Source organism: Nicotiana tabacum, chromosome 18 (genome assembly GCF_000715075.1).
Source record: "Nicotiana tabacum cultivar K326 chromosome 18, ASM71507v2, whole genome shotgun sequence".
Lineage (NCBI taxonomy): Eukaryota > Viridiplantae > Streptophyta > Magnoliopsida > Solanales > Solanaceae > Nicotiana > Nicotiana tabacum.
In genome coordinates this window covers 6,943,577-7,015,665 of record NC_134097.1, presented here as the reverse complement: position 1 = coordinate 7,015,665, position 72,089 = coordinate 6,943,577, and the positions used below count along the sequence as shown (strand labels likewise).

General features: G+C 37.2%; 1 protein-coding gene and 1 long non-coding RNA gene across 2 annotated transcripts; one reads left to right on the top strand and one right to left on the bottom strand.

The window, feature by feature from the left end:
* Nucleotides 1-43,830: 43,830 nt before the first annotated feature.
* On the top strand, nt 43,831-44,896 carry LOC107812005 (uncharacterized). Its single transcript, XR_012701837.1, has 2 exons — nt 43,831-43,991; nt 44,549-44,896. It is a non-coding gene; the product is annotated as an uncharacterized LOC107812005 (long non-coding RNA).
* Nucleotides 44,897-48,007: 3,111 nt separating this feature from the next.
* On the bottom strand, nt 48,008-48,535 carry LOC107812004 (pectinesterase inhibitor-like). The gene has a single exon (XM_016637011.2). The coding sequence runs from the start codon at nt 48,533-48,535 to the stop codon at nt 48,008-48,010; it is 528 nt and encodes a 175-aa protein (XP_016492497.1).
* Nucleotides 48,536-72,089: the final 23,554 nt, after the last annotated feature.

The following is a 72,089-nucleotide window of genomic DNA, read 5'->3' as shown; positions in this document are numbered from 1 at the left end:
TTCTGTATCTCTGAATACCATTTGGTGGTGACTTATTTTATCATACATGTTATATTCACAACATATAATTGAAATATTTGTGTGTATTTTTTAGAATTGGAAGGTGTTACCGGCGTACGTTTTTTAAATTTATACATATTTTATACGGATTATAAAGTAATTGTACCCTAGATACATATAATGTATTTTTTACATTGCAGGATTTTATATTTTAGATTTATATAGCATGTGATTTGGATCTATATATATTTATTTCAATTCAAATGTATGCGATGTATACATAGGGTATAATTAGCACCTCATAGAGTTTTAAATATAAAAGACACAAAGCAAAACTAACAATGTAACTTTATATGCCATTTATATTTCTAGTATAATATATTCAAATATTATAATTTATACCAATAATATTTTAATACTATATACTTCATAAAATAATTATTTAGCATGCATATACCACTTTCACATACGGTATGTAGTAGTTATAATGTCAATATTTCAACTATTTATCGAAGTAGACATTTTTATCGAAGCATAATTGGAAGAGAGAGAAAAACTAAAATCACATTCATCAATAAATCATCTATGACAAAATCATTCTTCCAAATAGAGATAAAAGACAAGGAAAAGTCATTTATGAATTATGAGTGGAGCGTGAAATCAGTTGAGCACTTAAATACATAGCAATTTCCTAAAATTTAGGAACATGGGTAGGATAACTGTTACGAATTTTTATTATAAATGTAAATATGTAACTGCTAGAAATGTTAATCAAGTGCTACTGCTATGACATTGTAAAAGTTTTTTAAAATATTGGACAATTATGTTTTTTCCTCTATTAATTATTGGGTTTGAACATATGGGTTCACCCACCAGGCCACCTCCTTTTAAGCCCAATTTACCCAATACTCATCTACAAATCTGAAGCTCAATTTACCCAATACCCTACCGTCTACTTACGTTACTTTCCTAGTCTACTTCCTTAGAAATTAAAAAATAGAGACTGTCTTAGTTCTAATTAGGGTTCTTGAGTTCTGGCTTTCCTTCCTCCTCTCGTCGCCTGGCCGCCTACTGTGATGCCTTCTTCCTCTTCCGCTGCTCGTCGCCTCCTGTCCTCCACAACTCGTCCTTCTTTCTCAGGTTACCTCCTTCTTGTGAGTGGGCAAATACATAAATCTATTATGTAGGTTATAGAAACTGAAGTGACAAAACTTCAAAGGACAACTCAACTTTATAACTGAAATGAGAAAAAAAAAGTTACTGTTTTGTTGTTCGGTTGTATTTTGTCATGAGGTTTGTGTCATTGTGTGTTCGTATGATGTGTGTTAGACTTAGTATGCAAGATTTTTGCATTTTCAATGTAACAGAAAACGAGCAATCATGTGTCTAACACATAAAAATCTTAGCACCCCTAATAACCGAAAAACTAAATCGGAAATAATCGAATCGAACCTTAAAAAAATCATATCGAACCATAAATACTTTGGTTTGATTTGGTTATTAATATTACAAAATCGAAAACTAATAAATCGAACCGTAAATTCATACTAACCAACCGAACAATTCATTTCACAAGGGAATCTGGATGCATTATCCTTATAATAGGCTTGCAAGTTACAAAATTATCAATACTTGAATAAAGCGAAGCTTAGATACCCCACACCATATAAATGCAATAAAGTAAGTAAAACATGTGAGATTAATTAATTAAGGGGACCTAAAGTTTTAGGTTTAATGGATCAACTCTCGTGCAAAGCCTCCTAAGACTTTTATAGCGAAAGTGTAATGACTATTCGGGCAATATGTGTATCATCACCGCTACCCTTATTACTATCTTTGAGTTGTTACCTAAAGCGCACTAATTGATTCTAAATCGTGTCTTAATAGGTCTACCTGTCCATTCGTATAGTCCATGAGCCATTGAACACTATCTAAAGGGAAGATCTAGACTCAAATAAAAGCTAAGGTTTCTATTTTGATTTAGCTAAGCGTCAAATAGGATAAGCACAGAAGAACTTAAACAAATAGAACATAATACAAGAAAGGGCTCATGTTAGCCTCCAGAATAATAAAAGCGATGAAGCGGATTCTAAAAATATACCGAGCTTTCTTACTTTAATATTACATAACTCAAATATGATAATCTAAAAAGAGATTGATCTAAATATGCTTCGTGACTTCAACGTCCTCTTGGATTCTCCCTACACCCAGGTAACTCTAAACTTTTGCTCAAAATTAGGCCTTATCTAACCTTGAAACCAAACCAGAACACAAAAGAACACATGTGCAACACACTTGAAGATTGAATGGCAAATTTTAACTTATTTGTTCCTAATAGCAGGCTTTCAAGTATTCGGTTCAAATCAAATTAGTTATTGAAGAGCATACTAAGATATACAACAAGATAGGTAAGAGGTTTATTACAAACAAGACAAAGACAAGTGAGACTTGATGAGTTGGTAAAACATCTCCATCCACGATCGTACCTCTTAAATTGAGAGTTTTTTTTTTTTTTTTATAAAAGGTTTATCACAAACAAATTACTCTCTCCGCTTCAAATTAGATGAAGTATTTTTCTTTTTATTCTGTTCCAAAATAAATGACACATTTTTAAATTTGGAAATAATTCAACTTTAAACTCTTCATTATACCCATTTTACCCCGAGGAGCTTTTATAACCACACAAATATTATGGCCCCACAAATCTTTTACCCCTTAAGTTTTTAAGACCACAAATTTCAAAAGTCTTTCTTCTTTTTTTCGTAAATTTCGTGTCAAATCAAACTATCTCATCTAAATTTAAACGGAAAGAGTATTAACTTTCACCATTAGTTCCCTAAAGACAGGATCTCTAGCATACAAAAATCACGACACACAAGTAGTGTTAAACACGAGTAGTCCACGAATAGATCACTGTCTATGCCTATTCCCCCTTAAAAGAATGAAGGAAAAGGAATATAAATAGAGGGGAAAGAGAATCCAGTCGTTGGGGAAGGTAGTAAAAATGGTATATAGAAGAATGATTTTGGTAAGGGGTGAGATGGTAAGAAGATAACTTTATAAAGATGTCCAGATCTTTTGAAAAGATATGATTATTAGAGTATGTCATGGAATTCTTTTTTAAATAAAGGATTAGTCCGTTGGGACCCTTTCCTTTTGTTGTAGATTTCTTGGCTTCTACTTTTTCTCCAAAAATTAGTACAATAGGGATGAAAAAAAATTAATTTAAGGAATACAAAATTGAACAATGTGTTAATTAAAATAATAAAATAACCATGTCTTGTCAAATGTCCTAGCAAAAGTAAATTGCCATAGTAATGTCAAGTATATTTTTAAAAAAAATGTACTTTTGTGTTAATAAAAAAGTGATAATTATAATAATGATATTAATTGATTGTGAAAATAATAAAAGTGGTAGCAATAAGAATAATGATAAAATCTTGAAATGTTGAAAAAAAAAAATATATGATATTTTGACTGTTAATGAAATAGAAGCACAATGGAGTAAAGTACATGAAAATTGGGACATCAATGGGACGTCCTGCTCGGGACGGTAACAGAGCCCTGCAGAAGACCTGAATTCAACAGGAAAGAAAAGCTAACCAATTTTTCTGTACGAAAGGTAAAAATAAGATAAGTTCAACCTACCATGATTTTTGGCCTTCCATCCGTATTTAAGGGTCAGTTCTTTCCACTTGCAAGTCTCGGGCGTAGTGACATCCTGAATCTTCTGGACCCACTGGTCTAAACCTTCAACCCTTGGTGGTGTTTACCGAGTTGCTGAGATAGTGAAAGAAGAAGGATCAATACTAGCACGGGACAATCTTTAACTAGAAGAAAAAAACAGACGATGAACTTACGAGTGAGGTTCCATGATTTAGGAAAGGATGGAGTCGTGGCCGCGATGATGTCCCTGGTGGTGACTGCAACGAACCGTTCTATCCACCCACAGTCGTTGTCATCGTCCATGCTGGTTAGCAAAGCATGACAACCACATTTGCTGAAGTTTATCATCTCTCCACGGAAAATCTTGAGGAAATAAAGGTTCATCAGTCGAGCCAGGGATAACTCTTCTCCCGTCCTGTCATAGACGTTGTTGGCCTGAGTAAGTTTATTTTGATGATTGATAAAGGAACACATGCATGAACCAGGTCCATGGATGGTGTACAAAGGTGACGGGTAGAAGTTGCAGGAGAGACTTCGCGGACGCGGGCTCTCACCGCAGAAGCGCAGAAGCGAGGGTCGATTCTCGCGCCTGCGGTGGCGCAGGTACGTCTCCTTGTCCGTAGGTGCGAGGGGGCGTCCTCCAGTACTTTCCGTAGAAGCGACCATTTGCTTTGCAGGTGCGAAGATCGCCTGGGCAGAATTATATATGTTGGCCAAATCGGGTTTTGGCTCATTTTCACTCCATTTCTTCATGGAAGCCGACTTTGGAGCACCATTTTCATCATCAATTAGGAGGTAAGTGATTTCTTCCCATTGTAAGTTAAAAACATGAATTATACATGGATTGGAACATGAAAATTGGTGAAAATTGTGAGATTTTGAAGGAAACTTAGAAATTGGTATTTTTGGATTCTTACCATGAAATTGGACATGGAATTAGGAATAAATTATATATTTGTGTTCGTTGTGTTATGGATAAAGTTTATCTTCAAAATTTTTTAAAATTCGGGCACGTGGGCCCGAGAATTGACTTTATTGACTTTTCGAGCGCAGTTGAAAATCATTATAAATTGTTAAATTCTAAGCATTGGAATATATTTTGATTAATTTGTACATTGTTTGACTAGTTTCGGAACGTTTGGCTTTGAGTTGAGGTGTTAGAGGGGCGTTGGAGCCGGTTATGGAACTTCAAAGCAAGGTAAGTCTCATGTCTAACCTTGTGAGGGGGAAACTACCCCCTATGTGATATAATTGTTATGTGCTACTAGTTGTGGATACTACGTACGCACGAAGTGATGAGAGTCTGTACGTAGCTAAAGCATGTTTATGTCGAGGTAGACTTAGGTATTTATCATGTAATATTTGAATTGTTTGGACTTATTTTGCTGGCTTAACTAATTAAAATTATAATAGAAATTGATTTAGAAATATATGTATGTATAGGCCGAGCTTTATCACCTTGAGTTATTGGCAAGTTATTTGAGAAACGCTAAAGGTTATATTCACTTTGTACTCCTGTACTTTATCATAAGCGCGTGTCTCGTACTTCGATGATTTCCTTCCTTTCTTATGGAGTAGGCTGAAAGCTTCGGCAGTATAATAGATGCATCTATGATTTGTGCCGCTCGACCCTCGGCAGTGTACACATTATTCTGGATCGGTCCGTACGACCTCGACATAATCGTGTATCATATCGCTAGTAGTCAGAATCTTCACGAGATTGTCCTTCTACTGATGCCCGACACTTCATATATGTAATGACCTGACCGGGCATTTTGAGCATTTGCACTTCGCTGGGTAGTTTAGGAGTGTGAGTAGCTCCGTATGATATATTATGACTTGTGTGAATGGTCGATTTTGGTTTTAAGGTTATTCAGAATTGATTTGGAAGAATGAATCTCCTTGTTGAAGCTTTAAGTTGAAAGAGCTGACCAAGTTTGACTTTTATTAATTTGACTGCGGAACGGAGTTTTGATAGTTCTGTTAGGCCCAAATGGTAATTTTGTACTCAGAGGTATGCCCGGATTTGTATTTGGATGTTTCTAGAAGGTTTCAGCACTAATTAGCGAAAGCTGAAAATTTGAAGGTTTGGAAAGTTTATAAGTTTGACCGAGAGTTGACTTTGATGATATTGGATTTGGATTGTGGTTTCGGAAATCAAAAAAGCTTCATTATATCACTTGGGACTTGTGTGCCAAATTTTAGTTCATTCCGGGTTGGTTTGATATGTTTCAGCGCGAGTTTTTGGAAGTTGAAGATTCAAAGTTCATTAAGTTCGATTTGAGGTGTGATTCGTCGTTTCAATATTATTATGTGCGATTTGAGGCTTTGAGTAAGTTCGTAGTGTGTTTTAGGACTTGTTGGTATGCTTGGATGGGGTCCCGGTGACCCCGGGTGTGTTTCGAACAAGTTTGGGCATTTCAGCAATTTGATGATATTCTGGAGCTAGTGAAGTACGAAGGGCACATTTTGGAGTGCTGAGGCAAAGCCTCATGTGCGGACCACAGAAATCCTCTTGCGGCCACAGAAAGGAGAATGCGTAGGTTGATGGTCTGACTTCGGAAGCTTATATCTTATAATCTATAAGGAATTTGGAGATGATCCAAAAATGAAAGTTGTAGCTCTATGAATCTAGTTTTCAGAACGTTAAACCATTCATCATTTAAACATTTATACAGAAAGTAATAGTCAATTTACTGAAGCCTAATAGTGTTGTCACTGTTGAAGTGCGACCGCTCAATTTGGATTGCGGCCGCGAAACCTAGAATCTGTGGACCACACAAAAAATATGCAGTCAGCATAATGGGAGGTTAGATTTTGTACTATATAAACAAGGGTTAGAGTATTATTTCACATTTGGACTTTGGGAGCTCGGTTTGTGGCAATTGTTCATGGATTTTTCAAGAAAATCATCAGGGTAAGTGATTCTAACTCGAATTTGGTTAATATACATGAATATATCATTATTTGCATCATTTAATTAGTATTTTGAGATGAAAATTTGGAAAAAATTGTAGAAACTTCATAAGCTATAATTTGAGGATTTGAAGGTCGAGTTGTGATCGAATTTGACTAATTTTGGTATGGTTGGACTCGTGGTTGAATGTGTATTCAGATTTTTTGACGTTTACCGAATTCTGAGATGTGGGCCCGGGTGTTAACGTTTGAGTTGACTTATGACCTTTTGATTAAGAGCTTAGTATTTTCTTATGGAATTGATTCCTTTAGCTCGTGTTGATTGTATTGAATTGCTCTTGGCTAGTTTCGAGTCATCTAGAGGTCGGTACACGCGAGATGACATTTTTGGAGCATCGTTTGGCTTGCTCAGTATTGGATTTAGCTTGTTCGAGGTAAGTAACACTTCTAAATTTAGGTGCTGGGGGTATGAAACCCCGACTTACGTGTTATGTGATTGATGACGAGGTGACGCGCATGCTAGGTGACTGGCGTGGGCGTGCACCATAGAAATGGTGATTTAGTCGATTTCATGGAACTGTATAGCTATCTTATCTGAATATTTTTATTGTACTCTATGTGTTAGAGCACTTGAGCTGTGATTTATGCTACAAAACATGTTTAGGTTATATGCTGGTATCATTGGGACCCACATTGGTCGTTCCTTGCTGGTGAGTTATTTGTTTAATTATTGTTATGTACTCAGTCGCATTTATCATTACATATCATATCTGAGTCTCTGTTATTGTATATTGTCACATCTTACATGATTGATTTGGGCTGCTTAGCATGAGTGTTGTGAGCCTGAGAGACTGGAGAGATTGATGACTGAGTGAGGCTGAGGCCCTAATTGTGAGGATACTGATACTATAGCACATGAGTTGTCCGTGCAGCACGTGAGTTGTCCGTGCAGATCCAGATATCGGTACTATAGCACGTGAGTTGTCTGTGCAGCACGTGAGTTATCCGTGTGGACCCATATATTGATATTAAAGCACGTGAGTTGTCCATGCAGCACGTGAGTTATCCATGCGGATCACGCTTTATTGATTCATGCCAGGATTTGGCTTATTATAGCGCTTGGGCTGGGTCGGCCCCTCCGGAGTTTGCACATCCACAGTGGGCGCAGTTGCTAGCAATTATTATGCCTGGGATGGATCTGTCCTGTACGGTACTGAGTGACTGAGTGTGTCGAGTGATTAAGCGTAATGAGTGGAAAGTGTGAGACAGTGGGATTGAGTACATTTGAAATAGTATCAAAAGTAAGTACTAAATAATTTATTTTTTTACTTTACTTGTTGATGTAAAATCATTTGAGAGTGTGAGTACATGAGTTTATCACTGAGATACATTGCATTTGACATGCGTACTTGAGATACATGTTGTCACGACCCAAAATCCGCAAGAGGTCATGATGACGTCTAACACCGCCGTCGGGCAAGCCAACGGTGATCTATCCATTTAGTTACTCATTTTAGCAACTTGAAATCATAATTTTCATTCTTGAGTTATCGCCATTTGTTGAAAATTGGAAGTTTGAAAGCTTATAGATTCCAAAGTTTGACCGCGGATTTGACTATATTGATATCGGGGTTGGAACCCGATTTTGGAAATATAAATAGCTCTGTAATGTCATTATGACTTGTGCACCAAATTTGAAGTCATTCCGGATTTTTTTAATACGTTTCGGCACGAGTTTTCTAAATAGAAAAGTTTGAAACTCCTAAGTCTGAATTGAGGTGTGAATTATAATTTCGATGTTATTTGATGTTAATTGAGTCCCCGAGTAAGTCCGTATTATGTTATGGGACTTGTTGGAATAATCAGACGAGGTCCTGAGTGGCTTGGATGAATTTCGAACGTGCCACAGACCATTTGGAACATGTTATCCAGTGTTGGTTATGGTGCGTCGCACCTGCGTATTATTGGCTGCAGGTGCGTGCCCGCTTCTGCGAAGAAAATGTCGCTTCTGCGATGTTGAGTATGGGAAGAAAGCTTCGCTTCTGCGAAGTTTTGATCACTGGTGCTATACCGCTTCTGCGGCCAGCCGATCGCAAATGCGCACCTCGTTGCTTCTGCGGCTTCTTCTTGCGCTTTTGTGCAGCCGCAAATGCGGCTCATTTTTCTGCAGATGCGGAACTCACCTGGCTGCTTGGCTTCGCAAATGCAGCCCTTTTCTCGCAAATGCGAAGCCGTAGATGCGACCTTTTGCCCGCAAATGCGAGACTGGGCGGAACATTAAGGGGTCGAAAATGGTAATTTTTCTTCATTTCGTTTGAGTTTTAAAACCTCGACTTTTTGGGCGATTTAAAGGAGTTTTTTCCGACTTCGAACTGGGTAAGTGTTCCTTATCATATATTGATGATATTTCATAAATCCATGTCTATATTCATCGTTTATTTTAGATTTAGATGGAAGAAATTAGAATTTTTGTAAAACATTTTAAAAACAAAAATTTAGGATTTGAAGGTGCATTTGACATCGGAATTTGATAATTTTTTATACTAATTCGTGAGGCAAAGGTATATTGGAATCTTGAGTTGGTTGCATATCGAGGTAAGTATCATGGTTAATCTTGACTTGAGGGAGTATGAATTTGTCTATTTGCTACGTGATTTAATGTGCAGGTATAACGTATATGTGAGGTGACGAGTACTTATGCGTTGTGGTTGAGTCAAAGCATGCAGGTGGAATTTGTTTATTGTGAATAATTGCCTATTTAATTAAGATATTCCTGCTTAAGTTATTATCGTTTATTTGATCATTTTTCATAAGATTATTTCTAGTTTAATTATTGTTGAATATTATGGAAGGTGAGGTCGGTATTCTGGTATTGAATTGATTGATAAGTATATATCCCCGTATTTAAATACTCTTCCGAATTTATATTATTATTTCATGATAAGGAAGAGTGTAAAAGTACGAAGGGTGATGCAGTGCCATTTATATTATTTATATTATCCTTGTCATGGTGAGAAAGAGTGTAAAAGCACGAAGGGTGATGTCGTGCCATTTTCAAAGAGAGTTAAAGCACGAAGGGTGATGTCGTGCCAGGAGACAATCAAAGCACAAAAGGTGATGCCATGCCAGAAGAGAGTTAAAGGATGAAGGGTGATGCCATGCCGATCTTATTATTTATTTATTAATTTATGGGAAGAATGAGAGTAAAAGCACGAAGGGTGGTGTCGTGCTATTTTCATATTATCATCTGCTCATTTTATTGTTGATGAATTAATTGGATGTTACGTGACACTTCTCCTGCTGAAATTATTATATTATTCCCCTTCGTATGTTCCCTCCCAAATTTATAAATTGTTATTTATTGTGTTATTGTTGCTTCGTATTTGTATATACTTGTACAACTTGTTTACGTACGTGTCTTGTAATACCTCAGCATTACTTCATCGAGGTTAGGCTCTACACTTACGGAGTACATGGGGTCGGTTGTACTCATACTATACTCTGCACTTCTTGTGCAAATTTTGGAGTTGGTCCCAGCGGCGTACCATATACTTGCTCGGATTCAGCTAGCCAGAGGAGACTTGAGGTATAACTGCACAGCGTGCGCAATTCTAAAGTCCCCTTCTATCTTATCTTAACTGTGTATTTTCTTTCAAACAACTTGAATTTTATTCAGACCTTTATTTGTATTATTCTAGTAGCTTGTGCACTTGTGACACCATATTCGCGGATGTATTTTGATGATTCGGTAGTTATGGTCTTCCACACTTTATTTCAGTAATTGACTTCCGTTTAATTTAATTTATTTAAAAAATAGTTAAGATTATTCTAACGTTGGCTTGCCTAGCAAGTGAAATGTTAGGAGATATCACGGTCCCGAAGGTGGAAATTTCGGGTCATGACACTATCACTAGTCCTTGGTAGCATTTGATTCGAATTTTGTTCATTTATATTTCAAACAGATATTGTAATTATTTCAATTCAATTTTGTAAAGAGACCTAATTCTTATGCTCATGATTTGTACTACCAGTCCTTGGGGAGGTGTATAAAGTTCAGTTATCTCATCTTTGACTCACATCAGTATTATTTTATTGTGTTCTATTGTTAATTGGCTTACCTAGCAGGTTGGGTTAGGTGCCATCACGATGGTTTAGATTTTGGGTCGTGACAATATAGTATTTCCCTATCCGTTTTATACTGGCACTTGATATATCTGAGCTGTTGAGATAGAAACACAAGACTGAGATATTTATATCTTTAAAAGAAATTGTTACAAGATTATATAACTTACGATTTTACCTCATTATTATTGTTGTGTTTTACATTAGCTTATGATTTACCATATTTCCTTATTGGACCTCTAGTAAGTGTCGATGTCGACCTCTCGTTACTACATCTTCAGGGTTAGGCTAGATACTTACTGGGTATACGTTGATTTACGTACTCATGCTACACTTGCTGTACTTATTGTGCAGGTATATACATATGTCTGGTGATCTTTTGGGCGCAAAGGCGCAACTGTTGCGGGAACTTTATGGTGAGCTACATTCCAGACTACGCATCGCAGCCCACAGTCTTTATCGTACTATTTACTTTATTCTGTCTTACTTACAGTCTAGATAGATTTTGTATTATTATTATACTCCCTAGTAAATGCTCATGCACTTGTGACACCGGGTTTTGGGATATTCTGTAAATTGTTTGTGATTTTGCCTAGCGATTACACACTTTATTATTTGTTTATTTAAATTGTAAGTTCCCATGATTTTAAAGTATTGATTTCTTTATCTAATAAGATTCACGATTTCGAAAGTAATAAGATGCATAGTTAAAAGTTGGTAGTTCATCGTTGACTTGCCTGATGGCTACGTTGGGCGCCATCATAACTCATAGTGGGTTATTGGGTCGTGACATAATATGTCTTGTTTGAGCATCTTGTTTTAACAAAAATCTTACTACCACTTTATGTTTTACTTTAAAGTCGAATAAGTCTTATCTTTCTACATTTTCACCAAAAAAAAAAGTAATATCTCTTTAATCTCTGCTTATAGTTATTGCATTAGTCATTACCTAATATTGTTATATTGTAATATGATATTTTATTAGCTTACCAATTGACTTAAGATCTTGCTTATTACCCTTTTGATAATCATAAATAAATATAATTTTTTTCATTCCTAAAACTTAATGTATTTTACTTTATCGTCTTACTTAGAACTCTTTCGTCATTTAAATCTATCAATAATATTTTTGAGTATTACTTAATTATTTAATATGCTTATCCTTAAATTAATTCAAAGTATAAATATTCTCACACTATCTCTATTTTCTTCTTTACATATTTTTACCATATTATGAAATTTAATTAATCTTTTATATTAAAATTTTACCAATAGTCAAAATATGTAGTATCAATTTTTATTTTAAGTCATAATTTTGAATTAGTCTAAAATATTGAATACATAAGTTTTTTAATTAGAATATTTTAAATCTATTGTATTTTTTTGTACTTATTTTATATCATGTGCAATTAAGTTTTTCTTTATCTTTTAGTTTCAGGATAAAAAATTAACTTTTATTTTCGTTACTAAATTATCTATGAGACATTTATTTTGTATTCTTAAAATTTTAATTTGTTATCCAATTAGGATTATTTTTCTTTATCTAGTAAAGCTTTAATGTTTTGGTCCTATCCATAGTTTGAATGTTTTTATAATAATTTTAATCTAATCTCAAGTTCAATTCATCTTTTCCTTTTATTTCTAATATTAAATATTTTTTAATTTTTAATTATTGCCATTACGTTACCTGATATATAGTATTTCATGTCTTCATGTGGCCTTCTAACTTTCCTCTTTATTTAATATCATTATCCATTTATGTCCTTTAATATAATATAGATCAATGTGTGATTTTTTTAATCTTGATACAAATATTTATTTTATTTTAAAATAACACTCAAAATTATGAAATTATTTAAATTTATTAATAATATATTTAAGTATTATATAGTAAAATTCTCTAGCATTTTGATTTAGTTATTTATTATTAATTAATTAAGAAATAAGTTATACGTGATTTTTTTAGTTATGCCATATGGCTGAATTAGTTATTAGTTAATACGTTATTTGTGGCTAATTTTAAGGCTACCACTTGGCGTAAGGAGAGAGTTTTTTTCTCTCCTTTTAATAATATAATATAGATAAAATTTTCTTTCTCTTTTAGTTTCACGATACTAATTTAACTTTTATTGTACTTACTAAATTATCCGTGAGACATTTATTTTTTATTCTTAAAATTTTAATTATTTATCCAATTAGTATTATTATTTTTTATCTAGTAAAACTTTAATTTTGTGGTCCAATCCATAGTTTGGACGTTTTTACTATTTTTGTAATCTAATCTCAAGTTTAATTCATCTTTCCCTTCTATTTCTAATATTAAATATTTTTAAATTTTTAATTATTGCTATTACGTTACCTTCATTAACTTTTCTCTTTATTTAATATCATTATCCATTTATGTACTTTAATATAGTATAGATCAATGTGTGAGTTTTTAATCTTGATACAAATATTTATTTTATTTTAAAATAACACTCGAAATTATTAAATTATTTAAATTTATTAATAATATTTTTAAGTATTATATAGTAAATTTTCTAATATTAGTATAGTTATTTATTATTAATTAATTAAGAAATAAGTTATATTTGACTAATTAATTAATTTGTAAATACGTTACGTGTGGCTAATTTTAAAGCTGTCACTTGGCTTAAGCAGAGGAATTTTTCCTATCATTTTAATAATATATAGATTTTATTTTAGTTACTAAATTATCTAAGAGTCATTTATTTTTATTCTTAAAATTTTAATTTGTTATCCAATTAGTATTATTTTTCTTTATCTAGTAAAACTTTAATTTTGTGGTCTTATCCATAGTTTGAACGTTTTTACCATAATTTTAATCTAATTCAAGTTTAGTTCATCTTTCCCTTATATTTCTAGTATTAAATATTTTTGAATTTTTAATTATTGCTATTACGTCACCTTCATTAAATATTTTCTTTATTTAATATCTATAACCATTTATGTCCTTTAATATAATATAGATCAATGTGTAGTTTTTTAATCTTGATACAAATATTTATTTTATTTTAAAATAACACTCGAAATTATTAAATTATTTAAATTTATTAATAATATTTTAAATATTATATTGAAAATTTCTAATATTTAATTTAGTTATTTATTATTAATTAATTAAAAAATAAGTTATATGTGACTTTTTCTGGTTATGCCATATGGCTGAATTAGTTATTAGTTAATAGTTAATTAGTTAATACGTTTCATGTGGCTAATTTTAAGGCTGCCACTTAGGTTAAGGAGATGACTTTTTCCTCTCCTTTTAATAATATATAGAAGATATAGATATTTATGTAGTCAATCAATAACTGTAGTAAGACGAAACAGAAAAACAATTTTCAAATGGTCAATAAAACATGTAATAGCCAGGTCAGCCAAGGTCACAACCCCAAGCATAAGTAAAAATATTAAACCAAATTAAAACACAATTTGTATTCCTTTGTATGGTTTTTAGCACAATTCGTTGAATTATTTTCTCTTCCCCCCTTGCAGGAACTTCCCGCTTCGCTCCTTTAACGACTAGAACCAGCAATCTTAAGGTAAAAATAATTCATTGAGTTATTTAATCTTGAACAATGTAAAGCATACGAAAATGGAGAAGAAAAGCGTTTGAAAAATAATAATGAAAATTTTCGACGACAGGAAATCATTTATTGGATGTTGTCCAATAATTTGAAAAATCCCGTTGATATAGTATTTTTAAAATTTATTTAATAAAATTATTTCTTCTTATCGATGATTTCACTAGAAAAATTATTTCAGCCACTTAATGGCGCCAATTAGCTTCGTCTACTTTCGACAAATTTTCTGTCAATAATAATACGTAATAATATTTCAAAAAATTATATTCTCATATTTCGATGAAGGCTCTTTAAATTGTTTGAGGGGTACTTTTTCGATCCATAAAATCCGCCAAATTTTTCAGTATTTCTTGTAGCGAGTACTATTGGGATGACTCGATATGTCATCTAGAGTTTTAACCCTAAATTCTGCATTTCGAACCCAAAAAGCTCCTTTTTCCCTTTTCCGATTTGTGTGCGCAGTCTGTGTCTTGTTTCGGAAAGTTTTTATGTGAAAAATTGATTAAAATGTGAATTTGTACGTTAAAACTCAATTGACTTGACTTCGGTCAATATTTTGAGCAAACAGAAGGAATTTTCTTATTCGAGTCATCCTCGATCTTAACTTCTGCAAGTCATAGCTAACCCACAAGTATGCCTGAGACCAAAATTAAAATTTAACACCTAACCATGAAATCAAATTGTCAATAGAAGATTCCCCCACTTGGCTCAAAGCCATAGATTAAAACATTTCATAAATCACAATATCAATACTCTCTTACTGCCATAATACCACAGTCAGTCCAATGAAACTTCTTCCCAAGTTCATACAACACCAACCATAAAAATACCTCAATCATCCGCTAAGATCGTATTCATCCTCTTAACACACAAGTCAACTTTCTCAACCAGATTCAGATTCAAATCTCTACCCATACACCCCGTCGTTAGAAAAGAAACTCTCTACTCACATCATAAGGAATACTCCTACGTAGATTACTCCGCAGGGGATAATCTACCTGCTTAGTCTCAATCTGGTATCTTGTTATACCCTTTCGCATTTACAATTACTATGCAATCACTTAGTCTATCTTAGTCCAAACTCATTAACCAAAATTACCAAGGTGAAAGATCCATCAAAACATTCATACTAGAGACTGTATGCCACATCAATTCAAAAATCAAACACCCAATGGCCTTTCCTTTACATTTCAAGGAAACACTTCTCGTCATATTCAAATCGTCTTAACACATCCCGCATTTACATCATACTCATCACAAAGCCATTCCACCGCTCATCGAGCCACAACTTCCACTCATAGGGATATTACCGGACATATGAGTCCAAATGTACAGGTTACAACTGAAGCTACAGAGCTCAAGCTGTGGTCTAACCATGGCCTCAAGTCCTCCAGACTGGCCCATCACCAAAATACAGAATACACACCTCGAACCTCGTTCATAGAATCACAAGCCGGTGATGAACAACTGATACCGAGCGCTCATGTGCGCATACGAATACGTGGAAGGAATTCAAAGAGTTATATTTCAAGTTGAATCAATTCCGCACGATAAGGAAGAAAGATGAGAAATTATCCTAAATGCCCTGTAGCCTCTCGAAGATAAGTATGGACGTCATCATACCGATCCACAAGACTCTACTAGACACTTGCTCATGACTAATAGAACCTATGAACCTAGAGCTCTGATACCAACTTGTCACGACCCAAAATCTCACTAGTCGTGATGGCACCTAACCCAACCCGTTAGGTAAGCCAATTTCCAACTATCCAATTCCAATGATATTAATTAAAATAAAATATCTAAAACCGATACATCTCCCCAAGAACTGGTAGTACAAATCATGAGCTTCTAAGAATAGAGTATACAAAGCGAAAATGAAATAAATACATAGTCTGTTTGAATAATACATAAACAGAGCTTTTATAAATCTAAGGCTACCCTGAACAAAAGGCAGCTACAACAGGAACGCAGGTACATCTTCAAGTCCCGCAACCATTGATCACAGCAACAACAACAGCCAACATCTGCACGCAATGTGCAGAAGTGTAGTATCAGTACAACCGACCCCATGTACTAAGTAAGTAACAAACCTAGCCGTAGGTTGAAAGTAGTGACGAGCTTCCACCAAGTCGGGTCCAAAACCAATAGTCCACAACAATCCATAACAACATAAAGCAAATAATACCAGAAGTAACTCAGAGACAAAATGCTCAGCCAAATCATGATTTCAAAATAGTAGTTCTTTCTTTCAAATACATCAGTGAAAACCCAAATCGTTTGCTGGAGTTGCCTAAAATATGAATAGTTTGAAAACAATAAATTTCTCCAAAAATCTTGTCAATAATAAATAAGATGTTTCATTTTCCTTCCGGATAACCCGTGTAAAAAACAAATGCATCACTATGCCCATCTGTCAACAATGTGTGAAAAATCATGAATGATGTGATGCAGTACAACACGAAGAAATACATCTCTATGTATGTATGTCATGTGTGCATGCCAATACAATGCAACTCAATGATAAAAATCATAAACAACCCCTCGGGCAGAACATCACTCATATACAGCCCCTCGGGCAAACCTCACAGTCAGTCGTGCCACTCGGGCATACCTCACAATCACTCTTGCCACTCGGGCATACCTCATAATTACTCTTGCCACTCGGGCATACCTCACAATCACTCATGCCACTCAATCACTCAGCACTCGGTACTCGCACTCAGTAGGTACCTGCGCTCACTGGGGGTGTGTACAGACTCTGGAGGGGATCCTTCATCCCAAGCGCTATAATCTGCTCGGACAACTCACGTGCGATAATAATAAAGTATGCTGCAGGCGGGCAGCCCCGATCCACACTCATCCTCACCAATCAGGCCCTCGTCCTCACTCAGTCATAAGTATGCTGCAGGCGGGCAGCCCCGATCCCATGAATATACAACATGCTGCGGCGTGCAGCCCGATCCATAAATATGCAACATGATGTGGCGTGCAGCCCGATCCCATAAATATGCAACATAAAATCAGGCCCTCAGCCTCACTCAGTCAAAAACCTCTCAAGCCACTCGGGCATTTCAGTAAAATAGGGCATTCGACCCAAAATATTTATATGCATAAAAAATAGAGTCATAAAACTGAGTTATGATATGCAATGAAATAAATATGACTGAGTATAAACTTTCAATTTAACACAATAATTCACAGCAATATAACTTCTGTGGGTCCCAATAATACTGGCACATAGCGTCAACATAATTTTTAATATGTTTTTCAGCTCAATTTATTTAACACAATAAATCGCATGGAAAAACACCAAGGTTATTTAACTATAAAATTCCACACAAACAATTATGTCACAATTTCTATAGTGCACACCCACACGCCCGTCACTAGCATTTGCGTCACCTTCCAACAATTCATAAAATATATATATTCAGGGTTTATACCCTCAACTCCAAGATTAGAAGAGTTACTTACCTCAATCCAAGCAAATTCTTTATTCCAATAAACCTTTTCCTCGTAATTCGGCCTCCGAACGCCTCGAATCTTAGTCAAAATAATTTGATACAATCAACACGAGGTATAGAAATCAATTCCATATGAAAATGCTAATTTTCCATAAAAAATTAAAATTTAGCTCAAAAATTGCATGTGGGGCCCACGTATCGGAACCCAACAAATTTACCAAAAATTTCAGCTGCCTCTGTGGCTGCCATTTGCCGGTCTCCTTCAAAGTCACGACTGATATTTTCTATGTCAACTTCGGCCTGGATCAGTCTGCGGTCCAGGTCGTCTAACCTTTGCACTAGGCTCATCTTTAGGTCAGGCACCATTTCCACAATGGGCCGTAATGCGTCAATCGTTCCCTCAAGGGTCGCGATGCGATCCCCATAATTCACCATGGTCAGAAATGGTGGTAATTGCAATGTAATCCTTCGTCCGATGTCGAGCCTAGGCTCTGATACCAACTGTTACGCGACGCCTTCCTGAAGTTCCTTGGAAGGGCGACGTAAGGCTAAGCAACCAATGTCAGTGCGATTGATGTCCGCCAACTGAGGTCCCTTCCGTACGCTAGACTAGATTGTCAGTGACGTACGGGAAAACCAATGTCGTGATCAATTGAAAGAGAGAGCAAAAAAGAGAATTGAGAATGAAAGAAAGCTTGATTGCATTGAATGAAAGCTATTACAGAAAAATAACACGGTGTCGGGGGGAGAGACACCAGTACGGAAAATTGTTTGCTTGCTTGAAAGTTTGATTTCTTGGTCCCCCTTAATAATGCTTAAAAAAAATAAACCAAAGTTACATGACTAGACCTATGAAAGCTGGAAAATCACACTTAAAGATAATGCAGCAAAACTGCTCTATATTTACAATGAAAAGGACTTAGTCTTCTACAAAGCAGAAACAAGTCTGTTTGCAGCAACTTTGTCTTTAGCATCAGGGCCTGCGCACGCGGCATTGTCTACGCACGCGGTTAACGGTCTCGATTGGTCCGTATTATGATTTGGGACCTGGACGTATGCTCGGAATTGAATTCCGAGGTCCCTAACTTAATTTATCGCAATATGTTGAAAATTTAAAGGTTTAAAGATATTTTAAGTTTGACTGATGTTTGACTTTGTTGCTACCGGGTCCGAATTTTAGTTCCGGAACTTGGTATATGTTCATTACTGTATTTATGACTTGTATGTAAAATTCGGTGCAAAACGGAGTTGATTTGACGTAATTCAGACGTCCGGTTGTTAAAATGAAAGTTCTTAAGTTTTATTGAAAATTTCATTCGTTTTGATGTCCGATTTATTTTTAGGTGTTATTTTGGTGTTTTGATCGCTCGAGTGAGTTCGTATAATATTTTTTTTACTTGTATGCATAGTTGGTTTGGAACCCTAAGAGCTCGGGTGAGTTTCGGATAGGCTAAGGGTGTTTCGGAATTAGAAAATTCTAGTTTCTTGAGCTTCTGTTGTATCCGGTGTCATGTGCTTTGCGATCAAGAAACCTTTCTCGCGATCGCGAAGGGGAATCTGGGACTGGGGAGGATTTCATTCTTTGCAAACAGGAGACCTTGGTCACGAACGCGGAGTAGTGGGGGTCTGCTCTTCGAGAACGCGACCACTCAATCCTGAATGCATAGTGTTAGATAGGCAAGGGGCTGGGAAATGGACTTACTTTATGCGAACGCGAAGGCTAGGGGGCTAAGCCTATGTGAACGTGTAGAGGAATGTTATATGATTTAATTAACAGTTTCTTGCCTAGCAAGTGAAATGTTAGGCGCCATCACAGTTCCGTTTGGGAATTTTGGGTCGTGACAAGTTGGTATCAAATCACTAGGTTGCCTAGAACGAGTTATAAGCAAGCTTGGTAGAGTCTGGAGCATCAGTACAGGGATGTTTGTACTTATCTTACCGAGGCTATAAAGTTTAGGAACAATTTCACTTATATTCTTCTCTGTCGTGCGATTTTATTCTATCATTGATGACTGAACTCTTATATTCTTGTTTTCTCGCAGATGGCGAGAACACATACTGCATCTACCATTGGACAGTAGCCGGAGCCCAAGTTGCAGCTCCTACGAAGGGCAGAGGTTGAGGATGAGGTCGCACCAGAGGCCGAGGTAGAGGCACAACTCAAACTAGAGCTCATGAGCAGCACCAGGAGTGAAGCCTCAGGTAGATTTTGATGAGGCGGTTCCAGCTCTAACAGTTCCTGTTGGACCAATTCAGGTCCCGGAGGGGTTCATCGCCTCTTCAGTGCTTCAGGATGCTCTAGTCCGTTTGGTGGAAATTATGGAGAGTGTCGCCCAGACCAGTATATTTCCGGTGGCACCAGCCATCTCACAGGCTGGGAGAGGAGCATAGACTCCCGCTATTTCAGTGGTGCACCTTCTGAGGACCCACGGGATTATCTTGATCGTTGTCATGAGGTGCTGCGGAACATGGATATAGTTGAGACCAATGGGGCCGATTTGGCTGTGTTTCAGATGACGGGTTCCACCAAGAGGTGGTACAGAGATTATACGTGGACCAGACCAGCTGGGTCGCCTGCACACTGAAGTTCCTCCCTGTCACACTAAGAGAGGATTACCGCATGCAATTTGAGCATCTCTAGCAGGGCAGTATGACTGTTACTCACTACAAGACCCGTTTTGTGGATCTAACTCGTCATTCCCTTATCTTGCTTCCTACCGAGAGGGAGAGGGTAAGGAGATTTATTGATGGACTCACTTACACTATCAGGCTACAGATGGCTAAGGAGACCGGGGGTGATATTTCCTTTCAGACGACTACAAATATTGCCTAGGCGGATCGAGATGGTTCTTGCTCAGGAGAGGGGGCAGGGGTCTGATAAGAGGCCTCGTCATTTCGGTGGGTTCAATGGTGCCTCATCTGGAGGCAGGGGTACTTTTTGTAGAGGCCATCCTCCGAGGATGTTTCAGTCAGCGCTCCAGGCATCTCATAGTGTATCAGGGAGTCACAACCCTTATGTGTCTCATCCCAACCAGCTAGCCTATAGTGCACCACCAGCTCCCATTAGTGCACCTCCGCTCCAGAGTTATCAGGGTTGTTACCTCGGTCGACATGGCCAGTTCTAGGGTCAGCAGCCACAGCAGCCGTGGGCCTGTTATACTTGTGGTGATCCGAAGCACATTGCTAGATTTAGTCCACGGGCACCGAGCAACTTGCAGCAGCAGGGTTCTCGTGCCATGGTTCCGGCACCGGTTACTCCACTGCCTGCTCAGTCAGCTAGAGGCAGAGGTCAGGCAGCCAGAGGTGGAGGTCAGTCCACTAGAGGTGGGGGTTAGGCCGTTAGAGGTAGAGGCCAACCAGTTAAAGGTCGTCCTAGAGACGTGGTTCAGAGTGGTGGGGCCCAGCCCCGATGTTATGATTTTCCAGCTAGGCCTGAGGCTGAGCCATCTAACGTTGTTATCACATGTATTGTTCCAGTTTGCCATAGAGATGCTTTAGTTCTATTTGATTTGGGTTCTACTTATTCCTACGTGTCATCCTACTTTTGCTTCATATCTGGTTGTGCCTCATGATTCTTTGAGTGTTCCTGTGTATATGTCCACACCTGTGGGAGATTCTATTATTGTAGATCGTGTCTATCGCTCGTGCATGATTACTATTGGGAATCTTGATACTAGCATATAACTCCTACTTCTAGATATGGTAGATTTTGATGTCATCTTGGATATGGATTGGTTGTCACCTTATCATGCTACATTGGGTTGGCCAGGAGTCCCCCTTCACTATAATCGATGGATAGATCCGCGTTTTGACAATGTCGGTGGGTCCATATCATTATTTGGCACTTGGGCATATGCCCGGAATCGAATTCGGAGGTCCCTACCTTGATTTATCGCAATTTGTTGAAAATATGAAGTTTAAAGGTTTAAAGAAATTTTAAGTTTGACCAATGTTTGACTTCATTGCTACCGGGTCCGGATTTTGGTTTCAGAACTTGGTATACGTTCATTACTGTATTTATGAATTGTTTGCAAATTTTGGTGCAAAATGGAGTTGATTTGACGTGATTCAGACGTTCGGTTATTAAAATGTAAGTTCTTAAGTTTTATTGAAAATTTCATTCGTTTTGGTGTCTGATCGTGCATGCGAGTTCGTATAATATTTTTGGACTTGTGTACGTAGTTATTTTAGATCCCCGAGGGCTCGGGTGAGTTTCAGATAGACTACGGGTGTTTCGGACTTAGAAAATTCTGGTTTCTTGTGCTTCTGTTGTATCTGGTATCATGTGCTTCGCGATCGCGAAGGGGAATCAGGGACTGGGGAGTATTTCATTCTTCGTGAATGGAGACTGTGATGACCCAAAAGATCATCTTATATTTTAGAACTTAAATCTGTGCTCTTAAGCCTTAAAAATCTCATTTTACCCTCCTCAATTTGCGTGCGCAGTCCGGGCAAGTTTCCGGAAAGCTTTTATGTTGAAAATTGATGAAATTAAGAATGTATGCCTTAAAAAGTTAATTTTAGTTGACTTCGGTCAACAGTTTTGGTAAACGGGCCCGAATCCGTGTTTTGACGGTCCCAGTGGGTCTGTATTGAATTATGGGACCTGAGCGTATCACCGGAATCGAATTAGGAGGTCCCTAACTTGAGTTATGAATTTTTGATGAAAATTAAAAGTCTGAAAATTAATTATTTTTAAGAATTGATTGATGTTTGGCATTGTTGGTGTCGGGTACGTATTTTGTTTCCAGAGCCCGGTACAGGTTCATTATGATATTTAAGACTTGTCTGTGAAATTTGGTGAGAAACAGAGTTGATTTGAAGTGATTCAGACGTCTAGTTGAGAAAATAGAAATTTTAAAGTGTTCTTGAGAATTTCACTTGATTTGATGCTAAATTCATAGTTCTAGGTGTTATTTTGCCGATTTGATCGTGCGAGCAGGTCCGTATGGTGTTTTTAGACTTGTGTGCATGTTTTGTTTGGAGCCCTGAGAGCTTGGGTGAGTTTCGAATAGACAATGGGTTGTTTTTGACTTGGGAAAAATCTAGTTTTCTGCAGATTCTGTTGTCAGGCATATCCTTCTTCGCGTTCGCGAAGGTCCTCTCGCGAACGCGAAGAGTAAACTGGTGAGGCTGAGACTTCTTCTTCGCGAACGCGAAGGCCTGGCCACGAACACGAAGTGATGGGGGGATTTACCCTTCGCGAACGCGACCGGCTCACCGCGAACGCGAAGCATTTGGGGACCTGGGGGAGGGTTGGTCGTTCCTTCATCGCGAACGCGAAGGCCAGGGGGGAGTAACCATCACGAACGCGAGCAACGTCTCGCGAACGCGAAGGCCAGGGGGAGTAACTATCGCGAACGCGAGCAGGGGCTCACGAACGCGAAGGCTTGGCAGCCAGTACCCTTCGCGAATGCGACAGTGGCCTCGCGAATGCGATGCACACTGTCGCCCAGTGCATAAAACAGAACCAAACAAGGGTTTAAGCCATTTCTTCAACATTTTTCAAGAACCAAACGAGTAGAGGTGATTTGCAAGAGTCATTTTCTTCCCCAAAGTGTTGGTAAGTGATTTTAAACCATTTTCTTTCAATTACCCATTGCATTCCTTGAATTATCAACCTAAAATCTAGCGTTTTTATGGTAGGATTAGGTGTTAGGGTAGAAACTAGGAATTTTAGAAATTTGGGGATTTAAACCTCAATTTGAGGTCGGATTCCAAAACTAATTACATATTCCGGCTCGGGGGTGAATAGGAAAATGGATTTTGGTCTGAACCTCGGGTTTTGACTAAGCGGGCCCGAGGTCGATTTTTTGACTTTTTGTAGGAATATTTGGGAATTTTAATTTTTGAAATATAATTGATTCTTTTAGCAATATTTGATATTATTGAGTCATTTTTTAATAGATACGAGTGGTTTGGAGGTGAATTCCAAAGGAAAAGCTGTGATTGAGAATTAACTGGCCTTCAGAACAAGGTAAGTGTTATGTCTAAACCTGACTTGAGGGAATTATGAACCTTAGATTATTTGCTAAGTGAAATTCATGTGAGCGGCGTATATGTGAGGTGACGAGTACTTATGCGCCGCCAATTCACCTATTTTTCCATGTTTCTTCCGTTTTCTTGTATTGTCTCTTCCTATGCCTAATTGCTACATGTTTATACTAGTATTGTTAAATTGATCGTCATTATCATGTTTACGGATTTTCTGGTGATAATTGAGTTTTTATTTCAAAGTTGAGATTGATATTATGGAACAAAATGTTGAAGTAAGGTTTGTACTTGTTATTCTAACTCCCTGTTGTTATTTATACATTGCATTATGGTAAGGGCGAGTGTTAATGCACGAAGGGTGATGTCGTGTCATATTGTAAGTGTTAATGCATGAAGGGTGATGTCGTGCCATATTTTGAGTGTTAATGCACGAAGGGTGATGTCATGCCATGATATGAGAGTTAATGCACGAAGGGTCATGCTGTGTCGTTTCTATTGATTTATGGTGAGATTGAGAGTAAAAGTACGAAGGGTGATGCCGTGCATTATTCCTTACTATATTCACTATTCCTGTTGATTTATGGTATATTGACTGTTCCGGTGATCATTCTGTTGTAGTTCTTTATCTCGTATTCCCCTCAGTATGTTCCCCTCCCGACATTTCCTGTCTAGTTCTTCATTTATGTTATTTGTATATACACTGTTAAATTGTACAGGTTGATTCGTAGGTGCCTTGCCTTAGCCTCGTCACTACTTCGTCGAGGTTAGGCTCGACACTTACCAGTACATGGGGTCGGTTGTACTGATACTGCACTCTGCACTTTCTGTGCAGATTTTGATATCGACTCGGGTTGATCGAGATTTTTGCTATTGGTCCGCTGTCCGGAGACTCAAGGTAGATCTGTCGGCATTCACAGACCTTGAAGTCCCCGTCTATCTTTTCTGTTCTGCTGTTTCTTTCATTCAGACAGTTGTATTTCTTCAAACTATTACTTGTAGTAAATTCTAGAATGCTTGTGAATTGTGACTCCAGATCCGGATGGTAGTAATTAATACAGGTTTTATGATATTTTGTACTTATTATATTTCATCTTAATTAATTATTGTTAATTACTGAATGCAAATAAGGAATTGGGTTAATAATTCTCTAACGTTGGCTTACCTAGCAAGTGAAATGTTAAGCGCCATCACAGTCTCGTCGGTAGGAAATTTCGGATCGTGACAGTTGGTATCAGAGGACTAGGTTGCCTAGGTCTCACGATTCACGAGCAAGCTTAGTAGAGTCCGGAGGATCGGTACGTAGGCGTCTGTGCTTATCTTCCAGAGGCTATGAAGTTTAGGAACAAGTTTCACTTCTATTCTTCTCTATCGTGCGATTTTTCTTTCTCAATACTGATTGAACTCTTCTACTCTTATTCTCTCACAGATGGCGAGAACACGTACCACTTCCTCAACTGAGCATCAGCCAGAGCCTCCAGTGGCAGCTCCTACGCGGGATAGAGGACGAGGACGAGGCCGTGCCAAAGGCCGAGGTAGGGGCAGGGCTCGGCTTAGAGCCCGAGCAGCAGCCTCAACAGTGGAGCCTCAGATAGAGCTTGACGAGGAGATTCCAGCCCGGACTGTTCCTACCGGACCAGCTCAGGTTCTGTAAGGGTTCATTGCCACCCCAGTACTTCAGGACGCTTTGGTCCTTTTGGTGGGCCTTATGGAGAGTGTGGCCCAGACTGGCGCATTTCCCATGGCACCAGCAGTCTCTCAGGATGGAGGAGGAGCCCAGACTCCCACCACTCCTGCTTCTGAGCAGATAGCTCCCCAGTATCAGGCTCCAGCAGCTCAATCAATCGGATTAGTGCAGCCGGCTATTGTGGCACAGGTCGGAGACGGGCCACCTATGTCTTCTGAGGCTTTATGGATATTGGACAGGTTTACCAAGATCTTTCCTGTTCACTTTAGTGGTGCTCCTTTAGAGGATCCCCAGGAGTATCTTGACAGCTGTCACGAGGTTCTAAGAAACATGGGTATAGTGGAGACCAATGGGGTCGATTTTGCTGTATTTCAGATGACTGGTTCCGCCAAGAAATGGTGGAGAGATTACTTGTTAACCAGACCAGCTGGGTCGCCTGCTCTTGGGACCAGTTCTCTCAGCTCTTCATAGAGAAGTTTCTGCCTATCATATTGAGAGAGGAGCATCGTCGTTAGTTTGAGCGTCTCCAGCAGGACAATATGACTGTTACTTCGTATGAGACAAGTTTTGTGGAAATAGTTCTTACTCAGGGAGGTCAGGGGTCTGACAAGAGACCTCGTCATTCTGGTGAGTTCAACGGTGCCTCATCTAGAGGCAGGAGTACTTTTGGTAGAGGCCATCCTCCCAGGCCGTTTCATTCAGCGCTCCAGGCATCCCACGGTGCCTCACGTGGTCATGGCCCTCGGATGAATTATTCCGACCAGCTAGCCTACAGTGTAGCACCAGCTCCTATTAGTGCACCTCTACTCCAGAGTTATCAGGGTGGTTATTCGGGTCGACAAGGTCAGTTTCAGGGTCAGCAGTCACAACAACCGCGGTTATGTTATAATTGTGGTGATCGGAGGAACATTGCTAGATTTTGCCCTCGGGTAACAGGCAGCTCACAATATCAGGGTTCTCATGCTATGGTTCCAGCACCAGTTGTTGCACCACCTGCTCAGCCAGCCAGAGGCAGGGGTCAGGCAGCCAGAGGTCGATGCTAGACTGTTAGAGGTGGAGGTCAGGCCGTTAGAGGTGGAGACCAGCCGGTTAGAGGCCGTCCTAGGGACATAGTTCAGGGTGGTGGGGCCCAGCCCCGGTGTTATGTTTTCCCAGCCATGCCTGAGGCTGAGTCATCTAACATTGTTATCACAGGTACTATTTTAGTTTGCAGTAGAGATGCTTTAGTTATATTTGATCCGGGATCTACTTACTCCTATGTGTCATCCTATTTTTCTTCTTATTTGGTTGTGCCCCGTGATTCTTTGAGTGCTCTTGTGTATGTGTCCACACCAGTGGGAGAAGCTATTGTTGTAGATCATGTTTATCATTTGTGTGTGGTCACCATAGGGAGTCTTGAGACTCATGTAGATCTTCTACTTCTCGACATGGTTGATTTTGATGTCATACTGGGTATGGATTGGCTGTCACCTTATCATGCTATATTAGATTGTCACACCAAGACGGTGACCTTAGCCTTGTAGGGGTTGACTCGGTTAGAGTGGAAAGGAACTCCCGGTCATTCTGCCAGCAGGGTTATTTCTTATATGAAAGCTCGGCGTATGGTAGAGAAAGGGTGTCTAGCTTATTTGGCTTATATTCGCGATCCCAGTGCAGGGTTCCTTCCATGGATTCAGTGTCAGTTGTTCGTGAGTTTCCAGAGGTGTTTCCTGCAGACCTGGCGGGGATGCCACCCGACAGGGATATTGATTTCTGCATTGATTTGGCTCCGGGCACTCAGCCTATTTCCATTCCGCCATATCGCATGGCCCCACCAGAGTTGAAAGAATTGAAGGAGCAGTTGCAAGATTTGCTTTATAAGGGCTTCATTAGACCTAGTGTCTCGCCCTGGGGTGCACCCGTGTTGTTTGTGAAGAAGAAAGATGGATCGATGAGGATGTGTATAGATTATTGGCAGTTGAACAAAGTCACCATAAGAACAAGTATCCATTGCCGAGGATTGATGATTTATTTGATCAGCTTCAGGGTGCCAAGGTGTTTTCAAAGATTGATTTGAGATCTGGCTACCATCAGTTGAGGATTAGGGCATCCGATGTTCCTAAGATAGCTTTTCGGACTCGGTATGGGCATTATGAGTTTCTAGTGATGTCATTTCGGCTGACAAATGCCCCAACAACATTCATGGATTTGATGAACCGGGTGTTCAAACCCTACTTGGACTCCTTTGTGGTTGTGTTTATTGATGATATCTTGATTTACTCCAGCAGTCGAGAGGAACATGAGCAGCATCTTCGAAGTGTGTTTCACACCTTGAAGAATAATCAGTTATATGCCAAGTTTTCAAAATGTAAGTTTTGGTTAGACTCAGTTGCCTTTTGCGGCACATTGTATCAACAGAGGGTATTCAGGTGGATCCTAAGAAGATTGAGGCAGTCCAGAGCTGGACTAGACCCATATAAGCTACATAGATCCGGAGTTTCCTAGGTTTGGAGGGCTATTATCGTCAGTTTGTGGAGGGGTTTTCATCCATAGCAGCCCCATTGACCAGATTGACCCAGAAGGGTGCCCCGTTCAGTGGTCAGATGAGTGTGAAGCAAGCTTTCAGAAGCTCAAGACTGCTTTGACCATGGCACCGGTATTGGTGTTTCCCAAAGGTTCAGGATCTTATACAGTATATTGTAACGCATCCCGTATTGGTCTGGGTGCGGTATTGATGCAGGGTGGCAAGGTTATTGCATATGCTTCGCGGCAGCTGAAGGTTCATGAGAAAAATTACCATGTTCATGATCTAAAGCTGGCAGCCATTGTTCATGCGCTGAAGATTTGGAGGCACTATCTTTACAGCGTGCCATGTGAGATATTCACTGATCATCGGAGCTTGCAGTATTTGTTCAAGAAGAAGGAACTCAATTTGAGGCAGCGGAGGTGGCTGGAGCTATTGAAAGACTATGATATCACCATATTGTATCATCCCGGGAAGGCCAATATGGTGGCCGATGCTTTGAGTAGAAAGTCATTCAGTATGGGTAGCCTTGAATATATTCCAGTTGGTGAGAGACCGCTTGCATTGGATGTTCAGGCCTTGGCCAATCAGTTCGTGAGGTTAGATGTTTTCGAGCCCAGCCATGTTCTAGCTTGTACAGTTGCTCGATTTTCTTTGTTTGTCCTTAGAGACACAGTGCGGCACGGTGGTGCCAAGCAGATTACTGTTGGAGATGACGGAGTTTTGAGGATGCAAGGTCGTATTTGTGTGCCTAATGTGGATAGACTTCGTGAGTTTATCCTTGAGGAGTCCCACAGCTCCAGGTATTCTATTCATCCGGGTGTCGCCAAGATGTATCGGGACTTGAGGCAGCATTATTGGTAGAGGCGAATGAAGAAGGACATAGTTGCCTATGTAGCTCGGTGCCTAAATTTCCAGGAGGTAAAGTGTGAGCATCATAGACCTGGTGGTTTACTTCAGAGGTTAGATATTCTTGAGTGGAAGTGGGAGCGTATCACTATGGATTTTGTTGTTGGACTCCCGCAGACTTAGAGGAAGTTCGATGTAGTTTGGGTTATTGTGGATAGGCTGACTAAGTCAGCGCATTTCATTCATGTGGCAGTTACCTATTCCTCAGAGCGGTTGGAAGAGATTTACATTCGTGAGATCGTCCGTCTTCACGGTGTGCCCGTGTCTATCATTTCTGATCGAGGTACGCAGTTTACCTCGCACTTTTGGAGGACAGTTCAGCATGAGTTGGGTACGCAGGTTGAGTTGAGCACAACATTTCATCCTTAGATGGACGGGCAGTCCGAGCGTACTATTCAGATCTTGGAGGATATGCTCCACGCTTGTGTTATAGACTTCGAAGGATCGTGAGATCAGTTCTTGCCCCTTGCAAAGTTCTCCTACAACAACAGCTACCAGTCGAGTATTTAGATGGCTCCCTATGAGGCATTATATGGTAGGTTGTGTCAGTCACCAGTTGGGTGGTTCGAGCCGGGAGAGGCTCGGTTGTTGGGCACAGACTTAGTACAGGATGCCTTGGATAAGGTCAAGATTATTCAGGATCGACTTCGCACAGCCCGGTCCAGGTAGAAGCGTTATGCTGACCGTAGAGTTTGTGATGTTGCATTCATGGTCGGAGAGAGAGTGTTACTTCGGGTATCACCCATGAAAGGTGTAATGAGGTTCGGAAAGAAGGGCAAGTTGAGCCCTAGGTATATCGGACCTTTTGAGATTCTGGAGAGAGTGGGAGAGGTGGCTTACAGGCTTGCGTTGCCACCTAGTTTAGCAGTTGTTCATCCGGTATTCCATGTGTCCATGCTTCAAAAGTATCACGGCGATCCATCCCATGTGTTAGATTTCAGCTCTGTCCAGTTGGACAAGGAGTTGACTTACGAGTAGGAGCCGGTGCCAATTCTACCCAGCAAGTTCGCTAGTTGAGATCCAAGAGTTACCCTTCAGTTCGAGTGCAATGGAGAGGTCAACCTATTCAGGCAGCTACTTGGGAGTCCGAGTCCGATATGCGGAGTATATATCCCCACTTTTTCACCAGCCCAAGTACTTTTCTATGTCCGTTCGAGGACGAACGATTATTTTAGAGGTGGAGAATGTGATGACCCAAAAGGTCTTCTTAAGTTTTAGAACTCGAATATGCTCTCTTAATCTTTTAAAATCTCATTTTACCCTCATCGTTTTGTGCGCGCAGTCCGGGCAGGTTTCCGGAAAGCGTTTATGTTGAAAATAGATGAAAATAAGAATTTATACCTTAAAAGTTGATTTTAGTTGACTTCGGTCAACAGTTTTAGTAGACAGGCTCGGATCCGTGTTTTGATGGTCCCGGTGGGTCCGTATCGAATTATGGGACCTGGGCGTATGCCCGAAATCTAATTCGGAGGTCCCTAGCTTGAGTTATGAATATTTTATGAAAATTAAAAGTTTGAAAATTAATTATTTTTAAGAATTGATTGATGTTTGGCATTGTTGGTGTCAGGTACGTATTTTGGTTCCGGAGCCCGGTACAAGTTCATTATGATATTTAAGACTTGTCTGTGAAATTTGGTGAGAAACGGAGTTGATTTGACGTGATTCAGACGTCCAGTTGAGAAAATAGAAATTTTAAAGTGTTCTTGAGAATTTCATTTGATTTGGTGCTAAATTCAGAGTTCTAGGTGTTATTTTGGCGATTTGATCGTGCGAGCAGGTCCGTATGATATTTTTAGACTTGTGTGCATGTTTGGTTTGGAACCTCGAGGGCTCGGGTGAGTTTCGGATAGGCCACGAGATGTTTTGGACTTGGGAAAAATGTGGTTTTTCTGCAGATTTTTGTATCTGGCATATATTTCTTTGCGTTCGCGAAGGTCCTCTCGCGAACGTGAAGAGTAAACTGGTGAGGCTAAGACTCCTTCTTCACGAACGCGAAGGCCTGGTTGCGAACGTGAAGTGATGGGGGATTTACCCTTCGCGAATGCGACCGGCTCATCGTGAACGCGAAGCACTTGGGGACCTGGGGGAGGGTTGGTCGTTCCTTCATCACGAACGCGAGCAATGTCTCGCGAACGTGAAGGCCGGGGGGAGTAACCATCGCGAACGCGAGCAACGTCTCGTGAACATGAGGGCCAGGGGGAGTAACCATCGCGAACGCGAGCAGGGTCTCGCTAACGCGAAGGCTTGGAAGCCAGTACCCTTCGCGAATGTGACAGTGGCCTCGCAAACGCGATGCACATTGTCGCCCAGTGCATAAAACAGAACCAAACACGGGTTTAAGCCATTTCTTCAACATTTTTCAAGAACCAAACGAGTAGAGGCGATTTTCAAGAATCATTTTCTTCCCCAAAGTGTTGGTAAGTGATTCTAAACCATTTTATTTCAATTACCCATTACATTTCTTGAATTATCAACCTAAAATCTAGAGGTTTCGTGGTAGGATTAGGGGTTAGGGTAGAAACTAGAAATTTCGAAAATTAGGGGATTTAAACCTCAATTTGAGGTCGGATTCCAAAACTAATTATATATTCGGGCTTGGGGGTGAATGGGTAAATGAATTTTGGTCCGAACCTTGGGTTTTGACTAAGCGGGCTCGAGGTCGATTTTTTGACTTTTTGGAGGAAAATTTGGGAATTTTAATTTTTGAAATATAATTGATTCCTTTAGCAATATTTGATATTATTGAGTCATTTTTGAATAGATACGAGTGGTTTGGAGGTGAATTCCAAAGGAAAAGTGGTCTTCGAAACAAGAAAAAGTTGTGATTGAGAATTAAGTGGCCTTCGGAACAAGGCAAGTGTTGTGTCTAACCCTGACTTGAAAGAATTAGGAACCTTAGATTATTTGCTAAGTGAAATTCATGTGAGCGGCGTATATGTGAGGTGACGAGTACTTATGCATCGTCAATTCACCTGTTTTTCCATGTTTCTTCCGTTTTCTTATATTGTCTCTTCCTATGCCTAATTACTACATGTTTATACTAGTGTTGTTAAATTAATCGTCCTTATCATGTTTATGGATTTTCTGGTGATAATTGAGTTTGTATTTCAAACTTGAGATTGATATTATGTAACCAATGTTGAAGTAAGATATGTACTTATTATTCTATCTCCGTGTTGTTATTTATGCATTGCATTATGGTAAGGGAGAGTGTTAATGCACGAAGGGTGATGTCGTGTCATATTGTGAGTGTTAATGTATGAAGGGTGATGCCATGCCATATTGTGAGTGTTAATGCACGAAGGGTGATGTCGTTCCATGATATGAGAGTTAATGCACGAAGGGTGATGCCGTGCCGTTTGGGGGCTACATACGCACGAGGTGACGAGAGTTCGTGCGTAGCTACTAATTATTCTATGTCCGGGTAGTTTAGGACTCAAATCATGAATTACTTGTGAAAATTGTATCCTTTATTTAATTAAAGTATTAGAATTATATTGTAAATTGTTAGAGGAAATAGTAAAAGACTGAAATTTCACATACTTGAATTTTTGTGCAAAATATTTGACGGTTGAAATTTCACATCCTTATGTGTTAATCTTATAATATCTTCTCATTCCGGAGGTTCATAAAAAAATGTACTCATTTCTTGTGGAGCGGGCCAAACGCTTCGGCCGTATAGATGCATCTATGAATCATGCCACACATCCCTCGGTATTGTACATGACACTCTGGATCTGGCCGAAAGACCTCCGCAGAAATCGTGCCTAATAATAATATTTGCACGATACCTTGAACATTTATTGCAGCTTGTGAAGCTAATTGATAAATTGAAAATTATTTGAATTGAAAGAATTATTATTTCTGCTTGTTAAGGAAATTATTGTTGTTCACATAAATCATGTTTATTTAATTATTTTTATTATAATATTATTGCCCCATAGTGAGTGTCAAAGTCGACCTCTCGTCACTACTTCTTCGAGAATAGACTTGATACTTACTGGGTACATGTTGTTTACGTACTCATGCTATGCTTGCTGCACTTTTTGTGCAAGATACGAGACAGGAACCTTAGGTTGCCTTATCGGTGTGCACCCATGTTACCCTGAGGCCTAGCGGTGAGCTGCTTCTCCTGAGCCGTTCCGCAGCACCTAGTGTCTCCATTTGTATTTGTTTTCCATCTATTTTGTATTCTGGCAGTATTTTTGATTTCTTTTGTATAATCTACTAGATACTCATACACTTGTGACACAAGGTCTTGGCACACACACTGGTAGAATTGGGGTTTGAATTATTTTCTCGATTTTTATTTAAACTAGATTTCCATATTTTCTTAATTCTTGCAAACAAGAAGAGTTTAATTACTCAGATAATTATTAAAGAAATAAGTTTATATTTAATTCACTAGTTGGTTGGCCTAGCCGTAAGGTTGGGCGCCATCACAACTTATAGGTGAAATTGGGTCATGACAATACGGTATCAGAGTACTAGGTTCACGTAGGTCTCACAAATTATGAGCAGGCCTAATAGAGTCTTGCGGATCGGTACAAAGACGTCTGTACTTATCATCGAGAGGCTATAGGGTTCTAGGAAACTACCTTTCTTCTTCTCCCATCGTGCAATTGATGTAGTACTAAATATCTTTCTCTTATTCTCTCATAGATGGTGAGAACGCGCTCTAATAAGGTTCTAGACCAGGGAAGAGCTACTTCTCCAGTTGTTAGAGATCGAGGCAGAGGTAGAGCTCCAGGACATGGTAGGGGACGAGGACGTACCGGTGTTGTTCCAGTTAGACCACCAGTGGATCCAGTAGAGGATTCTATTATCGAGGAGCAAGGTGATGTGCCCGCAGCATAGCCAGCTCCGATGGATTTCACATCCGCACCGGGATTTCAGGAGGTCATGAGCCGAATGTTGGGATTTATGGACACTATGACCTAGGCTAGTTTATTTTCGGTAGACCCAGCCACATCTCAAGCGGGAGGGGGTGCACATACCCCTACTACACAGGCTCATGGGTAGGCATCTACTGAATATCAGACCCAGGGTGCACTACCCGTGGGTGGAGCCCAGCCAGCAGCATCAGCTACACCTAAGCCAGACCAGTTACGGCCGTCGAGCCGCAGAAGCTATTGGACAGATAGACTAGGCTACATCCTCTTATTTTTGGGGGTGAGCGACGTGAGGATATCCATGACTTCATTGATCTGTGTAGGGACAGACTGCACAATATGAGGATATTGGAGTCTTATGGGGTATACTTTACTACTTTTTAGCTAGAGGGAATGGCCAGTATGTGGTAGAAGTTCTATCTTCTTGGCAGGCCAGTAGATTCTCTTCCCATGACTTGACACAGGTTCACCCGTATTTCCTGGATATGTATATTCCATGCTCCCAAAGGGAAGAGTTGCGGCTCCAGTTTGAGCAGCTCCAGTAGGGTCAGATGTCAGTGACTGATTATGAGCCGAGATTCTCTGAGTTATCTAGCCATGCACTTATGATACTCCCTACTGATGCAGAGAGAGTACGGAGGTTTGTTGCAGGTTTGCATACTGGCATTCAGACCAGTATGGCCCGAGAGCTTGAGATGGGGACTTCTTATGAGTTGGTTGTTGAGATAGCCTAGAGAATTGAGGGTGTGCGTCAGCGTAGCTTAGAGCAGGTTATGAGAGATAAGTCGTTTAGATATTCTGGAGAGTTTAGAGGTTCCCTGTCAGAGGGTAGAGGTTAGTTAGTGAGAGGGAAGTCCAACAGGCCCCCTGAGAGTTCGACCTTATTTCAATGCCATGCCAAATAGTTCATACCGCCCACCAGTTATTCAGGGTTCTGCCAGTGGGTATTCTGGTCATCAGGGCCAGACTTCGGGTCAGCAGCCCAGCATACCGATGGGTTGTTTCGAGTGCAGGGATTTCATTCACGTGCGGAGATTCTACCCCAAACTTTAGGGTAGACCAGTGCAGTAGGGTCAGCAGCCTATGATTACTGCACCAGTTGCTCCACCAGCCATCTGTTCACCCAGAGGTGAAAGGCAGGTGGGTAGGGGCCGTCCTAGAGGTGGAGGCCAGTCAGGTGGCTCTCCAGCTTGGTTCTATGTTTTTGCGGCCAGACCAGATACAGAGGACTCAGATGCCATGATCATAGGTATTATTTCTGTTAGTGGCAAATATGACTCCGTATTACTTGATCCAGGGTCTACATATTCCTATGTGTTTCACGTGAGTCCTTGAGTACTCTTATTTATGTGTCCACCCCTATGGGCAATTCTGTTGTTGTCAATAAGATCTACCGGTCCTGCATTGTTACATTTTGTGGTTATGAAACTAGAGCAGATATTCTTTTGCTTGAGATGACTGACTTTGAGATCATCCTGGGCATGCACTGGTTATCTCCATATCATGCCATTCTAGATTGCCATGCCAAGACTGTTACCTTGGCTATTCTGTCATTGCCTAGGTTGGAGTGGAAGGGTTCATCTGTTAGTGCATCTAATCAAGTTATTTCCTTTTTGAAGGCTCGACACATGGTCGAGAAGGGTTGTTTGGCTTATCTAGCCTATGTTCGGGATACTATTGCAGAGACTCCGGCGGTTGATTCAGTGCTTGTAGTCCGGGAGTTCTCCGATGTATTTTCTTCAGATCTTCCAGGCATTCCACCAGATCGTGATATTGATTTTTGTATTGATTTGGATCCCGATACCCAGCCCATATCTATTCCACTATATCACATGGCTCCAAAATAATTGAAGGAGTTGAAAGAACATCTTGAGGGGTTACTAGCCAAAGGGTTCGTCAGACCGAGTGTATCGCCTTGGGGTGCACCAGTATTATTTGTGAAGAAGAAGGATGGGACTATGCGAATGTGTATTGATTATCTCCAATTGAACAAAGTTACAATTAAGAACAAGTACTTGTTGCCGTGTATTAATGATCTATTTGACCAGTTGCAGGGTGCTAGGATGTTCTCTAAGATCAACTTGAGGCCAGGGTACCATCAGTTGAAGATTCGGTATTCAGATGTTCCGAAGACAACTTTCCGGACTAGATATGGTCATTATGAGTTTCTGGTGATGTCTTTCGGTTTTACTAACGCCTCGATGGCGTTTATGGATTTGATGAACAAGGTATTCAGGCCATATATTGATTCTTTTGTCATGATCTTTATTGATAACATTTAGATCTACTCGCGCAGTAAGGAAGAGCACGAGCAGCATATGAGAGTGGTACTTCAGACCTTGCGGGAACAAAAGCTATATGCTAAGTTCTCCAAATGTGAGTTTTGGCTAAATTCTGTAGCATTCTTGGGACATATTGTATCGGGCGAGGGTATTAAAGTCAATCCCAAAAAGATCGAAGCAATTCAGAATTGGCATCGTCCCACTTCGGCAACTAAGATCAGGTGATTCCTAGGGTTAGCAGGTTATTATTGTCGGTTCGTGGAGGGGTTTTCATCTATTGTAGCACCTTTGACCAAATTAACCCAGAAGGGTTCTTCATTCCGATGGTCCGATAATAATGAGGTGAGCTTTCAGAAGCTCAAGACAACATTGACTATGACACCAGTGTTAGTGTTGCCTTCCGGTTCAGGGATGTATACAATGTATTGCGACGCTTCACACGTTGGTTTGGGTTGTGTATTGATGCAGGAGGGGCGAGTTATTGCATATGCCCCGCCCGCGTCAGCTGAAACCTCACGAGAAGAATTATCTGGTGCATGATTTGGAGTTATCTGCGATTGTTCACGCTCTTAAGATTTGGAGGCATTATATTTATGGGGTGTCTTATGATGTTTACACTGATTATCACAGTTTGCAGCATTTGTTCAAGCAGAGGGACCTAAAATTGAGGCAGCGCAGATGGCTTGATTTACTAAAGATTATGATATTACTATCCTGTATCATCCAAGCAAAGCAAATATAGTTGCACTCGCCTTGAGTAAAAAGGTAGAAAGTATGGGTAGTTTGGCTTTTTATTTCAGATGAGGAGAGGCCATTAGCCTTGGGTATTCAGTCCTTAGCTAACAAACTTTTGAGGTTGGATAATTCAGAGCCCAGCTAAGTTCTTGCATGTGTTGTTTCCTAGTGTTCACTATTTGAGCAGATCAAGGTTCGCTAGTTTGATGATTCACACTTATTGGTCCTTCGAGAAACGGTACTACGGGGTAGTGCTAAGGAAGTTACTATTGTCAAGGATAGTGTCCTACGACTCCAGGATCGTCTATGTGTTCCTATTATAGATGGGTTGAGGGAAAAGATCCTAGAGGAGGCACACAGTTCAAGGTATTCTATTCATCCGGATTCCACAAAGATATATCGTGACCTGAGGCAACATTATTGGTGGCGACGAATGAAGAAGGCCATAGTTGAGTATATAGCTAGGTGCCTAAATTGCCAGCAAGTTAAATATGAGCACCAGAGGCCAAGTGGCCTACTTTAGCAGATGACTATAGGGGAGTGGAAATGGGAACGCATTACTATGGACTTTGTAGTTGGGTTGCCACGGACCTTGCAGAAGTTTGATGCAATCATTGTCGATAGGTTGACCAAGTCGGCACACTTCATTCCGGTTGTGACAACGTATACTTTAGAGAGGTTGGCCCAGATTTATATATAGGAGATAGTTCGGTTGCACGGTGTGCCAATTTCTATCATATCAGATAGAGGCCCTCAGTTTACTTCACATTTCTGGAGAGTAGTATAGAGTGAATTGGGGACACATGTAAAGCTCAGCACAACCTTTCATCTGCAGACCGACGGGTAGTCAGAGCGGACAGTTTAGATTTTGTAGGATATGCTCAGGGCATGTATGATTGACTTTGGAGATTAGTGGGATCATTTCTTGCCTTTGGCTGAGTTTTCTTATAACAACAATAACCAATACAGCATCGAGATGGCTCCATTTGAGGCTTTATATTGTCGGCGATGTCGTTCACCCATCGGATGGTTAGAGCCCGGTGAGGCTAAGTTATATGGTACTGATTTGGCGAAGGATGCCTTGGAAAAGGTAAAGTTGATTCAGCAGCGACTTCGTCCAGCATAGTCAAGACAGAAGAGTTACGCGGATCAGAAAGCGCGTGATTTATCATTTATGGTGGGCGAAAATGTTCTCTTGAAAGTTTCGCCGATGAAGGGAATCATGAGATTCGGGAAGAAGGGTAAGTTTAGCCCAAGGTATATAATCCCATTTGAGGTTTAAGACGATTTGGGAAGGTTGCTTACGAGCTTGCTTTGCCTCCCAGTCTATCGGGAGTTCATCCGGTTATCCATGTATCTATGCTCCAGAAGTATCATGTCGACCTGTCACATGTGTTAGACTTCAGCACAATTAAGCTAGATAAGAGCTTGGGTTATGAAGAAGAACCAATTGCCATTGTTGATAGACAGGTTCGCCACTTGAGGTCCAGAATATTTCTACGGTAAAATTTTAGTGGAGGGGCCAACCAGTTGAGGAAGAGACCTGGGAGGCTGAGGAGGACATGCAGAGCAAATATCCACACTTATTCAGCACTCTAGGTATAATTCTAAACTTGTTCGAGGATGAAAGTTTGTTTAAGAGGTGGAGAATGTAATGACCCAACCAGTCGTTTTGACTTTTAGAACCCTGTTCCCATAGATAAGACTCCCTGTATGTGATTTTACTAATTTATGACTTGCGGGGATAGTTGGTTTGGGATTTAGAAGTGTTCGGACTGAAATCGGAACATTTAGTTCCTTAGTTTGGCTTTAAAAGGCCAAGTTTGAATTTGGTCAACATTTTTGGAAAATGACCTCGGAATCGGGATTTGACGGTTCCAATAGATTCGTATGATGATTTTGAACTTGGGCGTATGTTCGAATTGGGTTTTGGACAACCCAGGAGCGTTTCAGCACTTAATAGTGAAAACTAGCTATTTGAAGGTTCTAAGGTTCTTTAAATTTGGTTTACGAGCCTGAGAATAGTTATGTATGGTGATTTAAGACTTACACGCAAAAATTAGTGTCATTCCGAGTAGTTTAAGTATGTTTCGGCGCGTTCGAAGTAAGTTTGAAGAATTTGAAAATTCTAAGTTGAATCAATTGGTTTGAGGTATGATTCTTCGTTTTAATGTTGTTTTACACATTATGAGAGTTCGAGAGAATCCGTTTCATGATTTCAAACTTTTTGGTATATTCGGGCGGGACCCCGGGGGCCTCTGGTGTTAACCGGACGAGGCTCGGACCAAGTTTGGATTTGGGAGAAAAGCTTTCAGCTTTCAGCTTCTAGTGCGATCGCACCTGCGCATGGGAAGTCGCAGGTGCGAGCTTGCAGGTGCGAGCCACAAGTCGCAGGTGTGAAGAAGGAGAGGGCAGACCATGCACCGCAGGTGTGGAATTCTTGGGCACACCTGCGACCACGCAGGTGCGAGAGGGAATGCACAAGTGCGAGCATTTGCGCAGAAGTGGACGCTTGGACGTACCTGCGGTTGCGTAGAAGTGACCCCTTTGTCCGCAGGTGCAGTGCCAGGCCAAGAAGAAAAATCTCGCACCTGCGAGGCTGTTTCTGCAGGTGTAGTTGTACCTCCGCAGGTGCGAAAAAGGTTGTTGGACAGAATGTTAAAAGGGGCGAGGCTCAGTCGTTTTTAGTCCGTATTTCCTCTATTTTTGGGCGATTTTGGAGCTTTTTGAGTGGGAATTTCAACTTGCAACTTGAAGCTAAGTTAATTCTACACACTTTGAGTTAAATACATAGATTATGGGTAGATTATAACCTGTAAATCGTGGAAATCAAGGGTTAGATTAAAACCTAGGTTTTGATAAAAATGAGATTTTAACCACGAAAATGGTTATGTAATTGGATGAAAATTATATATTTGAGTTCTTGAGATTATTAGTAATGATTTCCTCTGAAACTTTTTTGAATCTCGACACGTGTTCCCGGGGTGAAGTTTAGAAATTTTACCATTTTGGGTCGGGTAATTAATTTAATAGTCTAGTTTCCAATTATTGAACATGTATTAATTGTTTTGTATAACATTTGGATAGTTTTGGATTTTTCGGTATCGAATTGAGACTTTAACACGGCGTTTTGATTGGGAAGTGGACTTTGAGACAAAGTAAGTCTCTTGTCTAACCTTGTAAGAGGGAATTTACCTCATATGTGATTTAAATTAATAATTGTGGCTAATTGTGGGGGCTACGTAGGTACGAGGTGACGAGAGTTCGTGCGTAGCTACTAATTATGCTATGTCCCGGTAGTTTAGGACTCAAGCCATGAATTTCTTGTGATAATTGCATCTTTTATTTAATTAAATTACTAAAATTATATTGTAAATTGTTAGAGGAAATAGTAAAAGATCGAAACTTCATATACTTGAATTTTGTGTAAATTATTTAATTTTTAATAGAAATTGAACATCCTATATGGTAATATTATAATAACTTCTCATTCCGAAGGTTCATAAGAAAATGACCTCCTTTCTTGTGGAGCGAGCTGAACTTCTCGACAGTATAGATGCATCTATGGATTGCGCCGCACGTCCCTCGGCAGTGTACACGACACTCTGAATTGGGCCGAACGACCTCGACAGAAATCGTGCCTAATAATAATAATTAGAGGATACCTTGATATTTTATTGCAGCTTGTGAAGCTAATTGATAAATTAAAAATTATTGAAATTGAAAGAATTATTATTTTTGCTTGTTAAGGAAATTATTGTTGTTCACATAAATAATGTTTATTTAAATATTTCTATTGTAATATTATTGACCCATAGTGAGTGTCAAAGTCGACCTCCCGTCACTACTTCTTCGAAATTAGACTTGATACTTACTCGATACACGTTATTTATGTACTCATACTATGCTTGCTGCACTTTTTGTGCAGGATCCGAGACAGGAACCTTAGGCGGTCTTACCGGTATGCACCCACGTTATCGTGAGGGCTAGCGGAGAGCTGCTTCTCCTGAGCCGTTCCACAGCATCTAGTGTCTCCCTTTGTATTTGTTTTCTGTCTATTTTGTATTTAGGCAGTATTTTGGATTTCTTTTGTATAATCTACTAAATGCTCATACACTTGTGGCATCAGGTCTTGGCACACACATCGGTAGAATTGGGGTTTGAATTATTTTCTTGATTTTTATTTAAACTAGATTTCCATATTTTCTTAATTCTTGCAAACAAGAAGAGTTTAATTACTCGGATTATTGTTAAAGAAATAAGTTTATGTTTAATTCACTAGTTGGTTGGCATAACCGTAAGGTTGGGCGCCATCACGACTTATAGGTGAAATTGAGTCGTGACAATATTCATTGCCTTGCCATATCTTATTTTTGTCGTTTAGGGTCACAAAATAGGAATTCAGGACGATTTTTAATTTTTTGTGTGCTAATGTTCACGACATCTTCACGAATTTGGGCGATAGTCTCCGAATTATCTAAAACTTTTCTTGCCCATTGAAAATGACCTAATGAACATTAATCATTGCTTAGCTATTACCGTTCTTCATTTTGACATTTTAGGGGCATGAAACTGGAATTCAGGACGATTTCTACATGTAGCATTCGACGGAGAGGGGGTCTACCTTCTTCTATTTCTATATCTAGGATTCGACTTGTTTCATGGATAATAGGAATTCAACCACTATGATAAGGAAAAGTTTGATTCAGAGGGGAAAAAAGAGGCAAAAATTGGAACAATAATATCATTCGATTCGTCGATCCTCAAAAAAAGAAATAAGCAAGGTTCCGTCATTGAGTGACAAATGAAAAATTTATGGAAAGTTACAATCCCCATCACGAAATAGTGCACCTACACGCCTTCATCGACGTTTTTCTACCGGAAGGGCGAGAGCTAACTATCCAGACTTTGGACTATTTTTTGCGTGCTAATGTCCACACCATCTTCATGAATTTGGGTGACTGATTTCGAATCGCCTAAAATTTTGTGGGGCCATTAGAAATGATCAAGTAAATAATAATCATTGCTTCGCTATGAACGTTTCTCATTTTTAACATTTTTTTGCCATAAAACGGAAATTCAGAACGATTTTTAATATTTTATGTGCTAATGTCCTCGCCATCATCATGAATTCGGCCGACGGGCTTTGAATCGTCTAAAATTTTGTGAGCCTATTGAAAACGGCCTAATGAACAATAATTATAGTTTCTTCTTGATCATTCCTCGTTTTTTGGCATTTTAGGGCTATAAAATATGAAAAAATAGGAATTCAAGACAATTTCCGATTTTTCGTATGTTAATGTCCACGTCGTCTTTGTGAATTTGGGTGACGGACTCCGAATCGCTTAAAATTTTGTGGGCAATCAGAAACGACCTAATGAACAATAATCATTACTTTATCATGACCGTTTCTTACTTTTTGGTGTTTTAGGGCCAAACTATTGGTTATCTGTTGTCCACATGGCACATATCGAACACTATTGAAAATTAATGGGCAAAGTAGTGCCGGAAGGGATCCAATCCCGTTAAAGTAAACCACATTAAATTAAATGAAAATAAATTATCTGCCAAATACCTTGAATTATGAGCAAACGAAAGGAATAAAGCAAGTCATGTACTTTGGAATATGACATTAGATTTAGTAAATATGGTGCACAAAAGGATTCCATTATCAATCTAAATCTCCTTTTTACTATAAGACTGTTGGGAATCAATTCTTTTATTTTCATGACCTTATCTCTTCAAAATAAATCTATACTCTTTTAATTGTGTCCTCCATTTAGAAATCACCAATTTTATTAATTTGTTAAAAAAACTGTTAAAACATAAACAAATAATTGAATGCCTACTTTTTTTAATTTAAGGATCAACTAATTTATGTGATATTATTTTTTTTAGTCCGTTTAAAATGAAATGACATTTTTATATTTAAAATAATTTAACTTTAATCTTTTTATTTATCTTTAGTACATGATTTTATAGTCACACAAATGTCATCGCATGTTTAAAACCGTAAATTTCAAATGTCACGTAAACCGAAAAGAATGGAGTATTTGATAATTCCATTAAATAACTAGTAAATATCTTATAAATTTCTTGATTAGCAGTTTTAACGACTAGGACAATTTGATTTGTAAATGAGAATTAGATTCTCAAAAATGGCCCTATTATGCTTTTAGTTTTCCACCATACATGTGTAGGAAAGAGGAATAACATTTCTGTTCGGCTACTTTTTAAATAGTATTTTGATTCATTTTAGGCCAAATACATATACATCCCATGTCTAATTTTTCATTTTAGCACTCTATCTCAACCTTGTTCCATTTTGGCCCTCAACTCTACTTCTTATGTTTCATTTTAACACAAAAGTTGAAATCAGTGCAAAAAAAATATAGCGCGTGTATATACACAAATTTGAGGTGTAATAAATATCCAATTAAAAGTTGTTCATCCTTGTCAAACGGGTCAATACTAAAATACCCGACCCGGATTTCTTGGATTTCTTGGATTTCTTGGTCTCCATGCTACTTTTAGTTCAACTTAAAATTCACAAGAACAAATATCCATTCCATTATGAAAAAATAATTTTCTTTGAGACATGGATTCACTTCAAACTTCAAGCTTACATGAAATAAAGGATGAAAAAATCAGGTGGCAACATTTAATTGGATATTTATTACACCTCAAATTTGTGTATACACACGCGCTATATTTTTTTGTATTGGTTTCAGCTTTTGTGTTAAAATGAAATATAAGAAATAAAGTTGGAGGGACAAAATGAAACAAGGTTAAAATAAAATGTCAAAATAAAAAATGGAGTCAAGTTGAATGAGCTATATGAGTTTGGCCTTCATTTTATATTAGTTTTTTGCATTTTCAAAAACAGCCCCTAAAGTTAATTCAAAATCTAATTAATTTCCATCGTTCCAATTGTGTTTTCCTAGCTAGCACATTGGCAGCACTAAGAAAAATTCTTTTGCCAAACTTTTAAAGATTCTTTGGACATTTAAATACAAATCTTTATAAATAGCCCTTAAAATCCTTTACTAACTCTTAGGTAGAACTAATTTTACAAAAATAGCCATGAAGGTTCTTGTATTAGTTTCATGGCTTTGCCTCACTTTATTCTTGCAAACATTGCAATACTCCACTTGTACTTTTATCCCAAAATCTACAAATCATAAACTCATTTTGCAGAATGAAAACAAGGAAAAGAGTAAGTTTTTTGTCTCTAATATAATCTCCTAACATCATCCCAAGCCCCTGTCCCCTCTCTTCATTTTTTTGTTGAGGTTAGTTTTTAATTTAATTAACCATTATTAGTGTTTGATTATTATATATGAAAATTTATTTTCAACTAACACCCATGTATATGTCCAATGGAATTTTTAAAATTTCACTATAACATTTTTGTTTTGTATATATAATACTGGTCTCAGATGAGTTTCCTTAATTTGCTTGCCATTGAGGAATAGTAAAAATACTAGTTGTTGTTAATTATTTGATAATTACCTATTAATTGATCATAATAAAAAAAATGTCCTTAGATATAAAGGATTTTGATTCAAGATACTACTACTTAAGAGTAACTAGCTGCTTGTTTGATCATTCGATAAATTTTTTATTTATCTCTTGGTTTCGGGTCGGTGTCCGGCACTTATATTGAGACGATTAAATCTGGATTCAAGATCAGAAATCACACATTGAAAGTTAAAAGTTCCCTAACCAAGGCAACTCTGTTCGATAAGTTCTTGATTTTCTTTGTGTGTGCAGTTACAAATGATACATTGGTTGAATTAACAAGTAGAAAGAACAACGAAGAAGAAAGTAAGGATGTGCATAAAGTTGTTCATCAGAGAAGAGGAGTATATGGTGGAGCAGACCTTCTTCGTAAAGGACCTAAAAAGAATGGAGCCAATTGCATGTTTCAAAGGCCAATTTCAGTGTCCTTTTTGCTCTTTTTTCTTCTTGTTGCCTTCACACTCTAAGTAAAGGTATGCTCAGTGTCGTACTCAAGATTTTTCATAAGCGGTGTCACAATTTGAAGAACTGAACAAATAAATAACTTATTGTATTGTAAGCGGTATTATTTTCTATATTTATCCTCAATATTTTTGCTTCTCTTATACATAACTAGTAAAAACATTCGACAAAGCGGTCTCTCGTGACACCGCATAAGACAAGGTGTATACGCCCCTAGGTATACTAGCAATCCCTCGGTCCCAATTTACGTGATGGTGTTTGGATTTTGAGAGTCAAACAAGTTATTCTTTGACCATAAATTTTTATATATTTAAATTAATAATTATTGTAACTTATAGTATTTTTTATGTAGTTTTCAAAAATATAAATTTTATTTCAAAAAACTTAAGAATTAGATGTTCAAATATACACAATCAAAATTAGGAAATTTGAATCTCGAAAAATGAAAAGTGGCACATAAATTGAGACAGAGAGAGTAACTAATTGTGACAGTCGAAAAATATTGGTTTCTTTCTTGTGTCAAGGGCGTCTTTGGTACGAAGAAAAATATTTTCAAAAAAAAAAAAAAAATTCCATTATAGACATTATCTCTTCCCTACCCCCAAACACCTCGCCCCACCAATTAGCGCAAAATGTGGATGAAATATTTTGACAGATTTTCCATTGAAAAGTCATTGGAAACTTTTTTCTACTAAAATTATCGATAAGAAAAAAATAATGTATTAAATGAATTTTAAATATATTGTATCGACGGAATGTTCCAATCATAAACTGTATTTCTTGTACTAGTACCATTTGAAGTTTGAAAATATATTTTCCTCTGTTTCCTCTTACTACATTTAATGATAAAATCTACTTCCTCTGATCCAAAATAAGTGATCAATTTGCCTTGGGCAAACCCATTAAAAAAATACTAAATTCTAGACAAAAATAGTTGGTGTGACTAAACTACCCTTAATTAAATGTTGCAGCATAATTTAATACGAGGAGTAAAAGACTTTTTTGGGATACGTACATAAGGGTAATTTTGGAAAAATAAATTGAATGTTTTCTTGGTTATATAAATGGACACTTATTTTGGACCAAAATAAAAAGACAAATTGGTCACTTATTGTGGATCGGAGGGAGTAGTAGTTACTTTTATTGATAAAAATTTAATTAACAATATTTTTTCCTCCAATATAAATAGGGGTCACTACATCAATAACCTTTGCTTATAAGGTTGTAACCAAAGTAATTAAAGAAATTAAATGGCTTCTTCTTTCATTATTACCTCATTTCTTGTATCTTTACTTCTATCCATCCTCTTCACATCTATAACGCGAAGGATCCAACGTTAAAAGTCGTGTTCGTCGTATTATTATTTTTTAGAAATGAATAAAGAAATTGCCAAGGCATCTTTAATTCCTTGAACAAAAAATATGGAGAGGTATTTAGTTCTATGTTTCTTTCAATGGGTGATTTACATGCATGTGACAGCAGTTTTCCAGAATCTAAAAAAAAAGAAGAAAAATTACAATTTTGTGATGCGCTATAATATAAATTAATTAGTAGCTCTTTTGATGGGTAGTGGCATCCTAATTTGCTAATCGTATTTTCTTCTTTTCATAATGGAGCCTCAAATGAAATTTCTTTGAATTCGATCGATAAATATTATTACTTGGAAGGTGGTTATTACAGTACTAATTTAACTAACGTTATTTTACCAACAAATTTAAATTCAAAAGTGTTGCTTAATTTCCAACCATTAAATATGTAAATCATATGGTTACACTACTAAAACTTCTGAAATTCTCGACGGAGTGTATCGACGGTAAAATAATATGTTGCCATTTAATTTGACGGTTTTATCGACAGTTTATGATAAGTTATACAGTCAAACTTCTTTATAACAGTCTTGTTTGTTCCGATATTTTTTAGCTGTTATAGTGAAGTTTTGTTATAGAGGACATTTATTATAACATAACATAAAAATCGATTCTCAGAAAAACTTGGCCTTTATAGTGAATGACTATTATATAGGAATGTTGTTACAGAGAGGTCTGACTATAATTAATTTTCGATGGGCGCTTTCCACGGTTGCAATTGAAATGTACAAACATTATAAGAAACTAGTTTATTATTGTTGAGTCCCACGGGGTGGATTTCCTCGGCTCCTTTTATGGTCTTAGGCAATCCTCCTGTGAAGAGAGGGGAGGGGTGTTGAGTCCCACATCTACGAGATGTAGATTTTTTAGACTCCTTATATGGTCATAGGCATTCATCACGTCTTAAGTTAGCTTTTGCAATTAAGTTAGCTCTAAGGTCCATTTATTAATTACTGCTAGATTAAATTTGTTATTGTTATTTTAATGAGCTATATGTGTATGTGTGATAGATGAATTGTAAGATGGTATAATGATTTAAAAAAAACTATATGATTAACTTGATAGAGGCGGATCTAGAATTTGAATTTTATAGGTTCAACTTTTAAAAAACTTAGTATTGAACCCATTATATTGTTAAAGTTATGGGTTCATATCAATTATTTGTTCCTATTTTAAATGATTTTTACACATAAATTCATGCTTTACGTCAAAAGTATTGAGTTAATATGAACCTGGCACCGCTACACTGGATCCACCCTTGCGACTAGGACCTAATAAACGGGTAGTGGGCTTTGTCCACTACGATGGCTAACTTTGGATCTCAGACGCAAGGGCAAATGTAGCCTATCGGCTATGGGTTCGTTTGAACTCATAACCTTCGATACAGAGTCTGTAAAATCTTATTAAAGTCTCAACTAATCTTATAATTGAGCCCATAATTATAACAGTATAATGAGTTTAATACTGAAAATATTAAAAATGAACCTATTAAGTTTAAATTTTGAATTCGCCTCTGCTTAGTCGTACGACAAAATTAGTAATTTAGACTTTTCACCATGGTTAAAAGTCTGAACTTTAGATGAGCGCTAAGGATTAAGAGATCACTTTACACGATGGTAAAATTGGAGCTGATGACCAATTTTTTAAGAGATAAAGGGCTTCCTTTTATGGGGGATGGCTTAGGATTTAAGATATTAAGAGGATTTTTAAAAACAAATTTAGACATTTAAAAAAATGTCTAAATTAGCATGGACTTGATTGAGATCACACTTCTTTTGGCCAGATTACAAGAACCGAGAAATTAACATAAACATAAGGAGCTAATATAATTTATATTATAGCTCTTAACAAATTTGTGAAAAATTCTAAGATTTTTTATCGTCTAGAGACGAACAGCCATAACAATAATAGCACTGCAATATTGTTCCAACGAAAAACTAGCTTGTTGTAGCTTCTCATCTTCAACCACTGAATGTTCAAAAAAGCTACTATCACATGTCAATAAATCACCAATTGAACGACTCATAAAATGGACAACTTGTCCACATTTTTTGTCCTTAAAATAACCCTCTGCATTTTCCCTACTTAGTTCTACAAATGCATATTGGTCAATACACTTTGAGTATACTTCTTTTAGTGTTGCGTTCGTCGCGTTATCGCGAAGAGAAGTTACCAGAGCGGATGTTGAGTCGATAAGTTTGGAAGTCATGTTGAACGTGATCGCGCCTAGGGTTTCAAGATCTGCGGTTTTAGAATGAGGATCTGATCTTAAAAGTGTCTCGCAAAGAGTAGCATTGGGTGTTTTGGCGCAAATATCACTAACTAAATCTCCCTTCACAATTGTTGATGTGAAGAGAATGGATAGAAAAAAAGATACAAGAAATGAGGTAATAGTGAAAGAAGAAGCCATTGATTTTCTTTGCTTAATTTGCTCACAACCTTAATTTGCAAAGGTTATGAGGTAGTGGCCCCTATTTATATTGGAGAAAAGAATATTGTGAATTTAATACACGCTTATCTTATAATCAGATTAATTTAGATATTTGAATTGCAAATGCAGATTTTGATCATCTGTCAATAAATGTAGTAAGAAGAGAAAGATAAAAATAAATTGTCAAATTTCAAATGGTCAACAAAACATTTAATATAGTCTGTTGAGCAAATGTATACTGCCTCCGGTACAAATCTTAAATTAAATTGAAACATAAGATCGAAGGAAGAATATTATATATATATATATATATATATATATATATATATATATATATATATATATATATATATATATATATATATATATATATATATATAAGGCTTTGAATGCAAGAAAACCTCCAAACACAAGATAGAATGAAGAATATTAAGGCTTTGAATTTTCAAACAAATTTTTTAATTTAACTTAGCACATATATAAAGTAAAATCCCCTCGTTTGAGGCATCTACTATCGGTGTACCAAGGACCACCCACAATTGTGGTGAGATGAATATGATTCTTTCACCCTTAATTAGCATCTCGAGTTTTAAAACCGAAAAAAAACATTCTAGTAAGTTTAAAGGGTCTTACGCTTCACAAATTCAGTTTAGTCGGACACCATTATGGGTACCTGACATCGGGTAGAATACAAAAAAGAATAACCACGGAAATAATATTTTGATACGACCAACACATAAAGTAACTTCAATATAATCAATTTACATTGTTGTTAAATCAATATATCGTATAATTGTCACGACCTGGAATTCCCACCTTCGGGACCGTGATGACGCCTAACATTTTATTCCCTTACTGCATGGTAAGGGAGAGTGTTAAAGCATGAAGGGTGATGTCGTGCCGCTTATTGCTTCATTAATTGATTAATGCATAGTGAGGAAGAGAGTAAAAGCACGAAGGGTGATGCCGTGCCATATTTATCGATTCATGGAGAAAGCACAAAGGGTGATGCCGTGCCATTATTATCGTTTCATGGTGAGGTTGAGAGTAAAAGCACGATGGGTGATGTCGTGCCGTCTTTATTCATTATGTTTATCCGTTTTCATTGGTTGATGATTTATTTGACTGTCTTATGTTATCGGTCCTGTTGTATTATCGTATCTTGTTCCCCTTTTTCATGTTCCCTCCCAATTGTACGTATTAAATCTCTATTTGTTACCATATTGTACATATATCTATGTTAGTACAGGTTTAATTACGTGAGTGTCTTGTCATAGCCTCGTCACTACCTTGTCGAGGTTAGGCTCGACACTTACGGAGTACATTGGGTCAATTGTACTCATACTACACTCTCTACTTCTTATACAAATTTGGGTATTGGTCCCGGTTGTATGTGAGGTGCATCAGCTCGGATTATCTCATTTGGAGACTCGAGGTAGATCTGCTGGCGTCCCCTTCCTTTTTCCTCATTTACTGTTCATTTCATTCGATACAGTTGTATTTCAGACTCTATTTGTAGAACTTTTAATAGCTCGTGCACTTATGACTCCAAATCTGTGATTGTACTTAGATATTCTTAGTTATTTTACCTTTTCGTACAACATTCCAGTTTTATTTCAGTTTAAATGAGTTTTATTTACTTGAATTGTTTAAAATGGCATACAATTTACTTGGGAGATAGATAATGCAAGAATAAACCTTACGCTCAATAATGGTTCCAAGATGTCAAACCTCAACTTTCAAAAATACTCAACCATCACAATTAATACATAAATGCGGAAAGAACGGTCAAGTAAATAATAATCTAATCTAAGCATGGATGTCTTAATTAAAGAGAGCAATAAATCACAAGGAAACAAGTTTCACCCGCATGCTTTTAACCCAGCAATAAAGCATAAGTGCTCGTCACCTCATATATACGTTGTACCCACAAATTTAAACACGTAGCAAATAGGCAAACAAATCTTAATCCCTCAAGTCAAAGTTAACCACGACGCTTACCTCACTTCGCAATCAACCCAGAGCTCTACCGGGGCCTTTTCTCTAGAATCCGCCTCCAAATCAATCGTATCTAACCAAAATCGACTCGATATCGTCAAATAATGCTAAGGAAATTAATTACAATACATAAAGTTAGGATTTTTAGACTTTTCCCAAAAAGTCAAAAAAAAAAAAAACAACCCAACTCAGAGCTCTACCGGGGCCTTTTCTCTAGAATCCGCCTCCAAATCAATCGTATCTAACCAAAATCGACTCGATATCATCAAATAATGCTAAGGGAATTAATTACAATACATAAAGTTAGGATTTTTAGACTTTTCCCAAAAAGTAAAAAAAAAAAATCAACCCGGGTTGCTTGGTCAAAACTCGAGATTCGGACCAAAACCCATTTATCCATTCACTCCCGATCCCAATTATGAAATTAGTTTCGAAATACGATCCCAAATTGAGGTCTAAATCCCGAATTTTCAAAAAAAAACCCAATTCTTCCTAAATCCATATCTACCATGGATGAACAAAGATTAAGGCTAGAAGTTAATGGGTGATGCTAGAAATGGAAGAAAATGAGTTAAAGTATACTAAGCTATGAATTGGTGATGAATTTTCTCTTCAAAATTGCCTCTAGGCCGAGCTCAAATGGAAAGATGGTAAAAAATGGGTGAAATCCCGTCTTTTAGAAATTTAAATGACTAGGCGTCAGGCGTTCATCGCGTTAGCGAGACACCTTACGCATTCACAAAGGGCATTGCCTAGATGGCTTACGTGATCGCGAATTACTCTACACGTTCGCGATCCTGGGCTCGCGTTCGCGTAGAGTAAGTCCATTTCCCAGCCACCGCCTTTCTAACACTACACGTTCACGATTAAGTGGTCGCGTTAGCGAAGAGCATACCCCCCAGTGCTCCGCGTTCGTGACCATGGTCTCTGTCACGACCCGAAATTTCCCACCGACGGGACCGTGATGGTGCCTAATATTTCACTTGCTAGGCAAGCCAACATTAGAGAATTTACTACAAGTAATAGTCTGAAGAAATACAACAGTCTGAATGAAAGAAACAATAGAACAGAAAAGATAGACGGGGACTTCAATGTCTGTGAACGCCGACAGATCTACCTTGAGTTTCCGGACAGCGGACCAATAGCAAAAATCTCGATCAACCCGAGTCGATATCAAAATTTGCACAGAAAGTGTAGAGTGCAATATCAGTACTACTGACCCCATGTACTGGTAAGTGTCGAGCCTAACCTCGACGAAGTAATGACGAGGCTAAGGCAAGGCACCTACGAATCAACCTGTACAATTTAACAGAGTATATACAAATAGCAGAAATGAAAAACTAGACAGAAAATATCGGGAGGGGAACATACTGAGGGGAATACGAGATAAAGAACTACAACAAAATGATCACCGGAGCAGTCAATATACCATGAATCAACAGGAATAGTGAATATAGTAAGGAAAAATGCACGGCATCACCCTTCGTGCTTTTACTCTCAATCTCACCATAAAATCAATAGATTTAAATCACCTATGAGGTAAATTCCCTCTTACAAGGTTAGACAAGAGACTTACTTTGTCTCAAAGTCCACAACGCCGCGTTAAAGTCTCAATTCGATGCCGAAAAATCCAAAACTATCCAAATGTTATACAAAACAATAAATACATGTTCAATAATTGGAAACTAGACTATTAAATTAATTACCCGACCCAAAATGGTAAAATTCCTAAATTTTACCCCGGAGCCACGTGCCGGGATTCAAGAAATTTTCAGAGGAAATCGTTACCCATAATCTCAAGAACTCAAATATATAATTTCCATCCAATTTCATAACCATTTTCGTGGTTAAAATCTCATTTTTATCAAAACCTAGGTTTTTATCTAACCATTGATTTCTACGATTTACAGGTTATAATCTACCCATAATCTATGTATTTAAATTAAAGTGTGTAAAATTAACTTACCTTCAAGTTACAAGTTGAAATCCCCTCTCAAAAAGCTCCAAAATCGCCCAAATATAGAGGAAATACTGGCTAAAATGACTAACCCTCACCCCTTTTAACATTATGACCAACAGCCTTTTTCGCACCTACGGAGGTACAACCGCACCTGCGAAAAAAGCCTCGCAGGTGCGAGATTTTCCTTCTTGTCCTAGCACCGCACCTGCGGACAAATGGGTCATTTCTGCGCTACCGTAGGTGCGTCCAGGCGTCCGCTTCTGCGCAAATGCTCACACCTGCAAATTCCTTCTCGCACTTGCGTGCTCGTAGGTGCGCCCAAGAATTATGCACCTGTGGTGCATGGTCTTCCCTCCCCCTCTTCGCACCTGCGACTCTTGGTTCGTACCTGCAAGCTCGCACCTGCGACTGGCCATGCGCAGGTGTGATCGCACCAAAAGCTGAAAGCTGAAAGCTTTTCTCCTAAATTCAAACTTGGTCCGAGCCTCGCCCGGTTAACACTCGAGGCCCCCGGGGCCTGCCCGAACATACTGACAAGTTTGAAATCATGAAAGGGACTCGCTCGAACCTTTGGAACGTGTAAAAAAATATCAAAACTAAGAATCATACCTCAAACCAAATGATTCAACTTAGAATTACAAAATTCTTTAAACTTACTCTGAACGCACCGAAACATACTTAAACTACTCGGAATGACACCAAATTTTGCGTGCAAGTCTTAAATCACCATATGAAACTATTATTAGGCTCGAAATTTCAAAAAGACCTCGATTACTCCAAAACCTACTCCAAACCAAATTTAAAGAACCTTAAAACCTTCATATAGCTAGTTTTCACTATCAAGCCTTGAAATGCTCCCGGTTTGTCCAAAACCTGATTCGAACATATGCTCAAATCCAAAATCGTCATAAGGACCTATTAGAACTATCAAATCCCAATTCCAAGGTCATTTTCTAAAAATATTGACCGAAGTCAAACTTGGCCTTTTAAAACCAAACTAAGGAACTAAGTGTTCCGATTTTAACCCGAACAGTTCTAAATCCCAAACCAACCATCCCCGCGAGTCATAAATTTATAAAATCACATATGGGGAGTTTTATCTAAGGGAATATGGTTCTAAAAGTCAAAATGATTGGTTGGGTCGTTACAAATATTGTTCATTAGGTCGTTTCTGATGGGCCCACAAAATTTTTGGCGATTCGGAGCCCGTCATCCGAATTCATAAAGATGGTCTGAACATTTGCACACGAAAAATTGGAAATAATCTTAATTTTTATTTTATGGCTTTAAAATTCCAAAACAACGAGGAACGATCATGGAAAAGTAACGACTATTGATCATTAGGTCATTTTTGATGGTCCCACAAAATTATAGGCAATTCGGAGCCCGTCACCCGAATTCGTAAAAATGGCGTGGACATTAGTAAACGAAAAATAAGAAATCATCATCAATTCCTGTTTATGGCCCAAAATGCCAAAAACAAGGAATAGTCATGGCGTAACAATGAATATTATTTATTAGATCTTTTCTAATGGGATCACAAAATATTTTTAGGCGATTTGGAGCCCGTTCAGAATTCCTATTATATGGCCCTAAAACGCCAAAGAATGAGGAACAATAATGGTGAAATGATGACTATTGTTCATTAGGTCATTTCTGATGGCCCCACAAAATGTTAGGCGATCCAAAGCCCATTTCCTGAATTCATGAAGATGGCGTGGATATTAGCATACAAAAAATTTAAAATCATCTTGAATTCGTGCTTTATAGCCATAAAATGCAAAAAACTGAAAAAAAAGAATTGTCATGGCAAAGCAATGACTATTGTTCATTAGGTCGTTTCTGATAAGCCCATAAAATTATAGGCAATTCAGACCCCATCGCCCGAATTCATGAAGATGGAATGGACATTAGTACACGAAAAATCAGAAATCATCTTGAATTCACGATTTTTCTCCCTAAAACGCCAAAAAATAAAGAACGGTCATGGCGAAGCAACGACTATTTTTCATTAGATCTTTCCAAATGGAACAACATAATTTGAGGCGACTCAAAGCCCCTCACTTGAATTCATGAAGATGGCGTGGATATTAGTATACGAAAAATCAAAATCGTCCTGAATTCCTGTTATACGGCCCAAAAATGCCAAACCCCAAGAAACGGTCATGTGAAAACTATGACTATTTTTATTAGATCATTTCTGATGGACTCTCGAAATCTTAGGCAATTCGGAGCCTGTTGCCCGAATTCACAAAAATGGCGTGGATATTAGCAGACGAAAAATAAAAAATAGTCCTGAATTCATGTTTTACGGTCCTAAAATGCTAAAAATGAGGAACAATCATGGCGAAGAAATGACTATTATTCATAGCTCGTCCCACGAATTCATGACGATGGCGTGGACATTATTATATGAAAATCATCCTGAATTCCTATTTTATGGCCCTAAAACTCTAAAAGAATGAGGAACAATCATGATTAACCATGACTATTATTCATTAGGTCGTTTCAAAGCCCGTCGCCCGAATTCATAAAAATGGTGTGGACAATAGAATATAAAAAATTAAAAATTATTCTGAATTCCTGTTTTATGGTCGTAAAACACCAAAAACTAAGGAACAATCATGATGAAGCTATGACAATTGTTCACTAGGTCGTTTGTAATGGGTTCAAAAAAGTTTTGGTAATTCGGAGCCCATCGTTTGAATTCATGAATATGGCATGGACATTAGCATGCGAAAAATTAGAAATCATACTGAATTGTTATTGTATGGCGCTAAAATTCCAAAAACAAAAAGGAACAGTCATGGTAAAGCGATAATTATTGTTCATTAGCTCATTTCTAATGGAACCACAAATATTTAGGTGATTCGGAGTCTATTTCATGAATTCATGAAGATGGCGCAGACATTAGTACACGCGAAATCTAAAATCGTCTTGAATTTTGTTTTATGGACCTAAAATGCCAAACAATAAAGAATTGTCATGACGTATGGATGACTATTATTCATTAGGTCATTTTTGTTGGCCCATAAAATTTTAGGGGATCGTAGCCCGTCGCTCGAATTCATGAAGATGGCATGAATATTACAACAACAACTAAAACAACAACAACAACAACCCGGTATAATCTCACTAGTTGGGTCTGAGGAGGGTAGTATGTACGCAGACCTTACCCCTTCCCTGGGGTCGAGAGGTTGTTTCCGATAGACCCTCAGCTCTATCCCTCCAAGAATTCCCCACCCTTCTCTTGTGGTGACTCGAACTCACAACCTCTTGGTTGAAAGTGGATATTAGTACACGATATGAATGGAATATTAGTACACGATAAATTCGAAATCATACTCAATTCTTACTTTATGGCTCTAAAATGCCAAAATATGAGGAACATTCACGGCGAAGAGATAACTATTGTTTATTAGGTCATTTATGATGGGACCACAAATTTTTAGGCGATACAGAGCTCGTCTTCCAAATTCATAAAGTTGGTGTGGAGATTAGCACACGAAAATTTTTAAATCATCATAAATTCCTATTTCATGTCCCTAAAATGCCAAAATATGAGGTACGGCCATGGCGAACTATGAATATTGTTCATTAAGTGGTTTCTGATAGGCCCAAAATATTTTAGGTGATTCGGAACGTGTTGCCTGAATTCATGAATATGGCATGGATAATAGCATACAAAAAATCAAAAATCGTTCTGAATTCCTGTTTTATGGTCTTAAAACACTAAAAATGAGGAACAATCATGGCAAAGCTATGAGTGTTGTTCATTAGGTTGCTTGTGATGGGTTCACAAAATTTTAGGCAATTCATAGCCCGTCGTCCGAATTCTTGGAGATGGCGTAGACTAATGCACACGAAAAATTAGAAATCATACTGAATTCTTATTTTATCGTCCTAAAATGCCAAAAGAATGAGGAACAGTCATGGCGAAATAATGACTATTATTCATTAGCTCATTTTTATGGGTACACAAATCTTTACGTTATTCAGAACCCGTTTCCCGAATTCATGAAGATGGCGTGGATAACACACGAAAATTTTGAAATCATCTTCAATTCCTATTTTATGGCTCTAAAACGCCAAAAGTGAGGTACGGTCAAGGCGAAGTAATGACTATTATTCATTAGGTCACCTCTCATGGTCCCACAAAATATTAGAGGATTCAGATCACGTTAGAAAGCCAAATTTATAAAAAATTGCATGAAATCGGTATTGCAGTAACTACCTATAAAATAAAAAGAGCTTCGGATAAATACGCCGCTACTTTAATAGTTTCAGGATTTACTGGAATGTTAAAAAATTGGTGGGATAATTATCTTACAGAAGTAAACAGAAATCAAATCCTAGGAGCTACTACAATAGCAACTGTAATAAAAACTGAATCAGGAGTACAAGTTGCAGAACAAGAAGCTAGAGAAGGTGCAATATGTATGTGCGGATAAAATTCTATTAAAGTACTTACTAATGACTCTAAAGAAGTATTATTTGATATTATTAATCACATAGATGATGAAGATATTAAAACAAAATACATAAAAGAATTAAAAAATATCATTATTAATCAGAAAGAAAATCATCATAAAATAGAACCCTTTAATATGAAAGAGGTTATGAATAGATTTTCAGTCAAAGATGATAAACCTACTATTCAACATCTCCAAACAGGTAAGATTGTCATAAGGGATTAGACCGTTAAATCTATCTTTCATTTTAGTTCTTACCTTTTCGGCAAATAATCTAGGTAGACCACTGATAAATCTTTCTTTCCAAAAAGCACTACCGCAGTCTTCTCTGATCATTACTTTTTCTATAAACATATCTTTATACCATCTAAAATCCGTTAATTTTGGACAGTTAAGATTGTTAAGAAGTTCTAAACTCCTATCTTGGAAAAGTTTTGGTTCTCCAATGAAGTGTTTAGCAATATAGTAAATTAAAGTTGCAGAAGGCCTATGCAGAAGATGAATAATAATTGAAAATAATAAAGACAAACGACTCTTCAAAAAAGAAGGAGTCATCTGATAATGACTACCACAAGAAGACAAACACAGTATTTGCCTCTTCAAAAAGACAACAGACGACCCTTCAGTAAAGCAACAGACAACAAACTGAGATCGTCCAATTATGTTAATCCACCCTTAGAAGAAATTCTTATACCTGCCCAAAGCGAAGTAATCACAGCTTCCCCTTTTAAAAGAGAAAGTGTTCATACTGATAGTGGACCTACTAACAAAGATATTAATAAAATAATTGTGCAGAATAATTACACAAATAATTTATTACATGTAGTATCAAATCAGTTAAAAAATACTAATAAATTAGGAATCCCTACAAGATCCATAACAACTTCTAAAATTGAAACACATCCTACAATAAAACTTCCTGAATACTCTAAAGAGAAGTTTCCAGAATTAGAAGAAAAATTCAATTTTTTAGATAAACTTCTGGAACAAATCGAGGAAAGACTCAAAACAAAATTAGTAATCTCTAAACCAGAAACTATCCTAAATCAGGCTAGTACTAGCAATAATAATAAAACCATAGAACTTCATAATTTAATTACAAAATTAAGCTCTATTGAAAAAGATTATAATGATTTAAGAGCAAAAGAAGATTTCCCTGGTAAAAAGGAAAAACTCGAATTTCTTATACAATGCTCCAAAGAAACTTCCGAAAAAATTAGTAAAATAAAAACAGTTTCGACAATTTATAAAACAAATTCCATCATTACAAATGTGGGCTTTTGATAGTTTATAATCTATCTTTAATTTTTCTCCTGTGGCGGAATATAATTTTGTAGTATTTTTTCAAAGTATTTGGTTGGTATTATTCCTTCCATTATGCAGTTTCTATCTGCACCTGAGTCTAATAATGCTAATTTATTAATCGTAATATCTTTTACCTTTAAGGTAATAGGAATATGATAACTATGGGCTCTTACCTTAGTAATTTTTGCCACTGCTGTATCGCTAGCTAATTCTTCATTAATTTTTGAATTGTCATCTTCTGTGAAGTATTCACCTTAGATACTTCTATACTGTTCATTTCTGCATAGGTTTACTGTTTATCTTCTTTAAAGCTTCTGATCTTACTAGGTTACTGTTCTATGTTCATAGTGTGAGGGATCCTTGTAGGATGTCGATTAAACCTTATTAAACTGCCGTCAGTTGCCGTCGTCCATAGGCTAGGGTGTGCCGCGAGAGACAGGACACAACAGGACACAGTTAACACGTTTAATCCCCAACCCCTAAGATAACTTAGAGCTAAGAACATAACCAAGAATGATCTGAAGTTAAAAGGAAGATAATTAGTAAACACTATACAATTAAGAACACTATAGAATTATCAAGAAGACTATTACATGATAAGATAACAGAGATAGTAGACTTACTCCTTAAAGATACTATACCTCTTTTATACTAACTATTTTGAAAATCTTTTCAAATGAAAAACCATCCTACTTTTAATAAAATAAGATTAATGAATCAAGGCAGATGGAGAATCCTAAAAGGATTAAGAAAAATTAATAAGAAAATTTTTCGTGCTGAGTACAATATTGAAATTTATAAAGAACTTGTATTTATTGAACCAAGAAAACAAAGTTTAGAAGAAATTTCTGAAGTTTTAAAAACTTTAGTACAAAAACTGTATGTTTATAAAAGTAGAAGATTTTATATTCTTCTGAATTTAAAAGCAATAAATATTTGTATTAAAAGAGATACAACTATCTTATTATGAATAATTCAGATAAAAATAAAATTTTGAATGATATAAACCAATCTCTGGCATTAACAAATATTGCCAAAATAGAAAATGATTTACAAAATTGGAGTATTCATAGAGAATCCTACAGTACTATTTATCATACTGGTAAGTTTGATTTTATAAAAAATTATAACATCAAAACTTGTGAATCTACTATTGCCATCAATAACTCGATAGAAACAATCAAGTTATTAGCTGCACAGGATATTCAACATTACAGAAAGAAATTCAATTTCCTTCATATCGGATTAGTACAAGTGGCAATCAAACCTTTATACAGATTAGGTTTAGACACCCCTCTCTATCTCTTACTAAGAGATGACAGACTTCTTAACTTTGATGATTCTTTGTTAGGAGTTTTACAAAGTAACTTAGCCCAAGGCCCAGTATACTTTAATTATTATCCAAACTATTCAGTTGACATAAATGACCAAAATATTTTGGATACATTAACTCTTAATATAAAAACTAAAATTATGAACAGCAAAGTTAATACTAGAGAAATAGCTGTAATATATAGAGTCTATTACAGACTAATGAAAACTACTTTAGCCCCAAAAGCTAAAATCGAAAGTAATAAAGGAGTTACTATGCTCATGGAAGCAAACCAAGAACATAGTAATACCTTTGTCCCAAGAATGATTCAGTGGGACGAAATTCTTTCAAAAGACGAATGGAGTTTTGAAGCCATTACCCAACCAAAGTATGAACCTGAAAGTTCATATATTGAACAAGTCATTCAATACCCTTCTGGAGCCATAGACTTAAAGTTCTTAAGTCCAGGTTCAGCTAGTGGAACTTCTTCAAGTAGAAGAATGTCTTTCACTAGGCCTACTTCCTCTAAAGACAACAAACGTGACGAAGAATTAATTGAAGAAATTGATACAAAACTTAAGGGAGTAGACTTTAATAAAACTGTTCCCAGAGTTATTTATCAGAATAGACCCTTTGTTACTACTCCAAAAAGTCCAACTGCTGAAACAGTTAATCAATTAACAGTAATCAGAGCCGATGACTTTGAAATTGATTGGAAGAGTCTAGATGCTCACTGGTTACATCCCAACAATATTATCAATTGAGAATAGTATGCAGATATACCATTAAGAGAATCTTAAGTTTTATCTTTAAAACAGATAAAATAAATGCGGAATTGAATAGTAAAGACAGAAACACTTACTTGTTAAAAGCTTTATTCAAACATAATAGAACATTTTACAGAGGGAAAGAAAAGATAGGGAAATTTTTGGGAAATTTTCCGATGATGTCTATTACATTTTGAAAGTCTTATATAGACTTTCAGAATTCTATTGAGTTGATCTCAATCGTCTAAATGGACGATCTCAGTTTGCTGTCTGTTGCTTTACTGAAGGGTCGTCTGTTGTCTTTTTGAAGAGGCAAATACTGTGTTTGTCTTCTTGTGGTAGTCATTATCAGATGACTCCTTCTTTTTTGAAGAGTCGTTTGTCTTTATTATTTTCAATTATTATTCATCTTCTGCATAGGCCTGGTAAGCTTGGGCTATTCCGTGTGGGTCCTCCATGTCCCCATTATCTTGGTTTTCTATTGAGGAAGATGCTGATACTGTGTCTAACATAGCCTGTACTTCTACTAGGCTTGCTATTTCAATGTTTGCTAAGACTTCTAGGAGTCTCTTTTTTAATTCTGCCTGTGAACTGGTAGATCCGCTCCTGCTGGCTGGTTTGGGTTTCTTCATTTCTCTTGATTCAGGAACCCATCCTTTAATATTTGGTATCTTAACTAAATATTGAATTAGTTCGATTTGTTCTATTTCGAACGTCCAACTAATAACAAAAGAAATCCTTTTTGCAAAGTAGTATTTGCAAATCTTAATGTGGTCTGGTAGGGTAGAGATTTCCTGTTCTTTCTGGAATCTCTCATAATGAATATGGAAGCTTTGAGGCATCGATTGCTCTGTTCCTCCGAATGCTTTCCACCAATCATAGAACCATCTTGGTATGATTGACTTCGCTGCTTGTTCACTGTATTTTACGAACCATGTATGAGAATCCGGGCATAGGTACATAAAGTTATACCATGCGTCCATGTAATCTTTGAAATTATATGTTTGAGGTCTGAATTGTATAGAGAGCACAATCGGGGTGTGCAAATGATCCATTCCCCATTCAAAGGGGCTCATAATTTTATGAATGATAAATCTAGAATACCGAATACTGTCAGAGTCTTTGTCATCTCTGAGGGTATGCTCAAAACTGACTGAACCTGTATCTGTAAGAATAAATTCATAATACCTTCTTAACTTTAGAGGGTTACTTGTTTCAACATAGTTCCTGTTTGTGTAACAGGGTCTAATCAAATCTTGTTTGTCGAAGTTTTCGTAACCTTTGTCCAATGCTATCACTTTGATTGGTGCTTTGGAGATTATTTCAAATGTTTCTTTCTCTTGAGAAACTGGTTTTTTACCTTCCTTTTTGGATGGTGTCTCTGGCTTGACTGCTTGTGCGAATGACTCTGGGGTTTTCATTTCATAATCTGAACTGGTGAGTGTTTTACCAGTTTGGCTTGTTGAGGCTTTCGAAGAAGCTTGTTGGAATGGTCCTTCTACCTATGGAATAGTACCAAGGACTTTCATTGTAGCTGATTTATTTGTAGTGGGAACTCTCGGAGGGGTTACCATTATATTTAGAGGTGGTCTCACGGGTAAGGGGGATAATAATCTGCTAGTGCAGAATATCTGTTTTCTCTCTTTATGAGGCCCTGAAGGGACCTTTCTGGTACGGTCTCATTTTTTCCATGTAGGAATTCCCTGGTTAGAAAGTCGGGTAAAGAATTTTCTTCTCCTTTAATAAACTCAATTTGAAAATCAAAACTAGATAATAGTGCTTGCCATCTGGCAAAGATCTGTTTTGAAATGAGGTTTTTAACATCTTTTTGTAAAATCTCTTTAGCTGACTTACAATCAACTCTTAATAAAAATTCTTTGTTTATTAAGTCGTCTTGGAACTTTGTAATACATAGTACTATAGACAAAATCTCTTTTTTGACTGTACTATAGTTTTTCTGAGCCGAATTCCAAATTCCGGAAATGAAACGAACTAATTGTTCTGAAGAGTTCAAAGAGACTCTTTGTTTGAGAATACCACCATACCCTTCATCAGAAGCGTCAGTTTCAACTATCATGAATGCTTCAGGATTAGGAATACCTAGACAAGGAAGTTTTTGAACAATAGATTTGACTCTTTTGACAGTGTCAGTTTGTTCTTGACTCCATGGAACTGGATTCTTTCTGAGACGTTTATATAGTGGTTCGCAGATTTTCCTAATATCAGGAATGATGTCTGCTACGTAATTAAGGCTTCCTAAGAAACTTTGTAATTGTGTTTTATCTAAGATTTCATCCGAAAATTTGGAGGAGAACTCAATGGCTCTACAGATTGGTTTGTAAATGCCTTGGTATAGATCATGTCCTAAGAATCTGATAATTGTTTGAAATAATCTAATCTTCTTAGCACTCACTACTAGTCCATTATGTTTTACAACTTTAAAGAATGTATTTAAATGTTTAAAGTGAGATTCTATATCTTCAGAAAATATTAAAACATCGTCAATGTAAACAATTGACATATTACTGTATGGATTGAATATGTTATTCATAATTCTTTGAAATTCTGATGGGGCATTTTTTAACCCGAAAGGCATTACGTTCCATTCATATTGTCCAAAGGGGATATTGAAAGCAGTTTTATATTTATCCTTTTCGCTAATTTGAATTTGCCAAAATCCTGACTTCATGTCAAATTTGCTATAAATATTTGCTTTATAAGTCCTTTTTAGTAAGTCTCTTTTATTAGGTATTGGGTACCTAATTCATTGTAAAACCTTGTTAAGTGGTTTATAATTAATGACTAACCTGGGAGCTCCTCTTTCCTTTTCTTCACTTTTATTAACAAAAAAAGCTGCACAACTCCAAGGTGATTTAGAGGGTCTGATGATCTTCTTTTTAAGGAGATCGTTTATTTCATTTTTACAAACTTCCATGAGTTCATGATTCATCTGAATAGGTCTAGCCTTTGTGGGTATAACTTGTTCGGTAAATTCATTAATATAAGGGAGTTCGACTACATGCCTTTTCCTTTCCCAGAAGGCATTAGGTAATTCTGAACAAACTTCAAGTTCGAGTTTTTCTTGGAAATTTTTAATCCTTTCCTCCATTCCCGGGTTTTTTAAAGTTTGTTCAATTTTGTGAACTTTTATATCATTTTTTAAATAATTTACCTGATTTGAAAGTAGGTTTATTTTAAAAATAGTCTTTGATTTGAGGAAGTCACTTTCCTCTTTGGAGATAGAATTAAGATAAGGGAATTTTATTTCCTTTCCTAATATTGTGGTACAAATAGCTTCTAAATTATCATGAAATGGTTTAATCTGAGTTATAAAAGGTATACCTAGGATAATTTCTTCATTTATATCCCTTGTTACCGCAAAATCATTTATAAAACAAATTCCATCATTATAAATGTGGGCTTTTGATAGTTTATAATCTATCTTTAATTTTTCTCCTGTGGCGGAATATAATTTTGTAGTACTTTTTTCAAAGTATTTGGTTGGTATTATTCCTTCCATTATGCAGTTTCTATCTGCACCTGAGTCTAATAATGCTAATTTATTAATCGTAATATCTTTTACCTTTAAGGTAATAGGAATATGATAACTATGGGCTCTTACCTTAGTAATTTTTGCCACTGCTGTACCGCTAGCTGATTCTTCATTAATTTTTGAATTGTCATCTTCTGTGAAGTATTCACCAATAATTTCTTTTTTGTTGGCTGCTTGTAATACTTCATTAGTAAGATTTTCCATTTCTATTTTGTCAAGTCTAAGCTTAACCATTTTTATTTCATCTTTTACAGATTTTAATTCTGTTTGGAGATGTTGAATAGTAGGTTTATCATCTTTGACTGAAAATCTATTCATAACCTCTTTCATATTAAAGGGTTCTATTTTATGATGATTTTCTTTCTGATTAATAATGATATTTTTTAATTCTTTTAAGTATTTTGTTTTAATATCTTCATCATCTATGTGATTAATAATATCAAATAATACTTCTTTAGAGTCATTAGTAAGTACTTTAATAGAATTTTGTCCGCACATACATATTGCACCAGTGCAGTTACAGTTATCTTCTTGAGAGCTACTGCTACTGTCTGAGCTATATGCCATGTTTATCATTTCATTGTCGCTGTCAGAATAGCTTTCATCTGATGACGACGATGATGTGCTGTTTTCATTTTGTTCAAGAATAGCAAATAGCTTTTCTTTAATGTTTTCATCAAGTTCTAAGGTATTGACCTTATTCTTTTTCTTGTTGGTAACTGGGCATTCATTTGCTCTGTGCCCTGTCTTACCACATGACCAACATTTATCACCATGTTCTTTTTTAGAACGTCTTTTAAATCTTTTTTTCTTAGGAGTTCCTTTCCTTTTTTCTTTACGCTTATAGCATTTTTTTATTTTTTCAGAAGATTTTTTTTGTTGTTTTGCTCTTTTAGATGGAGCAGCAATTGTTTTAAAACCGAAGTCTTGGCAGAAACTTCCTAATTCTGTTTTGGATTGAAGTCTGTCTTTTTTAATAAGGCTTTTAAGTTTTAGGTCTGTACATAAGTCAAGACCGGTAACATTAATAAAGCTGATTAAATCCCCATAAGTAAGATTGTCATAAGGGATTAGACCGTTAAATCTATCTTTCATTTTAGTTCTTACCTTTTCGGCAAATAATCTAGGTAGACCACTGATAAATCTTTCTTTCCAGAAAGCACTACCGCAGTCTTCTCTGATCATTACTTTTTCTATAAACATATCTTTATACCATCTAAAATCCGTTAATTTTGGACAGTTAAGATTGTTAAGAAGTTCTAAACTCCTATCTTGGAAAAGTTTTAGTTCTCCAATGAAGTATTTAGCAATACAGTAGATTAAAGTTGCGGAAGCATCTTTTCTAGCTTCTTGTTCTGCAACTTGTACTCCTGATTCAGTTTTTATTACAGTTGCTATTGTAGTAGCTCCTAGGATTTGATTTCTGTTTACTTCTGTAAGATAATTATCCCACCAATTTTTTAACATTCCAGTAAATCCTGAAACTATTAAAGTAGCGGCGTATTTATCCGAAGCTCTTTTCATTTTATAGGTAGTTACTGCAATACCGATTTCATGCAATTTTTTATAAATTTGGCTTTCTGCCAGTCCATCTATGTTCTATTCAGTGATTCCAGTTCCTTCATGACTAGAACTGGTTAGATAGATATCTTCTTCAAATTGAACATCTGGGAAAGATGCTCTTCCATAGTAATTCTTTTTATTAGAATGTCTTGGATCATTAGTAATTCTATTGATTTCAGAATCAAGGGATTTGATTGTGGAAACTGTTTTTATATTACTAATTTTTTCGGAAGTTTCTTTGGAGCATTGTATAAGAAATTCGAGTTTTTCCTTTTTACCAGGGAAATCTTCTTTTGCTTTTAAATCATTATAATCTTTTTCAATAGAGCTTAATTTTTTTTATTAAATTATGAAGTTCTATGGTTTTATTATTATTGCTAGTACTAGCCTGATTTAGGATAGTTTCTGGTTTAGAGATTACTAATTTTGTTTTGAGTCTTTCCTCGATTTGTTCCAGAAGTTTATCTGAAAAATCGAATTTTTCTTCTAATTTTGGAAACTTCTCTTTAGAGTATTCAGGAAGTTTTATTGTAGGATGTATTTCAATTTTAAAAGTTGTTATGGATCTTGTAGGGATTCCTAATTTATTAGTACTTTTTAACTGATTTGATACTACATGTAATAAATTATTTGTGTAATTATTCTGCACAATTATTTTATTAATATCTTTGTTAGTAGGTCCACTATTAGTATGAACACTTTCTCTTTTAAAAGGGGAAGCTGTGATTACTTCGCTTTGGACAGGTATAAGAATTTCTTCTAAGGGTGGATTAACATCTTCTATTATACCTTTATTTTTGGTATACCATTTATTAACAATCATTTTTAAAGACTCCTTTTGATTTGGAATCTGTCCTGTTATTTCAAACCATTTAAAGAATTCAATATCACATTTGATTCTTTTTAAGTCTTTAATCCATTTATCTTTAAAAGATAATCTTTGTTTTAAAGAATAAGTATCTACATACCATTCTCGATTGATAATATTATTGGGATGTAACCACTGAGCATCTAGACTTTTCCAATCAATTTTGTAGTCATCGGCTCTGATTACTGTTAATTGATCAACTGTTTCAGCAGTTGGACTTTTTGGAGTAGTAACAAAGGGTCTATTCTGATAAATAACTTTGGGAACAGTTTTATTAAAGTCTACTCCCTTATGTTTTGTATCAATTTCTTCAATTAATTCTTCGTCACTTTTGTTGTCTTTAGAGGAAGTAGGCCTAGTGAAAGACATTCTTCTACTTGAAGAAGTTCCACTAGCTGAACCTGGACTTAAGAACTTTAAGTCTATGTCTCCAGAAGGGTATTGAACTTTGGGTAATGGCTTCAAAACTCCATTCGTCTTTTGAAAGAATTTCGTCCCACTGAATCATTCTTGGGACAAAGGTATTACTATGTTCTTGGTTTGCTTCCATGAGCATAGTAACTCCTTTATTACTTTCGATTTTAGCTTTTGGGGCTAAAGTAGTTTTCATTAGTCTGTAATAGACTCTATATATTACAGCTATTTCTCTAGTATTAACTTTGCTGTTCATAATTTTAGTTTTTATATTAAGAGTTAATGTATCCAAAATATTTTGGTCATTTATGTCAACTGAATAGTTTGGATAACAATTAAAGTATACTGGGCCTTGGGCTAAGTTACTTTGTAAAACTCCTAACAAAGAATCATCAAAGTTAAGAAGTCTGTCATCTCTTAGTAAGAGACAGAGCGGGGTGTCTAAACCTAATCTGTATAAAGGTTTGACTGCCATTTGTACTAATTCGATATGAAGGAAATTGAATTTTTTTCTGTAATGTTGAATATCCTGTGCAGCTAATAACTTGATTGTTTCTATCGAGTTATTGATGGCAATAGTAGATTCACAAGTTTTGATGTTATAATTTTTTATAAAATCAAACTTACCAGTATGATAAATAGTACTGTAGGATTCTCTAGGAATACTCTAATTTTGTAAATCATTTTCTATTTTGGCAATATTTGTTAATGCCAGAGATTGGTTTATATCATTCAAAATTTTGTTTTTATCTGAATTATTCATAATAAGATAGTTGTATCTCTTTTAATACAAATATTTATTGCTTTTAAATTCAGAAGAATATAAAATCTTCTACTTTTATAAACATACAGTTTTTGTACTAAAGTTTTTAAAACTTCAAAAATTTCTTCTAAACTTTGTTTTCTTGGTTCAATAAATACAAGTTCTTTATAAATTTCAATATTGTACTCAGCACGAAAAATTTTCTTATTAATTTTTCTTAATCCTTTTAGGATTCTCCATCTGCCTTGATTCATTAATCTTATTTTATTAAAAGTAGGATGGTTTTTCATTTGAAAAGATTTTCAAAATAGTCAGTATAAAAGAGGTATACTATCTTTAAGGAGTAAGTCTACTATCTCTGTTATCTTATCATGTAATAGTCTTCTTGATAATTCTATAGTGTTCTTAACTGTATAGTGTTTACTAATTATATTCCTTTTAACTTCCTTTTAACTGTATAGTGTTCTTAACTGTATGGACGACGGCAACTGACGGCAGTTTAATAAGGTTTAATCGACATCCTGCAAGGATCCCTCACACTATGAACATAGAACAGTAACCTAGTAAGATCAGAAGCTTTAAAGAAGATAAACAGTAAACCTATGCAGAAATGAACAGTATAGAAGTATCTAAGAGGTATAACATGAACAGGATAACAAGATTTCGACGAACCCTAAAGACAGTATAATAGGTTTAGCCTAACATGCTTAACATGGCTAGAATGACTTGTTCAATAGTCTGAAAGAAATACAACTGTCTTATCTTTTCCCTGTAGGAATTCCCTGGTTAGAAAGTCGGGTAAAGAATTTTCTTCTCCTTTAATAAACTCAATTTGAAAATCAAAACTAGATAATAGTGCTTGCCATCTGGCAAAGATCTGTTTTGAAATGAGGTTTTTAACATCTTTTTATAAAATCTCTTTAGCTGACTTACAATCAACTCTTAATAAAAATTCTTTGTTTATTAAGTCGTCTTGGAACTTTGTAATACATAGTACTATAGACAAAATCTCTTTTTTGACTGTACTATAGTTTTTTTGAGCCGAATTCCAAATTCCGAAAGTGAAATGAACTAATTGTTCTGAAGAGTTCAAAGAGACTCTTTGTTTGAGAATACCACCATACCCTTCATCAGAAGCGTCAGTTTCAACTATCATGAATGCCTCAGGATTAGGAATACCTAGACAAGGAAGTTTTTGAACAATAGATTTGACTCTTTTGACAGTGTCAGTTTGTTCTTGACTCCATGGAACTGGATTTTTTCTGAGACGTTTATATAGTGGTTTACAGATTTTCCTAATATCAGGAATGAAGTCTGCTACGTATACCAAGTCTATTATTCCTTAGTTCGTTTCTGATAGGCCAGCAAGATTTTAGGCGATCGGGATCAATTCACCTGGACCCATACAGATGGCATGGGTTATAGCACACGAAAATCTAGGAACTAAGCGAAATTATAGTTTTATGGTCCTAAATTGCCAAAAAATATAGAACGGTCATGGCGAGGCGATAACTATTATTCCTTAGGTCATTTTTGATGGGACGGTAAAATCTTAAGCGATTTGGGTCTGGTCGCCCTGACCCATGCAGATGGCGTGGGCTATAGCATACAAAAATCTAAGAATTGAGCAGAATTCCAGTTTTATGGCCCTAAAATGCCAAAAAACGAGGAACGGTCATGGAGAGGCAATGCCTATTGTTATATAGGTCATTTGTGATAGATCGGCAAAATTTTTGGCGATTCGGATCCGGTTTCCCTGACCCATGCAGCTGGTGTGGGCTATTTCACACGATAATCTAGGAATCGGGGGAAATTCTAGTTTGCCCTAAAAATTCAAAAAACGAGTAATGGTCATGGTGATGCGATGACTATTGTTCCTTATGTAATTTTTTATTGACCGCAAAAATTGTAGGTGATCGGGTTCCGGTCGCCAAAACCCATGCAGATGGCGTGGGCTATAGCACACGAAAATCTAGTAATCAGGTAGAATTCCAGATTTATGACTCTTAAATGCCAAAAAATGAGGAACAGTCATGGCGAGGTGATGACTATTGTTCCTTAGGTTATTTTTTATGGCATTAAAATATTAGGCAATTTGGGTCCGGACCATGCAAATGGCGTGGGCTATAGCTAATGAAAATTCGGGAATCGGGTAGAATTCCAATTTTATGGCCCTAAAATGCCAAAACATGAGGAACGGTAATGGCGAGCCAATGACTATTTTTCCTTGGGTTGTTTTTGATGGGCCGACAAAACTTTAGGCGGTCTAGGTTCGGTTGACCGAACCCATGCAGATGGCATGGGCCATAGCACACAAAAATTTGAGAATCGCGAGGAATTCGAGTTTTATGGCCCTAAAACGCCAAGAAACGAGGAACGATCATGGCCACGCAATGAATATTGTTCCTTGGCTTATTTTTGATGGGCCAGCAAATTTTTAGGTGATTCGTGTCCAGTCGCCTGGACCCATACAGATGGTGTCGGCTATAGCACAAAAAAATGTGGGAATCAGGCGGAATTCTTGGTTTATGGCCCTAAAATGCCAAAAAATGAAGAACAGCTATGGCGAGGAAATGATATGGCTCTTTGGGTCATTTTTTATGGGAGTCAATATTTTAGGTAATCCGGCTCCGATCACCCGGACCCTTGCACATGGTGTGGTCTATACCACACGAAAATTTGGGAATCGAGTGAATTCTAGTTTTATGGTCCTAAAATGTCGAAAAATATAAAACGGTCGTAGCGAGATGGTGACTATTGTTCCTCAAGTCGTTATTGATGGGCCAAAAATTTTTTAAGCGATTCAGGTCCGGTCGCCCATACCCATGCAGATGGCGTGGGTTATAGCACAAGAAAACTTCGAAATCGGGCGGAATTCTAGTTGTCTGGCCCTAAAATTCCAAAAAATGAGGAACGGTCATGGAGAAGCGATGACTATTATTCCTTGGGTCATTTTTCATGGACAGGAAAATTTTTATGCGATCTTGGTTCGTTTAACCGGACCCATGCAGATGGAATACCTGGGAATCGGGCAGAATTCTAGTTTTATGGCCCTAAAATGCTAAAAATGAGGGACGGTCATGGTGAGGAAATGTCTATTGTTCCTTGGATCATTTTTCAAGGGCTGGTAAAAGTTTAGGCTATCTGGGTTCGGTCGCCCTGACCCATATAACACATGAAAATATGGGAATTGAGCGGAATTCGAGTTTTATGGCCCTAAAATGCCAAAAATAAGGAACGGTCATAAAGAGACGATAACTATTGTTCCTTGGATCATTTTGATGGGACGCCAAACTTTTAGGCGATCCGAATCCGTCACTTGGACCCATGCAGATGGTGCGTGTTATAGCACACGAATCTGGGAATAAGGTGAAATTTAAATTTTATGGCCCTAAAATGCCAAAAAATGAGGAATGGTCAGTGCGAGGCGATGACTATTGTACCTTGAGTCATTTTTGATGGTACATCAAAATTTTAGGCGATTCAAGTTCCGTCGCCTGGATCCATACATATAGCGTGGGCTATAGCACACGAAAATCTGGAAATCGAGCGGAATTACAGTTTTATGGCCCCCAAAATGCAAAACAAATGAGCAAAGGACATGGTAAAGTAATGACTATTGTTCCTCAAATTGTTTTTATGGGCGAGTAAAAGTTTAGGTGATCCAGAACCGCCGCCCGGACCCATACAGATAGCGTGGGCTATGCATACAAAAAATTGTGAATTGGGTGGAATTCTAGTTTTATGGGCCCTAAAATGCCAAAATATAAGGAACAATTTTCGCGAGGCAATGACTATTATTCCTTGAGTCATTTTTGATGGGTAGGCAAAATTTTAGGCGATCCAGGTCCGGTCACCCGGAACAATACAAATGTACTGGGCTATAACACACGAAAATATGGGAATCGCACAGAATTCTAGTTTTATAGCCCTAAAATGCCAAAAATGAGGAAATATCACGGTGAGGCAATGACTATTGTTCCTTAGGTCATTTTTGATTGATCGGCAAGACTTTTAGGCGATCTGGGTCTTGTCGCCCAGACCTATGCAGATGATATGGGCATAGCACACGAAAATCTGGGAATCGAGCAAAATTCCAATTTTATGGACCAAACCCGCCAAAAGGCGAGGAACGGTCATGGAGATTCACATCCAATTCTGTTGCATCGTGCAACCCGCTATCATAATATATTCATTTTCAATCCTCTCATATAATTATTTTTAATCAAGTATATATAATGAATTTTAAATAAGTCTATTGCGGCGTGCAATCCGATCCCCCAAATATTGACTTTTAATAAGTGTGTTGCAGCGTGCAACCCGATCCTCCAATATAGACTTTTTAATAAGTCTGTTGCGCCGTGCAACCGGATCCTCCAATATATCCATTTCAATTCTTATAGAAGAAATTTTCCCATTAAATGCAATGATTAATATAAAATTATAAGACAACAAGCATACAATAATTATGATTTAATTATAAAACAAACAATGACAAATAGCAAATTATTACAGAAATTACGGAGAAAATAGGCAGTTTAATATTTAATATGCTAAA

What these genes read in the sequence shown, in the direction of transcription:
- LOC107812004 (XM_016637011.2), bottom strand. Translation starts at nt 48,535, where the DNA reads ATGGCTTCTTCTTTCACTATTACCTCATTTCTTGTATCTTTTTTTCTA.